Source organism: Lampetra fluviatilis, chromosome 34 (genome assembly GCF_964198595.1).
Source record: "Lampetra fluviatilis chromosome 34, kcLamFluv1.1, whole genome shotgun sequence".
Taxonomy (NCBI): Eukaryota; Metazoa; Chordata; class Hyperoartia; order Petromyzontiformes; family Petromyzontidae; genus Lampetra; species Lampetra fluviatilis.
In genome coordinates this window covers 4,354,047-4,425,399 of record NC_136308.1, presented here as the reverse complement: position 1 = coordinate 4,425,399, position 71,353 = coordinate 4,354,047, and the positions used below count along the sequence as shown (strand labels likewise).

The window sequence follows — 71,353 nt, the reverse complement described above, 5'->3', positions numbered from 1 at the left end:
TCACGTGTTCAGGCATCCCACGTGTTCAGGCTGTCACGTGTTCAGGCTGTCACGTGTTCAGGCTCCCACGTGTTCAGGCTCTCACGTGTTCAGGCTCCCACGTGTTCAGGCTCCCACGTGTTCAGTCTGTCACGTGTTCAGGCTCTCACGTGTTCAGGCTCCCACGTGTTCAGGCTCTCACGTGTTCAGGCTCTCACGTGTTCAGGCTCCCACGTGTTCAGGCTCTGGCACACGTGGGACTTTACGCTCCGACCCCATGCATCTGACTCCTCGATCCAACCATGTGTCCGACTCATGAATTATGCTCGCTATCATCTGTGCTCATTATGTTTGTTATCTTAGTCCATCAACGTTGACACGCAGCAGCTTTTGTTTCAGCAGATAAACATGATCTCATTTTTGAATCTCGTCAGGGTTGGTTGGTTGTCCGTCGTTATAGGGGCAAGAGTCTTCCACCTACGCCAAGGGGCCCATTCGGCGCCATACAGAGAGGACAATAATTTAGCGATGACATCAGTTCGACGAGCATGCGGCGTGAATACAATTTAAGTGCAAACACTGCGCTCAGAGTCATTTTACGCAGCTGTTCAAGATATTTAGACTTTTTGTGTTCAAGACGCCCTTTTCCATATACGAATTGTCAATCACCGACACTATGCCTATTATCATCTGGATGATTATTATCAATGCGCTAGTGTATGGAAGTTAATGGACACAATGCACATGTTGCTACAGGCTACGGGGCTACGTAGTGGGCAGTGCAGCAAAATCTATTGTACTAAAACAATAGCTTTTGTACTCGTCTCTGTGTGTCTATGTTGTGTGTCTCTCTCTATGTGTCTCTGTGTTGTTTCTCTCTCTCTCTCTTTGTGTGTCTGTCTGTGTGTCTCCGTGTCTGTGTTTTGTCTCTCTCTCTCAATTTTAGTTCTACCTGATGACGATTGCTTGTGTTGCAATCGAAACGTCTATTCTATTATTTAATGTATTTTCTTTCTACGTGACTTTACCGAAAGAACCAAATAACTATTGTAGTACTCTCCCGTGCTCCCGCGTCTGCTCTTGCCTACACCAACCCGCACTGACCTGCGTGGTGAAGTATGGTCAAATTGCCCCCATGCCCCACATGGTGTGAGGAGGCCCTCATCCAGCCATGGATTTGTAAAATGGCTCTTGACAGGTACAGTATATGTACATGGGTGTACTACTTTATAAGCGGCAATGTGGTGCTTCATTTAAAACGTATTATTAAGCTCATGACACAATCTTTAAAATTTTACAATTATTTACGATTTTTTTTGTTGCTACTGTTACATTTGGGTTAATAGAGGAATGAGATAGAAAAAAGTGAGAAATAATAAAAAACAAATGGTTGATGAGACCAAAACGAATTCATCTTTGAATAAAGCTATGAACTAGATTTAACTTTTCCTTGAATCTCTGGGAAAGGGATTTTAATAGTTGTGTACCTACTAATACATGTATTTTTTATGTTTGCAGTGTTATGAGCAGTGTGCTGAACAACGTAGGAGTGGGATTAAATATCGCTCTAATTAACGGTAAGTCTTGTATGTATGTATGTTGACAAACTTAGGCATTGACCACAAAATGCTGTTCCATTGCGTCAGAACTTGCATTGGTCAAAGACTGCATTGGTGCCAAGACGTGTGGTTTTCTTGGCACAGGATGTAGCTCGGTTTGCGAACTGCCAGACTGAAAGTTGTGAGAGCGTGAGTTAAAATTTAGTCCAGCGGAGGTGGATGGAGTGACTCAGAGATTGAGCGTTGAGCTGGCGTGAATCTGTTCCCATCCAGGCAGCCGCCTATGAGTAAATTGCTTTTTCGTGTGTGGGTGAGCTAATGTTCTCAGCACAGCCACTAATGACTGCAACGAAAAAATCCATCGCTTCAAATGTAGTTCTGCACTTATATTTTGCCCAATTCCAGCTGAGAAGTGCTGCTCTCTACCGTGTGCACAATAGGTCACTGGAAGGTACCTTAGAAGTAACTCTGTAATATCTGCTTCCGTGGGCCATTCTCTTACCCCCATGGGCTTGCACTTCTCCACAAGAGATGCGACTGGAAATTTTGTCTCATGACATGATGCCGATGGCGCAGTCAGGATAAAATTACGGGAGAAATTATAATATGTACAGATAGTCCCCGAGTTACGATGGTCCGACTTACGATATTTCGATCTTACGATGGCGATAGCGATACGACAAAATTGTTAAATATTTTAAATTTCGCGCGGCAGGCAAACGCAGCAGCGAACGAGGTACGATGCTGTACGTTGGGACGCTGCCGGGATGTACGCATCTCCCGCCTTGTGTGATGCAGATAGGATTGTTTCCTGAAAACACTTTCTATTCAATTGCAGTTCATATAGGTAGGCTAAGAATTTCCCTTGTTTTTTTACTTTACATTTTACTGTGCAATACAGTATTGTAATTAATAAATACATGCAGTATGTAGTTTATACAGTACGGTACTGTAAATTGCTCTGTTTTGCTAAATTATCACCATTCTTTAAGACTCCTGGGTAGGCTAGGCCATCTTTGCCTTACGATATTTTTGACTTGTGATGGGGTCGTCGTAACGCATCTCCATCGTAAGTCGAGGACTACCTTTATTTATTTTAGCTAGTGTTGGGTTCGGCTCCATCATCATCCCCATGGGTTCAGTAGAATTAGAACCACCCAATGAGGTTGCTTTGCTCAGTGGTTTATCAACAGTGATCACCCCATGGAGATACTGGTCCAAACTACAGGTAAGTGGACCGCAGTGTAAAAGAGCTTCATAGCGCATAGGGTTATCCCTGCTTAAATTAAAGATCAATGTCTAATGCTGCTGTTTCCAACACTGATTCAGGACTGCTCGCAAAAAAGCAATACCCAATGCCTGTTTAAGGATGTGGGCACATTTTAATGGCAATTTTGCCGAATTCGATTTGTTCAATATTTATTCCACTTTTCATCCAGGAAAGATTCCCTCTGAGCATCGCTTTATCAGGAGGGTGCCGCTTTGAGTTGTTTGACTTCGTTCTGTGAGTGGCGGCCGGTGGGGGGGGGGTTGCATGTGCGATAGACACCAAAAGCACACACAAGTTCACGATCACGTTCTGCTACACCGCCATCTGCTGGCCACGTTGCAACCCACCGAGTTTGATTGACATCACGAGTTCGTCTTTTCGTGGTCCCACCGGCACACACCGCAACCCTTTCAAACATTCAGGGCTCGCAGCGCACCGGTTGATAAACACTGTGGCGTGATGCCCCTCCCCCCCCATGCTTGGCTTATTAATATTAATCTTCAGACATGCTGTCGAAGTGAAATTCATTGCAGCTGATTAGGGACAAAGGTGCCAATGGAGCCGGCATATAGAAAGGTCTTTAACAATCCACGTAGCATGGGCGGGCGATGGGGACATGCTGATCCATCTTCTACGGTATCCTTTTAATTTGCAAGCGACATTCGATATATAAACCTGTCAATAGCATTGCGGGGGGGGGGGCTGGACACAATGCAAACCACTTACACAATTAAGGCGATGTGTGCCAACGCAGCCTGTTGTTCTGATGTACACACGCGGCGTGGAAACTGGAGCGGAATTCAACGGTTGAAGAAAGCGGATCAAAAAATAATTATCCCGCCGCGTTTCGCGTTACACATTTGCTTGGCATCGCATCCGTGGTCCCCCTCCCCCCATCTCCCGTTCAGCAAAGGTCACTTCTACGGATTTGCCCCGTGAACCACAGAGCCGCTGTACGTCCCTGGTCGTTTCGATTTAAGGCTTTCGTGACTGCAGGGATTCATCTTCTTGGTTCTTTCGGTAAAGTCACGTAGAAGGGAAGTAATACAATAATAAAAATAAAACATAATAAAATAATTCTCACGACGTTTCGGTGAAGACGGCTGCTTGCGTTGTAGCCGAAACGTCGTGAGAATTATTTTATTATTCATAATCAACAATTTTTGGGTTTAGATCGCGTTATTTATAAATGTGTCGTAACCCTCCACCACCCGACACGGCCAATCAGCAGAGGTGGGACAAAGTCATTGTTATGCAAGTCCAAGTCGAGTCGCAAGTCATCAAATTCATGACTCGAGTCTGACTCGAGTCCAAGTCACATGACTCGAGTCCACATCTCATAGGTGGGACAAAGTCATTGTTATGCAAGTCCAAGTCGAGTCGCAAGTCATCAAATTCATGACTCGAGTCTGACTCGAGTCCAAGTCACATGACTCGAGTCCACACCTCTGCCAATCAGTAAAAAAGTGTCACGTTGACAAAAGACAAATAGTTCACTGCTTTAGCCCACCGGTGTGTTGAAGCGTGAAACCACAACATTTACAATTCGCCAGAATTGCCCGATGATGCTGGATGCAATTACCAGCGAAACGTCGTACTCAAATTGTAAATGTTGTGGTTTCACGCTTCAACACACCGGTGGGCTAAATCAGTGAACTATTTGTCTTTTGTCAACGTAACACTTTTTTACTGATTGGCCGTGTCGGGTGGTGGAGGGTTACGACACATTTATAAATAACGCGATCTAAACCCAAAAATCGTTGATTATGAACAATATTGGTCGCGAAAGCCTACGTGTTAAACATTATTTTATTATGTTTTATTTTTATTATTTTATTACTTCCCTTCTACGTGACTTTACCGAAAGAACCAAGAAGATGAGTCCCTGGTCGTGTTGAGTGGCGAGTGTGTGTGTGTGGACATGCGTGCGTGTTGCTCAAGACCGGGGAACGGTGGTGTCGTGAAGGTTAGCGCGCTGCGAACCCGGCGACACGAGTTTGATTCCCCGCTCACGGCCTAACACCGGTGACGAATAATTTAATCGGTCCTGGGCCTCCCCTAGGTCGACTCAGCCTCAAGTGAGTAGCTAGTGCGGTGTGTAAACATCGCTACTAGGGAGACAAAGGCGGCCGGGCGTGGTGCTGGCCACCCACCCCCTCGTGTGCCGTGCCGGCCTTCATAGGTGCTCGCTAACAGCACTTGCCCCAACAGTCTGTTAAAAGCTATACGGGGGATCTTTGTCTTTTGTTTTTGTTGCTCAGGACAAACGGGACAGGTCATCAACACTGGACACTTTGACATGTGGCAAGGAGGTAACCTGTTAATATATTTATTTATATTTTATCACTGGTTCATATTCAGCATAATACAATGGACGTGTTTGTTTCCTGAAGAAAACATTACTTAATGCTGCATTGTATGAATACTTATTTTGTTCCAAATGCGACATTTAAAAGATAAAACTGTGTGCTCGGCAGCAACATTGTTAGTTGTTTTTCATTTATTTATTTTTACCTACGTGACTTTACCGGAAAAAAACAAAGAGTATGAATCCTTGCAGTCACGAAAACTTCAAATATAGAATTGTTACGTTCTTTAAAGCTGTCGGTTTTAAAGTGCCTGTATGTTTGTTTCATATAAAAAAGAAAATTTGAACTAACAATTCAGAATCACAGATGTGTCCAGTAGGGGTGGGTCAATTAGATCCATCAGCCAAAAGGCTTGCCAGGCCATCATTTTTAGAAATACAATACAATTTTGCTTTATATCGCGTGTCGATTGGAACTGTGATAAAAATAAATGTTGTTTGTTTAAGTAAGGTGCTATTGATGTCACTACACACACACATATACTGTTGCATCAATTTACACGGTTTGCAAACTCTCTTGCAGATATAAAAATACTGATTCAGTTCCTGAATGGGATCAAGGAAGGCACGATTGTCTTGCTGGCAAGCTTTGACGATCCCTACACAAAGTGAGTGTGCAATGGTACTGTGAACCCTCGGGAAGGATGTCGCAGCCTTCAACGAGGCCTCGAATTTTAATTCATATGCTCTGTTAATTACACTGGTCAACACACCTTTTCTGGCATAAGGTTATCCAACGGTTTATAATGTAATTTTGGGGTGCTGATTCCAAATCTGGCATCAGTTTTTGTCTATCACATCAGGTTTTGGAGATATAAATATTGCATTTTCAATAAAAATTGCAGAAGAGAAATATTAAATAAATTTGGATATCTACATAAAATGATATTATAAACACACAATCCTAAAAGTACAGCACCATATTTTAACACTAAAGCAGTCACTGACTCGCAACAACTTGCAATCATAAGTGACAGAGTTAATTTCAGGTAAAATCAATGAAAATGGGGTATGCCGATAGCATAAAAATGAGATGTGATAGAGCAAATCTGAGATCAGGTTTGGAATCAGCACCCTGGAATTAGTCTAAAACAGCTGCAAAAGTCCAGGCCAGAAAAAAAAGTTGTTTTTGTTGACCAGTGTTATTCTTCTTCCTTTTGCCCTTCTTCGTCTTTCATATCGCAGGGTGATTAGCAATGGTATACTGGACAGTATATATACAACATAAATTCATAATCAACGTTTTTGGGTTAGATCGCGTTATTTACAAATGTGTCGTAACCCTCCACCACCCGACACGGCCAATCAGCAAAAAAGTGTCACGTTGACAAAAGACAAAACAGTTCACTGCTTTAGCCCACCGGTGTGTTGAAGCGTGAAACCACAACATTTACAATTTTTTGAGTACCTGGACGTTTCACTGGTAATTGCATCCAGCATCATCGGGCAATTCGCCAGACGCACATTTAGAAACGTGCGTCTGGACTATTTAGATGAATTTGCTGCTTTGAATGCCCAAATGATAAGCTGCCACTTCGTTGAGCCGTCATTTGTGGCCAAGTCGCTTCTGAAAAGTGAATGCCTCAGTTGGCGCTTGCCTGGTAGGATGGGGATGGTTTAGTGTTTTATTTCATTGGAACCTCATTTGCCAATAACAAACTATGATGATTGGTTTTTTTACCCTTGTTATCTGGAAACAAAACTGACACCTTTTTTTACAAGGAGTCATGTTTGCATTGACCACAATACCCGCGGTCGGAATGCAAACAAAAAACATAACTGTGATAATGTATGCACTGTCCTTGAAGTTGATTGGTCCACACCCGAGACAGCTTTCCTTAGAGCCTAGTCTCACATGGTGTTGGACCAGATGACGCCAAAAGGCGCACAACTCTAAGACAATGCACCATCAGAGTATGAGAGCTCGGGGTAAGCATTTACACCATTGGAACCCCATTTGCCAGTAACAAAATATGATAATTGTTTTTTTACCCTTTTTTATCTGGCAACAAAACTGACACCTTTTTTTTATTTGTTTGTGTGTTTACCTTCCTTGCACTCTCATCGTGTTTTTGTATTGATTGTTGTTGTAGTGTTCTTACCAGCCCCGACTGGACATCTGTGATAAAAAGCTTCATGGCTCATCGGATTCCCACTGCAGTATAAATGCATATTCTGATAATAATCCTAATTCATAGCGCATATCATTTACGTGCTCGGAAGAAGGGCCACTTGCAAAAGAACGTTATCCCATTCTATATGGTCTCTTTGTAAAAGTCATAATCAATTCTCGCATGCACATTTTTTTGTACACGTATATATCGATCGTAACAGTGTATTTTAATCGACAATTGGATGCGTCATTACATGCCTAGCATATCAAGTAATATTTACAGTTAACTCTTGATCGTCCGTGGGAAGATTATCAGGGTTGCGATGTAACTCTGCCTGAGAAGAAATAAAAGTTTATTTTATGGGTACGCTGGCTTAATTATTAGTTGCTGCTCACCCATCTCGGGTCAGTGACTCAGTACACACGTGACCGAACACATCCACAATTAAACTGATCACTTTAAAAGGCAATAACAACACATGCTCTGTCTTCGTCCCCATTACATGTAGGCAACCATGAAGGACGTTGTTTTACATCTTAATCCGTGTATGCTTTTCATTTTCCATCATCTTTTTCTATTGTCCACGTCTCCACTCCCCTCCTTATATTTACCCCTCATAATTCAGAGTTCACTTTGATTCCTGTGGCTGGGAATCGAACTTGGGTCGGGAAGTTCTTAGCGCGGTGCAGTAAATACTCTATCTCCAGAATCATCACTTTAATTTCAGAATAATACATTTCCCGCACCTCAGATTAGCACGGTTGGTTATGTACGGTGCGAAAGTAGTTCAACATGCATACATAATTTATTTTATATTGAGCGTAGTATTAAATGAGTAATATTTATGAGTGAACTAAAAATGATCCTTCTTCATGTAAATGATTCATACATACTGTCTGTCTAAAGAATACACCCGTATTTACACCATTGGAACCTCCTTTGCTAGTAACAAAATATGATAATTGTTTTTTTACGCTTTTATCTGGCAACAAAACTGACACCAATGATCATATTTTGTGACTGGCATCATACTTTGATGGTGCATTGTCCTTGAGTTGTGCGCCTTTTGGCGTCATTTGCTCCAACACCATGTGAGACTAGGCTCTAAAAAAAGCTGTCTCGGGTGTGGACCAATCAACTTCAAGGACAGTGCAAACATAACTCCTTGTAAAAAGGTGTCAGTTTTGTTGCCAGATAAAAGGGTAAAAAAACAATTATTAATACACCCGTAGTGTACATATTTATTAATGGTGCAATGGCATGCTTCACTGCTGCACCAAAACTGCTGCATTTGTACACTGTCTTCACGCCAACTCTGCTTATCCTCACAGCAGCTTTTGGCTGGCCATTGTTGTTGCGCTTTCAGATGCACATCTGCGGCCGTCTGGAATGCTCTTCCTTCCGATATTAGAATGCCGCTTTAGCGATGCAATTTTAAATCTAGATTTAAAACTAATTTCTTTAGAACTACTTTTTGTGTTTAGTTTGTGTTGTCCTCCCGCCCCCCGCACCTCCGATTAGCACGGTTGGGACTACGTACGGTGCGCAAAAAAGTTAAACATACATGCATTGTAATTCCATTTTGCTCCTCGCCTGTGCTATTAAATGTCTTGTTCCCATCTATTTCCAAACCCACCCACCATCACCGTCATCGCCATACTAATATATGTATCCCCACACAGGCTAAATGATGAGGCCAAGGCACTCTTTGTCAAGCTGGGCAGCTCAATCGTCAACTCGCTGGCCTTTCGAGAGAGCTGGGTCTTTGTTGGCGCCTTGGGCATCGAAGGGAAGAGCCCCTTCGAAGCGGTACCATGAGAAAAAAATCACGCATATGGATTCTGTAACGTTTTTTTACTTGCAACGTGTGTTTGTTCGCGGACGTATGGGGAGGGGAGGTAGGTCTCCACCACGCAAGAACAATCCTTGTAGCGCTATTGTTTTTCATCTCCAAAGTTTAGGGTAACCCTTTGATCAATGTGGCCAGTTTCCATAGGGAAAGCCTCTAATAACAACACAACTTCGTGGTTCTTTCGGTAAAGTCATGTAGAAGGGAAATAATAAAATAATAAAAATAAAACATAATAAAATAAAACATAGTAAAATAAGAAATGTTATTATGTTCTATTTTTTTTATTTTATTATTTCCCTTCTACGTGACTTTACCGAAAGAACCAAGAAGATGAATCCCTGCAGTCACGAAAGCTTTAAATTGAAAAACAACACAACTTTTGAGTATTTGGCTGCTATAAATGTTCACGCGATAAGCCACTTCGTTGAGCTGTCATTTGTGGCCTGGTCGCTTCTGAAAAAGAGCTACATTGCTCAGTGGGCCTTACTTGGAAAACTAAATAAATAGTTTCATTTACTTTTTACTAAACCTCCAATTTTTTCGATTTAGAGCTTTCGTAACTGCAGGAATTCATCTTCTTGGTTCTTTCGGTAAAGTCAAGTAGAAGGAAAATAATAAAATAATAATAAATAATATAAATAAAACATAATAAAATAAAATTCTCACGACGTTTCGGCCACACCACAAGCAGCCGTCCTCAGGTGAAGACAGAGCTATTTAGTTTATAATTTCCCTTCTACGTGACTTTACCGAAAGAACCAAGAAGATAAACCTCCAATGTTAGATATTCTTTACAATTGTATTGTCCCCCTGCATGACGGACAGAGATCGCTCATGAAAACTCTTGGCCTTACTTGTTACGCATTAAAACTCATTGTGATATTTTGGTACCATGAAGTTGCAGTTCTCATCCACACAAAAGTGTGCACTTACTATTGCTGTAGTCCAGTTAAAAATCTCAAACAAATATATTATATTGAAATGAGGTACAAAAGTCATATTTGGATACTTTTTAAACTCAAGCATTCACAGTTGGCAGGAAGGTGAACCAGAGGTCACTTACGGGATTTCATAGGTATCTGTGTGACACCTGCGTCCCCGGGCCGTTCTCTAACACAGCTGGTTCCATTGCATTCTTCTACGAGGGATGTCTTAACGCCCTTAGCACATTTGGGATACATATTATTTGGGTCTTTCGGTAAAGTCACGTAAATAGGTTCAAAGAAAATAATAAAAAAACGACGACGTTTCCATCGCAACACAAGCGGTCGTCATCAGGAAACGTTTTTCCTGATGACGACCTACGTGATTTTACCCAAAGATCAAAATAATATGAATTCCTGCAGTTACGAAAGCTTTAAGTCAAGATTTAATTGGGATACAATTTGGAGAAAGGCAAAGAAATAATATTGAACCCAGGAGTCTGTTGACCACTGCCAGTAAAGGAATGTAATCAGAGTATTGCATCTCAATTGCTTCTCAGCTTCCTCTGAACAGAGCATCCGAGTAATTGATCAGTCTGAAAATAGTAGTAGGCTTTTACCCTTTGAACTGGTACAAAAACTGACACCTTTATACAAGGCATCATGTTTGCAATAACCACAACACAAGCAGTCAAAATGCAAAAAAAAAAACAACTCTGATAATGATAATGATATGCACTGCCCTTGAAGTTGATTGGTCCACACCCGAGACAGCTTTTCTTAGAGCCTAGTCTCCATTGGCGTTGGACCAGATGACGCCAAAAAGTCTGAAAATCTTCTGGCTAACTGCGCCTCCTCCCGCCCCACCTCTCTCACCTGTTCAGCGGCTGGAAAACAAGAAGGAGACCAACAAATACGACGGCTGGCCAGAGATGGTGGAGCTCGTGGGATGCATCCCACGCAAGCTGACATGACGGCACCCGTTCAAGCGACCCGGGGCGATGTCCCGCACGACACCGGCGGAAGTGAAGGCCCGCTCGCACACCCACAATGCCTCGTGTGATACCGTCGCGGTCCGTCTGCGCCCGGGGAGTCGTTGCAGCGATCGTCGGATGGAGAGCGGTGTTTCCCAAACTTTTAAGATACTGTGAGTCTCTGAACGATTCGACTTTGGAGGTTTCACCCTGCTGCTGCTGCCGTTGTGGTTATTGATTGTGGGGGGGCGGTTGGGGGTTTGGGGTGGGAAGAAATGTTCGTGGTTGTTGATAATTATTTTGGGAAGCAGTGTCATAGACAACATTTGACTCGTATTTATTTGCGGGAAATGATACCAACCTTCTCTTTGCCACACAGATTTTTTTTTATGAGTTATTTTCTTTAATTGGTACTGTACTTTACTCTTTTTTTTTATTTCGGCGGTCTTGCAAAGTTGTAAGAAAAGTTTATCATTGCAAATTTACACGCTTCTGGGATGCATCGATGTCACTTTGCACTACCGTGGTACATTTCCCAGTTCGCGACGTGTGCCTTGTGCTGTAAAACTAAACTCTCCGTTCAATGAAACGGTCACTAAATAGATAATTATCAGCATATATGACTTTATAACGTTGGTGTGATGTGTGTGGATTCTGATAATTTCATAAAACATTACTTTAAAGTATAGCTTAAGCGTTTAAATCGATTTTGTACTGGAAGACAGAGCAAATGGTGTACAATATTAAAATGTAGGTAGTTATGGTGTACTGAAATTGCAGTTGTTTTATATGGATGTCATTGTTTTTAAGATAATTGAAGGGTAAATGTGTTTGTCAGAATGTCTGCTTTCTATTTTAATGACGTTATACGTATGAATAAAATCTAGAAAAAGTGGACCTACATTTAATAGATAATTTTTTGGGGAATTTCTTGGTATAGAAATGGGTATTTATTTGCAAAAATTGTGTTGCAAAGTCAAAGGTGAAAATAAAAAATAAATGTTATAACTTTTTTGTCATTCATTTTGCATACATGTTGAATACATAATATGGATTTGTGCACGCATTTAAATACATAATATAAGCAATCAATGTATAACTTGGCAATGTATAACTTGGCAAACCATAATGCTAAATGTCAATTAAAGCCTGCAATGTAGCCCCTTAGTAACAGCAGTTATCACAACCTGTTGTAAGCATTGGTGGTCGCTCATCCAAGCAGTATATAAGCTCATTATAAGCTTTAAAAACAATTACATGTCCTCTCATGCAGTGTATATATACTGGATATTCTGTACACCAGTACATAAAGACATATACTGCAGTTGTACATATGAATTGGACATATTGTCCCAGGACAACTGAAATTATGTGAATTTGCTTTCTTGGTTAAAAGTTAAAATGAACTGGTATTTTCTGTCTTAATCTCTGTAGTTTAGCACACATCGATCAGTTTCACTGTAGAATAGAATAGATAGAAGAAGAATAGATACTTTTAATCTAAGAGTTTGTTTACTCCAATGTCTATGACCAAATATCCATATTTAATGCATCCTATTCTGCCTGCTCTTAGAAGCTAAGCAGGTTGAGCCGGCTTATAAGTGTAGCGCCATCTACCAACAGAGAGGGGGATAGTGGGTATAGTAGCCCTCTCTGCCAGCAGAGTATGTGATGTCATGGAAGATGTCTCTGGGGCTGGCAGAGTAGGGGGCCATTGAGGAAGTCGTAGCCCGATTGGCCGGCAGGGGCACGTGATGCGATGCAGGCCAAAGGTGACAGAAGGGGACACGTGTTGTAGGGCCCAGAACCGACTAGTGAGATCCATAAGGGGGCGTGGCCGAGGGCGGAGCCAGGCAGGGGGCACGTGGAAGGCGAGCCAGAACCTTCTAGTGGGTTCTGGATGGGGGCGTGTCCGAGGGCGGAGCGGGGCCACGCTAAGAAGCATAAAAGGGGGGTCCCGGGGCTGCATCGGGGATGTTTGCTGGAATGGAACCCGCCATGCTGCGTCTTCTCCTCGGTGTTCGTGCTCGGTATCGTGGGTCAGGCAGTGTGGGGCCATCCATAAATGACGTCACGCACCTATGGGGGGGGGGGGGGTCAGACATTTGTGACGAGGGGGGGAGGGTGAGAAATGTGACGTCACATAAAAATGCGCAACTTTAAATAAATACTAGCGGAAGTACCCGGCTTTGCCCGGGTGAAAAATATATTTCTTAAAAACTTTACATATATATACACAGACTAGCATAAGTACCCGGCGTTGCCCGGGTGAAAAATATATGTACGGCCTATAGTGTGGTGGGGTGTCGAGGCCTAGTACCGTGCAGAGCCTCCGGCCTCGCCTAGATTGCCCACCCGGCTGAGGTTGGGTACCGGGGCCGTTACCCCCCCCCCCCCCGCGCTACAATAATACTGTGTAATCGCTATAATTTTATTATCTACCGACCCTATAATAGTAATTGCACACATTGTGGTGGGGGAGGAGTGAAGAGGACGTGAAACTTTGATGAATTTACCTCAGAGTCGCGTGGTGGGTGTCGAGGCCTAGTACCGTGCAGAGCCTCCGGCCTCGCCTAAATTGCCCACCCGGCTGAGGCTGGGTACTGGGTCCGGTACCCCCCCCCCCCCCCCCCCCCCCGCGCTACAATAATACTGTCTAATCGCTATAATTTTATTATCTACCGACCCTATAATAGTAATTGCACACATTGTGGTGGGGGGGGAGTGAAGAGGACGTCAAACTTTGATGAATTTACCTCAGAGTCGCGTGTTAATGCGTGCGCATATTTTAACGGGAATTAAAAATGGCGTCCACCCCGCAGCGAATGCGTCGCTACCCGTTGCCAGGGGCAACCGCCGTCCAATGAAACTGCGTATGGTCCGGTGACACACAGACACACACACAGACAGACAGACAGATTTGCGATTTTATATATATAGATAGACATCACGTTCTACTTAATTAAATAGACTTTTAAATAAATGTTTTCTCCTACAACATCAGAGTGCAGTGGCACATTAAATACGCACTACAATGACAATAGTTTAAAGCGATTTGAAGCATGTTTTATTTGGGGGGGGGGGGGGCAGAGCTTTATGACGTCATATTTGAGGGGGGGTCTGACTTTTTTGTGACGCCGTGACGAGGGGGGGGGGTAAAAAATCGTCCAAAATCGCGTGACGTCATTTATGGACGGCCCCTCTCAAGTGAACCCACTACATAAGTACTGACCTTTGACATAGGGCTGCCTGGAAATAACAGGCGCTATAGGCATTCGATTTCTGTAGGTGGCCAGTCGATGGCAGTGCGGATTGTAAGCCCCTTGTGTGTCTCTGCGTTGTTACTCGCTCATCGATGGGACGACAATAGTTCCAATGCACAACTCTTCAAGAATAACTTGAGAGAATCAGTGAGGATTTCCTGGGGAAACGATTGAACATGATTAGTATCAGATTAGATTGACCTGATGATGGTTGCTTGTGTTGCTATCGAAACGTCGTACTATATTATTTTATTTATTTTATTTCTACGTGACTTATCCAAAGAACCAATGAGTACATGATTAGTACTAGCACGCTGATTTGTTTTGGACGAACAGTGTTCGATACTATCCACGCATGTTTTAAATAAATCAATTTCAATGCAAAAGCCATTTAATGGTAATGAATGCCTCTTATGTAACCACGTGGGAGCCAATCACAGCACAGTGCAGTATTCAGCAAATGCCAGATATTGGTATGCCAGATATTGATTGGTATGCCAGATATTGATTGGTATGCCAGATATTGATTGGTATGCCAGATATTGGTATGAGCCCGTTTATTAGGTACCATTTAATTGCGGCGTTGCACATTTTAAACGGTGCACGGCCACAACGGCGCTTCGCCAACTCGACGATTGAACGAGTTACAAAAAAACAACCCCCCACCCCCCCCGCTACCAACCACTTAAAACATTCCCGATCAAAATAGTCCCTCGATATTCATCGATACCGCTCTCGTTTGCGGTGACGTCAGCCCCCACGCCGAAGTAGTTCCGGTCGGCGAGTTGGTTGGTGGTGGGGTGTGAGGGGGCGTGGCAAGTGGGCGGGGTAAGGGGGCGGGGTGAGTGGGCGGGGCGAGGGGGCGAATGGGCGGGGCGAGTGGACGAATGGGCGGGGCGAGTGGACGAGTGGACGAGTGGGCGGGGCGAGTCCACGTCAATCACCCGGATTATTTTAACGGAGGCGTCTCCGTCCGCGCGGTGCTGCGGCCCCCGAATGCCGCGTGAGGGCGGAGGAACATGGCGGCCGAACCGTGAGTAGCGCGGCCCCGGGGACTCGTCGACCGCGTCTCTCAGCAGCAGCTAGGAGGCTCCAAGCTCGCCGTCTTTGTCTCTCTCTCTCTCTGTGTCCCACCCCCCCCTCGCCTTCGTGTGTAGGGAGAAGAAAAGAAGTAGAGTAGAGGAGCATCCGCACAAGTCAGTGGCCGTACATTTTTTTTTATTGTTTAACAAACAAAAAATTCGTCTTTTTTCACCCGCCGCTTAGCGCAGTTGTGTGGCCGTGTTGACGCGTTGTGGTGGTGGTGTTGTGGGTGTTGGTGTTGGTGGTGTTGTTGGTGGTGTTGGTGGTGGTGTTGGTGGTGTTGTTGTGTTGTTGGTGGTGGTGTAGGTGTTGGTGGTGTTGTTGTGTTGTTGTGGGTGTTGGTGGTGTTGTTGTTGGTGGTGTTGTTGGTGGTGTTGTTGGTGGTGGTGTTGTGGGAGTTGGTGGTGGTGTTGTTGTGTTGGTGGTGGTGGTGGTGTTGTTGGTGGTGTTGTTGTGTTGGTGGTGGTGTTGGTGGTGGTGTATGTGTTGTGCTGTTGGTGGTGGTGGTGTTGTTGGTGGTGTTGTTGTGTTGGTGGTGGTGTTGGTGGTGGTGTATGTGTTGTGCTGTTGGTGGTGGTGGTGTTGTTGGTGGTGGTATTGTTGGTGGTGGTGCTGGTGTTGTTGATCGTCCGGCGGAAGGCGATTGCCTCCAGTCACCCTGTCACAGTCACCCTGTCACAGGTCACGCGCCGTGAGTTGGAGCCTAAGAAACGCCGCGTTTGTCGTGTTTTATAATTTCGAAGTGTTGACGGGCACTCTCTCTCTGCTATTTTAACTTTGATTAAGTTCTACCACCACCACACCCCCGCCGTGTCCCTTTGTAATCCGACATTCACGTTAATCAACACTCACCATCAACATGCACCTCCCCTAAGTTAATAAGAGGGCACATCTGATTTCAAGTTGGCCCCAAAAAAACCCTGTAACAGTTCCCATCAAAAACTCTTTTAGTTCACGCGGTGGCTGCTGGATACAGACTTTTAATATATCATCTTTATCAGGTGGCTAAGGATGTTTAAGACTCTATCAAGGCATTGGGTAATCGTATGCTGTATGATTAAATTACTCTAGGCTAGTTGACAGCCAAATGTCCTCTTGGTTAGATCTTGCCCGTGTGTGTGTGTTGAAGCACTTTCAATGACCTGCTAGGTTCACTGGGAAGACACAGCCATTATTCACTGGGGGAGACACTGCCACTGTGAACCTGGATCTTGCTGTTGCACAAGTCCTCTGTGCTTGCAAATACTTGTTTTTGTATGTACAGTATAGTGTGTCTTTGTGTCTGTATCTAGTGTGTCGGTGATATGTCTGTCGGTTGTATATTTGTGTGTGGCTGTATCTTTGCTGATGTGTGTTTACATTGCCCATATATCTGTATGTGTGATGTCTGATATCTGTGATATCTGAATCAGTCCTGGCCCTTCCTTTGGGGCAATTCAGCCCTTATATTAGTATCTGGTGGTGTGGTGTGTAAACAGCAGCACGTGTGATGTTGCAGACCACACCATATACACTTAGTGCGCAGTTCTGGCCTTCATAGATGCTCGCTAACAGGACTTGCCCCAGTAGTACGTGTAGGATCTTTGTATGTGTGTGTCAGATACTCTATTTCCAATACATTTTTGTTGGAATAATGTTTTTTTTTTATAATTGTTTGTAAAAGTATATGAACGCATACAATGAATGATAACGAAGGATATTTCATCTACTGTGATTTTTCTTTCATTCGGAGACTGGTCTAATAAAAAAAGCATGAAAATGCATGGCTCTAATTGCAAAAATCTGATGGCAGTGGGTCACGAAGGAAAAACATTTAGGTTTTGGCAATGGGAAGTTATTCAACTTGTATGAATAAAAAAAAATATGGTCATTTGGGCTCATAGTTTTTAGTTTACAGCCTTGTTGGATAAAGGCATCTTACCTGCCATGTCAGTCATGGGAGTTGTTTGACCATACTTCAACATGCTGGCCAGTGCAGGCTAGTAAAAGGGGGACCAGGACCTGTTCAGACATCACCACTCGTGCTCACTGTGGCCTGGAATAAAACGCAGGTCACCCGGCTCATATCGCAGTGTGAAAACCACTGCGCCACTCATCCATCCCATTAACTCAAATAAGTTCTGTTATTTTGGAGACGTCTAAATGGAAACCCTGTGAACATTTTATTATCCATCCCAGATTCAATTCCAGGCCACAGTAAACGACATCTGTGAAAATTGGTACCTCGCCACCCCAAGATAGACGCAAATGAGGCCACACACCATCCATTTGTGTGTCATGTTGGTTTTAATAGGTGCCCACTTAGAAACATTTGTCACAACAGTATGTGATGTGAAATAGAGTAATTTTATACTTTCATGCTTTTTACTTGATGCAATTATGTGCTACTGCATGAGTGCATGATTGTTACACCAAAAGTCACCCTTGTTAGTCGGATTTAGCCAGTGGTGAATGGCGCCACAGTTCTGTGTCTGCAGGGAGGGAAGGGATTTTACGAATGGTGACGGATGCTGGCTTTGTGATTATCCTCTAGCATGGCGGCAGAGAGCAGCAGCTGTGTGGAATCGATGGACTGGGATGGCCGCTGGAACCACATCTCTAAGTTCCTGGAGCGACCTGGTCCTTTTACGCACCCAGACTTTGAACCCAGCACAGAGGTGTGCCCAGCTTTGTATTAATTTTGTTCTTTTGTGATTATATATCCTGCTTACAGCTTCCGTTATTGCTTTATGCATTTAATTTGTGAACTTAACAATTGTATTGAGTGGTTAAAGGTGAGGGTTGCTGCTAACAGTTGTGTGAGTGTGGAGGTTGTTGTGCTATGCTTTTGTGTTGCTATCCACAGACTCTCTCCTTTCTCCTGGAGTCATGCAAGATATTAGTTCTTGGAGCTGGTGGCTTGGGCTGCGAGCTGCTGAAGGATCTGGTAAAGTTCTACATTAAGAAATTTCTTCTGAGAAGGCTATTGTCCACATTTTTGACCAGGAGAGGTTAAGCCACTGCAAATTTGTTTTCTGATTTGATTGCCATTGTTCTCATACTTGCACTGTTATCATAGTAGGCGTGAACTTTGGAACAGAGAGACAAGTAAAATGTGTCATTTAACCTTTGAACCCTGCCATTAATGCTGTAGAACTTATATTCTTGGTTCTTTCGGTAAAGTCACGTAGAAGGGAAATAATAAAATAATAGAAATATAAAACAATACAAATTCTCACGACGTTTCGACTGCAACACAAGCAATCATCATCACGTAGAACTTGTGTTATTTCTTGTACGGACATATTTTAAAAAATCACTTTTTCTTTCCAGGCACTGTCAGGATTTCGACAAATTCATGTCATTGACATGGACACAATCGATGTCTCTAACCTCAATCGGCAGTTTCTGTTTCGGTGAGTTGTGAGAGCAGCCGTTGGACAGCTTTACACTTGAACATGTCAGCCTCCTGTATCAGGTTTGCCTATTGGCCTCTGAAATGTCACTACCAGGGAAATCATGGTTGCCATGATGGTGTGAAAAACCATAAATATGACTTAGTAGATGTCTCTTGCTTGCCTATTTGCCAGGCGTGCTGGTGCATGCCTGTAATCCAGCACTTTGGAGGCAAGGTTTGATGTGATCATGTGGATCTGTGAAACTCCCGTACTTGCTAGGCACCAAGGCGGTCAAGATATATCAGTACTGCAAGTGGGTTAATTAATCCGCCTGTGTAGATCTTTTTAAGTGTTATAGACCCAAAAATGAGTTGGTATTCTCCAAGACCTAAAGTTTCTTCACGCGTGAAAAGCATTGAAGGAATTGGTTGATATAATCTCAATGCAGGACTTTCCTGAAAAAGAGTTTGTAAACTCGGTGGGATAAATAAATGACGTTATTATTTGCTGTGCTCGAGAACAGGCCCAAGGACGTCGGCAGGCCGAAAGCCAACGTGGCTGCAGAGTTCATCAACACCAGGGTCCCAGGCTGCAATGTCATGCCGTATCCCTCATTTTCTCACGTGCGGCGTTTTAACCGATGAGAATTTCTCTGTTGCGTGGTTCCTAATGACACTTGCAAAATATAATTGTCCTGTCTGTTATACTGGTAGGAACCTCCTGGTTACACCAGCCCACAGGGGATTATTGTGTCTGTCGTGCAGGGAGGGGCTGGGTGGGGAGGGAGGGGCTGGGTGGGGAGGGAGGGGCTGGGTGGGGAGGGAGGGGCTGGGTGGGGAGGGAGGGGCTGGGTGGGGAGGGAGGGGCTGGGTGGGGAGGGAGGGGCTGGGTGGGGAGGGAGGGGCTGGGTGGGGAGGGAGGGGTTGGGTGGGGAGGGAGGGGCTGGGTGGGGAGGGAGGGGCTGGGAGGGAGGGGAGGGGCTGGGTGGGAGGGGTGGGGCTGGGTGGGAGGGATGGGGCTGGGTGGGGAGGGGCTGGTCACCCCGTGGTGCCCTCATAAAACTCAACGTTTAACCTACTCACGCCGGCTTGTGCCCGCCCTCACAGTCGGGCATATTTGCGGAATACACCACGCCGCCGTTGACCCTGGTCATTGACCGAGCAACCCAACGTTACTACCAGCTCCCTCCGCAGGAATGTGTTGTGGAAACCGTGTATGGGTATTTGAAAAAAGCTCTCAAAGAGTGGAAAGTAGTCAAACAACTCATAACTGTTTTTCCAAAGTCATTTTAAAACTATGGCACCGAAGGTAGAATCTGGTTAATGCCATATCAGAGCACTGAATCGCTACCACTGAGATAGAGCGAGTTTAAGAACTGTCATACTGATGTTTGTTTTACTTGTGAAAGCATTTTTCATGCTTCTTTAATTAGTAACTCAGACATTTCAAAAAGATTCAAGAGTATGACGAATCATTCTACAGACGTACGTATTGAATGTCCACACATGATATAAAATCGTTTCCAATGGTTAAGTTTAACCAAATGCCTACTTATCTATGACTTTCTCTCTTGTAACATTTGTCTTCATATGAATACATTTGTTCTGTTTCTATCTGCAGAGTTTCACATCATTGTGTGTGGACTGGACTCAATTGTTGCAAGAAGGTGGATTAATGGGATGCTGGTAAGTTTTTTTTTACCTTGAAAAAATCGTCCAGGGTCACTTTAGGGCTAAGTAGTCATCATCATCGTCATCATCAACTGTGGTCAATCAACGGTGGGATGAAGGCCTCCAAAATCCCACCACCTCTCAACTCCTGTATTGTAATCCATCTAATACCTGCGCACATGCTAGTTCCATTGATCTCATTGGTGGATATCCTCTTTGTATTCCTTAGCAGCCAAGCCCACATTTTTGTTCGTTTTAGTTATCTTTAATCTGTGTTTTCATTTATACGTTCGTTTGTCTGTCATTTTAAATAAAAGCATGAATCTCCCCATGCTTCATTGTACATTTTTAAAGATTTTATTTCCATTTAGTTTAATTAGTAAACTTCTTCCTGAACCATGTCATAGCAGGTAGTACGCACTGTTTAATTGCTTTTGAGAGAGAGAGAAAGGAACCCATGTATCGGATAAATAATGCAAATCGGAGACATAGTGACTGAAGATAAGTTGACTTGAGGAAGAATACATCACATAAAGTGTGCATGGCTACTGGATGAGAGTGGGGATGGAATGGCATCCAGGGGAGGAATTGCGCCCACCAGGATCTCCATCGTAGGGATGAAGCAATGAGTAAACCATGCGCTGGAGTGAAATGGATTGTCTTTTTTCGATTTAAAGCTTTCGTAACTGCAGGGATTCATCTTCTTGGTTCTTACGGTAAAGTCACGTAGAAATATATTTTATTATGTTTTATTTTTTACTATATTATTTCCCTTCTACGTGACTTTACTGAAAGAACCAAGAAGATGGATTGTCTTTGTGGGATAGTGGAGAGTGATGACAACATTGTAAAAGCTTGCATCCAAGAGTGTATATCATATGGCTGATGATGAATATTCCTTGTACAGTAGCATTGATCTGATGCAAACATGAGCTCACCATGTCTTACATATATATGATATGTTGTGTGGACAGCTGCAAATTGCCGACTCTGCTGGTTTTGCCACGCCTTGCAGATGTCCATGCTGAACTTTGAGGACGGAGTACTGGACCCCAGCACCATCATCCCCATGATTGACGGGGGCACCGAAGGCTTCAAGGGCAATGCCAGAGTGGTGCTGCCTGGCATGACGGCCTGTATAGAATGCACCCTGGACCTGTACCCCCCACAGGTAGAGAGAGAGTGGCCATTCTACTGGTAGGGGCAATAGATAATATTGGTCTTAACAATAGTGACAGTGTAGGGTAAGGGATAAGATTGGTGGTAATATAGCAATAAAGTCAAAGATGTGGTTTTAGGTAGAGATTAGAATATTGATAGCATTGTGGCTATTAGTAGCATCACAGATTTAGCTTGAGAGAGGGTAGACGTTTTATATGTAAAGTGATAGTTGTAAACAGGCATATAGTTATAGTTGATGGAGAATAGAGTAAGCACATTGTAATTAAGGCACACTGTCAACGAGAGAGAAGGTTTTTTTATCTCAAGCAGGAACTCGGTGTATCACCGTCCCTTTGTGGCACAGCGGTAATGATTCACTAAACCAGGTTCATAGTACGGACATTCTTAGCGATGCACCGACATTTGAGTATCTTAAGAAGTTCAGATTTCGGCCTTCACCCTATTTCAATTTATTTACGATAGATTAATTATTTACACATTCCTGCGGAGGGAGCTGGTAGGAACTGGTAGGAACGTTGGGTTGCTCGGTCAATGGCCAGGGTCAACGGCGGCGTGGTCTATTCCGCAAATATGCCCGACTGTGAGGGCAGGCACAAGCCGGTGTGAGTAGGTTAAACGTTGAGTTTTATAAGGGCACCACGGGGTGACCAGCCCCTCCCCACCCAGCCCCTCCCCACCCTCTCCTCCCCACCCAGCCCCTCCCTCCCCACCCAGCCCCTCCCTGCACGACGGACACAATAATCCCCTGTGGGCCGGTGTAACCAGGAGGTTCCTACCAGTAAAAACCCATTTACACTATCCCATCACTCGTGTAGACATTGCCAGTTCCATAAATTCGTTTGTATTGACATCTCTCTCTCTCAGTGGCACTAAAATAGTGAAGAAAAAGAATGCTTGAGAGGAATTGTAATGATGGCTGCTTGCACTATGCTCATTGCACGTGTGTATTGTACTCCACAGATCAACTTCCCCATCTGCACTTTAGCTTCTATGCCTCGGCTGCCAGAGCATTGCATTGAGTATGTCCGCCTTCTGCAGTGGCCCAAGGAGCAGCCCTTCGGAGGTACGAATGTCGTAGCAAACCCTCGTTTCAGTCCCTCGCAGGTGACAGTCTTTCAAGAGTTAGTTGGTACTAATCCCAAATGCATGTCATGCAATGAACGAGCGTGGAGTGGTGACGCATGTGTAATGTAGCACTCGGAGACACTGTCTTGTTTATGTATATTTATTTATATCACGGTCTGCCTGACTCGATGGCATGTTACTATGTACAGTGGCTGACTTTATGTAGCTGCGACACGACGTTCACCTATACAGCTGGCTGACTATATAGGAGCCGATGGAGTAGCAGCTCCGGCGAAGATAGATAATCTCCCCCTGGTCTTCCAAGACGATAAGGCGACCCGCTCCCAGACGGTGAAGACGATCCTCTTCAAGATGACGCCAGCGACGACGGTCCAACTTCAAATCCCCACGGCAGCCCTGAGCCCCACTCCGCATTGTCTTTTATCTCCCCCTCCGGCTCAGCCACACCCCTTTTCCCCAAACTCTCATTATTATTTAGGACCACTAGACCCCGTAGTGTCCTTACACATGTATGAGACTCAAGGCTGCTGCACTGCAGGGTGGCCAAGACGCAGTTGTGTTTAGCAAACGGGTTTGTAACTCAATCTGTGTGAACCTTTGTCTCCCCTTCATATGCATATTTTTTCTCCAACATGCATAACATTCCCTAATTGATCATTTGCCCAACTTCCTCATGCAAAAGCCTATGGAATGAGGGTCTTTAGACTCAATGAGGTTTTCCTGGCTCTATAATAACAGGACGGATGCACCTGTGAAGAATTTAAATAATTTACGAATTTCAACACTTTACAGCCATGCGGTGCAGTGTGGACGCATGCTCCTCTCTCCTCAGCTCATGATCATTTTGTGTTCCAATATAGATGCTGTGGCCTTGGACGGAGATGACCCAGAGCACATCCAGTGGGTTTACCAGAACTCGCTGGCGAGAGCAGCACAGTTCCACATCACCGGGGTGACGTACAGACTCACACAGGGTACGCCAGCCTTGCTCTCTCACTTGCGGGTATCGACTAGTATGTGTAGATATAAAGGGATTGTCTATGTTGTTGTCCTTATACTGGTAGGAACCACCTGGTTCCACCAGCTCACAGGGGATTATTGTATCCGTCCGTCCGTCGTGCATCCAAAAATGGGAGGGGTCGGGCTGGGTGGAGAGGGGAGGGTGGGGAGGGGCTGGGTGGGGGGTGGGAGGGGTGGAGCTGGGTGGGGAGGGGCTGGTCACCCAGTCGTGCCCTTATAAAACTCAACATTTAACCTACTCACGCCGGCTTGTGCCCGCCCTCACAGTCGGCCATATTTCCGGAATACACCACGCCGCCGTTGACCCTGGCCATTGACCGAGCAGCCCAACGTTCCTACCAGCTCCCTCCGCAGGAATGTGTTTTTGCATCGCACGTAGCCATCCGTGCTCATCAGAGGTGCGCGGAAGGACAGCATCTGACTTGCCGTGTGAATCTAAAGATCGGACTTCAATTAATAATGCTGAAATGTGATGCTATGGAATGATCTTTCAAGTAAGGCTCTTCTTAGGTTTTTAATTTTAAAAGATCGCAATTGTTATACTGCATAATTTTACCTCTATTTGTGTTGTTTTCTGAATATAGCTGATGAAGTGTATTATTGGCGTTTTGACTCCTAGGGGTTGTGAAGAGAATTATCCCAGCTGTTGCTTCCACAAATGCAGTTATTGCTGGTGAGTTGCTGCTGTATACTTCCTTAATTTCTATAATCATTCGTACAGCTTAAATGGTTTTAGTGATTCATTCTAGGGATGCAGTTATTACTGTGCAACATTGGTACTCATGCATCCAAACCACATCTTGGTCTTTTAGCCATTTGCATCAGATTGTTATTGGAGCAAGGAATTACTTCAGGGCACGCATCAGTTTTTGTTACATGGATGTAGTTTGTGCACTTAACGTGCACATCGATAAATGTAAAAGCAATGAATAATGTATCGTCTTGTGTTTGGCTAGCGTGTAATCTGCATTGCATTCTTAACATAAAATGTTTAAAATCTCTGCTCACAAACACAGTATGCTTAGGTCAATTTTTACTGATAAAAAAATTTACATTTCAATTTTTTGTAGCTGCCTGTGCAACGGAGGTGTTCAAGATTGCAACCAGGTAACCAAATCGTTTTCGTTCTTCTTTTACGGACATTTGAATTGTGGTACTGATGGTCTGATGGATAAACGTGCATTTCTAACAGTACGCTTTCCTGCAGCTCCTATGTACCGCTGAGCAACTACATGGTGTTCAATGACGTGGACGGGCTGTACACCTACACATTTGAAGCTGAAAGAAAGGTGTGTTGGAACAAAAGCACCCTTTGTTGAAACAAGAGGGGGGTGGGACTTCGCATTCTCCCATCTCCGGTGTACATCGGAGAGGCCTCATCGGAGTTGGCGGGTCACTGCTGAAGAAGGCTCCCCTGTTATTTGTGTCAATTATTAATTCATAGTCCTCTGTGTTAATTGAGAATAAGGGGGTTATGTTGGCTTCAATGAAGAACACGAGTATGAACAATAGTCACCTGCATGTGACAGCATCCTTGTCTGATTACGTATTCGTACAATAGTCGGCATGCTTAATATTTCTGTAACTTACTTTGTCATTGCACTATGATCAGTCTAAGAATAATCTGCCCAAGCCAGTTTACACGACCGGGAATGTATTACATTACGTTAATTTACGTTTATACAATATTTTCATTTGAAATAAACAAACAAAATAGTTTTCTGATCTCAATTAGCTTAATTTCTATACATATTTAGTTTAGCTTTTGTCATTCTTCAAAATGTGTCTTGAGTTCTCAGCTGGTTAAACAAAATCAGCTTGTCTAAATCCCATTGCAGATCTGTACTGTCATTACTCTTAAGCCAAGTTCTCACTCATGGTGTGAAAAAATGGCGTTCTGTTATACTGTAAAAAGGGTCATTATATTTGTCATGAGACATACGCCTCAATTGATTATTTCAGCCTGAACATTTGTGATGCTAAGATAAAATGATCAAACACATTCCTGCGGAGGGAGCTGGTAGGAACGTTGGGTTGCTCGGTCAATGGCCAGGGTCAATGGCGGCGTGGTGTATTCTGCAAATATGGCCGACTGCGAGGTCGGGCACAAGCCGGCGCGAGTAGGTTAAACGTTGAGTTTTATAAGGGCACCACTGGGTGACCAGCCCCTCCCCACCCAGCCCCCCACCCCTGCCATTTTTGGATGCACGACGGACGGACACAATAATCCCCTGTGGGCTGGTGGAACCAGGTGGTTCCTACCAGCAAAATTACCGACAGTGTTTGGAGTAACCGGTTAACCTTCCCCAACAGGACAACTGCCCAGCGTGTAGCCAGGTGCCACAGAACTTGGAGTTCTCCTCCTCTGCTCGCCTCCAGGAGGTCCTGACCCATCTCACTGAGAGCACGTCTTTGTGAGTTCCTGCATTGCTGTACACAGACGCCAGACCAATTTCCTGAGCTACCCATTCTTTCGCCCGTTTTGAATATAAGAATGATGAAGGCATCTCGTTTAACACACAGTCGGCCTTTGCGACCAATATCATCCATAAGAAAGTTTTTTGGGTTAGATGGCGTAAATATATAAATGTGTCATTAAAACCCGCCACCACCCGACACAGCCAACTAGTGAGGGTTGTCACTTCAACAGAACGTGGCCAATTCGTCACTAGTACAGCACACCGGTGTGTTGGAGAGCCAAGCCACAACATTTAGATTGTACTCAGATTGTAAATGGAGGAACCATGTACCTTTCTCCCCACAGTCAGATGAAATCACCAGCGATAACCGCAACAGTAGACGGGAAAAACAAGACTCTGTACATGCAGGTGAGTGTTGAATTATTTATTCAACTTGTTATTTGTATACTTTTCTTGCTGTTTGGAGAGATTTTCTTATGCAATCATTTGCTTCGTTTATGGATGACATGTTGATGTGTGTAAAAAAAAAAAGTAGTCTTTAAATAACCATTATCCATGAGTAACCTTAGAATATATTTAATCTGCCATTGATCAGAACTCTGCCATAACTTTTGGCAACCAAATGACTGAATTGTATTAATATATTTTTGTTCTAGACGATAGCATCTATTGAGGAAAGGACACGACCAAATCTGTCAAAAACCCTCCAAGGTGAGCCAGCGTTATTATTCTCTGAGAGATAATTTAACAGTGTATTTTTACATAATTTGATGGTTTAAAGAGCCATAGGTGTGACATGTAATTTTATGCAAATGATTGTTGACACTGCCCCCTCCTAGCATCAGAACTAATTATGTTGACAAGCTCGTAAACAAGCAAACCATCAAAAGTAGTTTGTTTAACACGTCGGCTTTCGCGACCAATATCCATAAGAGGTTTTTTTTGGGTTAGAAAAGTTGTTTATCTGAACCTCTGAGAACCCTTAGCAAAGGATGCTATCCTAGATTTTTCCATGCCACATTTTCACCAATTTACGCTTTTGCAGAGTTGAGTGAAGAGAGAGGGAATAGAAGAAACAGTGTATCGCTTTAGAAATTAAACTACCTATTTAGACTAAAGTTGTAAGAGAGATCTGGCCAGTGGTGCTGTGGTTTGTGGACATGACTTTCAAATCTAAAGGTTGCCGTTTCAAATTCTACCTGGGGGTCAACTCTGCCTATCATCTCTCGAGGGTTAATAAAGAGTACTACTTTGCGAGAAGTCACTGTTGCGCATCCTATGGATTGTCCCCACACCATGTGAATGTGGAATTACCATCACCAGCTTATACCTGTAAATGGACATAAGTGCTGATCCAATCCTCATTTGAGCATGAAGACAACTTTTGAAGAACATTTTGCCCCTTGTTGAGGAGTGAAAGAAAAATGTTAACCAAGTGTGGCTTTGTTTCCTGCAGAGCTGGGTCTTACAGATGGGCAGGAGTTGGCAGTGGCTGACATCACCACACCTCAGACTGTCCTTTTCAAGCTTCACTTCAGCAGTTGATGGCCTCTCACCCAATTCACCAACACCCACAAGTCCCTATCATCAGTGCTCTTCCCCGTCGGCTGAGCGCGCGTACAATTGTGACAGCCCCTTCGCATCTGAGAGTTGTTTCAATGTAATCCAAAAGTATTTATCTGTTTTTTTATTCCTACCTCAATTTCCCAAATTTATGATCTGTTTTTGTGATTTAAAGTGAAATGTCTACAAATAATATTAATCGGGTTAAATTTTGTTCCTAAGTCATGGCTGTCAAATTGCTGAAACCTTGTGGTGTGGGGAAACACTTATCACTAGGCTTCCTGTTGGGCACCAGATAAGACCTAAGCAACAGCTTCCCATTATTAGAACATGCTATTTTTTCCATATACAGCATCACTTGCAGGTATTTATATCTCGTGTTACCCTCAGCTGAAGCTTAATGCCCATGCCAGATGCTTTCCACCTTTTACAAGCTACAGCATTTGTCATGGAGAGTTCCACCAACTGCTCACATTGTCCCACTTCCATTTCCTTCATCTGCCCCCACTTTCCATTCTTCCTTGCAGAATCATATTTGTCCTATCTTCAGCTGACTTAGGATATCCCACACATGCCATCTCGTCAAACTTCTCAGTAGTTATTGCTTGTGTACCCATTCTTTGTTACGTCTCCATTCTCGTCACAATCGCCTAAACTTTCCATTATTTTGTAAGACTTGACCACATGCAGTTATTTTCTTCATGTTTTAGTCCGTCTTATTGACAGCGAAAAACCAACAATCACCATTTAAGTTCATTGCTGTATGATATGATGTATGCTTATTGGGTGTATATTTATCTTTGCCTATCGCCTAATAATACATTCTGTAAGAAATAGGTATTAGTAAATATTTGGTTAGATAGCAATTTGAGCAACATAAATACTACTGTCGTTACATTCATTGTTGTTGGCTGTTGGGAACATTTTTTCAGGGCTGTACACATTGAATTTGCAGGGTTGTTGAAACGACAACAGCCAAACCCTGCACTCTGAAGAGAGAGAGCACTTATGACTTTCAAATGTGATGTATGTGTTCTCACAAGAAAGTTGCCCTTGTATGCAATTCTCAAATATGAACGTATTGTATCATGAAACCAATATGATGGAAAATATTTAATTTTGTGTTGGTTGCATGACCCTGACTCATGTCATTAAGCTAAAGGAATTCAATGCTATCAGCTCGTGCCAAACTTATTAATACATACTTCTGGATGTAAGGTATGAACATCGTATGTCAGAGGAAAACTTGCCATTAGCCCCTTTTGCCACTACCCTCAAACCCACCATTTAATTGTTACACTGATCCAAATTAAAACCCAGGTATGTTCAGCTTCCGTTTCTGATCTGAACCTGAAAAAATTAACCCGTAAAAACAAAGTTTTTCACTATAAATCATTTATATGCGTGGCATCGGGGCGGCGAGAGTCCTCTCGTCCTCTGGCTTGAGATGGCTGCCACCTATGGGTCAGATGATTGTCTGGCAGCATTAAACAATTGGTAATTAAATATTTTTTTTAAATTCCCTAAACAGTGTAAAATTTTGGAATTTTTTTTTCACGAAAATGCATTGTCATGCACAACGAGTCTGTGTGCAAAATGTCAGCTCGATTGGATCACGGGAAGTGGGTTAAAAAACGCCCGAAAGATTTGCACGGTCCTAAGCAAGCAAGCGAACTTAATATAAAGGATTTAAAAATAACCCTCACTTTTGAAGATGACGATTCTCTTCCCCCCTCAGCATTTGTCATGTTCAGGAGAGTAGCGCTGCTGCTAGTTTCACATTTTCTTCACAGATAATATTTGCTCCAACATAAAAAACATGGTCTGCCTGGTAACGATTGTACAGGCAGGTGCAATGTGCATTCCTGAGGAGCTGGCATGAGAGCTTTTTGTAGAGAAACACAAGCACACTTAATTTGCTCTATTTGATCATTTCTTATTCTGCACTCCCATTCATGAGTTGTTTTTCTCAGTATGAAAAGTGCTGTGGGGCTTCCAAAATGCAGTATAGTACCTGCAGAATAGACTTGCAGGAGGGAGGGTATGCCTTGCAAAGGTGACATTTCGTAATGTCGCAACCCTTTGTGGTTGCGAACGCGCAAGGTTTACAGGTGAAGGGGGACTGAACAGTGGGTAACTTTTGTTTTGCCCATGGGCTGAGTAGGTGTATGCAGTGTTCACATTTCTTCGTGCATTGCAGTGTGTGCGGTGATGTTACTTGAAGATGAGTTGTCTAGCACAGCATTTTTTTATGCTGTTACATGCGGATTATTCAAAAATAGTGTGAAATATTACAAAATGCATTTTAATGAGTGTGTCATGTCTGCCGTTTAATAAATGTGTACTAATATGCTTTGTTTTGTTGGTGCCACTTAGTAACATGACAGCACTAAAATAAAAACCTGTAATAATTGCAGCCTATATAACACCTTTCATAAAAACACAAGGCGTTTTACACCAATGGCAATGGGGTTGTTTAGGTAAGAAGTGAGCCAGTTAAAATATGAAATGCCTTCTGAAATAAATATTTTTAGGCAGGCCTTGAAGATCATTTAAAAGGTGTTCAAATTCTGTAGACCGGTACTGTGTTTAGTTAAGAAGGTGAAGCTTGAAATTATTTCACGATCATTTATCATTCATTATCCACGAGGTCAATATTGTTGCAATGTATTGTTTGCGTTGACTAGTATAATAATTTCTTGCCTTTGGCAAACCGCTTGTGAAGCGCTCTACATTAATATTTAACCACGCGTGTCTGCGCATTGAAGGGGAGGTGGGGGTGTGCCTCTTCGGATTTCAAATATCACTCGCCACAGATTTTATCAGTGGTCGGAAATCAAACTTCAGTCACTGGGTTTATCGTCCGTGCTGACAGCATATTACTAAAGTATAAAGGGGTTCAGCACCAAAGGTTAATGTAATCTCTTGCGTGAGGATTCCTCAGGCAGTGACTTTGGTGTAAGCTCTGCTTTTTAAGGCTATGAATGAGCTATGCTTTAAACAATTCAATCACGAGGGGCACATTGAATTGGTGAAAAAAAGTAAAACCCTAACTGCTAGTCATCAACCAATAGAAATTACCTCCAGGGTAAATTATTGAATAACCTGGTAAATATGCCACGAGAAATGAGCAAAACACGTGTTTTACAAGTCAAATTAAGAAAAAGAACCTGGATATTTATACCCATTTAAGTTTCACTAGGATTAAAATACAATAAAGGAGGAAGAAAGAAAATTGGAGTGCTTTTGAAAAAACCGACTGACCATGAAGTAACGTACCAATGTGTCCAACCTCATCCTAAAGCAAACATAGAGCACGTTCATCAACAAAACCAACGCAGCATAACTGGTTCTTTCTGGCCTCGTGTGCAGCATTTGAAATGCAACCAGATTGCCGCTGGGACGTCTTGGCTTTTGACAAGCCAATGACTAAGAATTTAATCTAGATGTGAGGTTTCACCCTTTGGCAATAAAACAGGTATTAAGATGTTAAACCACCAAACAGAAATCTTTTACCAGCAATCATGTCTGCATTAACCGGAAAGGTCGCATGATGAAGCCAATGACTGCTCAAGGCTCTTAGGCCAACTTCGCGTGTTCAGGCATTTTCGCGTCGTGCATAGATGGCAGCCCTCCTGACGACACCATTGTGCTCGTGATGACAGTTTTGACCGACCTGTTTGAATCCGGTGAAACACCTGATTGATTACTCGAGGAACCTATCTGAATTGTTGGAGGATTTCGATTTAAAGCTTTCGTGACTGCAGGGATTCATCTTCTTGGTTCTTTCGGTAAAGTCACGTAGAAGGGAAGTAATAAAATAATAAAAATAAAACAAAATAATTCTCACGACGTTTCGGCCACAACACAAGCAGCCGTCCTCAGGTGAAGACCAGGTCTGTCGAGGCGACAGCGTCTAAATGAAACACCACCACGCTTGGAGCGTCTATTTAAGCTGATGCTGCTAATCCTGCATAATGCATAGGCATAATGACTTTGAAAAACCCCCGCCCACCTCCCACGCATTTCACAAATTAGCACTAGTCGCATTCCTGCATTTCCCATAAATATTATAAATTCCTCTTGATATGCAGATTCTTTTGTCAAGGCGCATTTTCCCCCCTTCCAACCCAGCTTAAATAGACGCTCCAAGCGTGGTGGTGTTTCATTTAGACGCTGTCGCCTCGACAGACCTGGTCTTGACCTGAGGACGGCTGCTTGTGTTGTGGCCGAAACGTCGTGAGAATTATTTTATTATGTTTTATTTTTATTATTTTATTACTTCCCTTCTACGTGACTTTACCGAAAGAACCAAGAAGATGTTGGAGGATTGCTTGGTGGCGAGATTATCTATAGGACCCTAGCGAAGCATTGATGTTTGCTTGTATTGTGACAGACGAGTGGCCGTGAATTCCCTGGAGTACTGCAAGGCGTTTGTTGAAAGCAGCCATGGGCAGCTCACTACACAGTGCAGCCAAAAGCTGTCTGTGAGTTGCATTGCGGTATTTGCTAACCTGAGATATTGGGATTGCAACGACTTCAGCATCAGCTGCTGTTGGGACAACGGTAACAAAGGCGCATGTGCTGCTTGCTTCAAGTTTGCCCTGTTGTCGCATGTGATTAAGCAGTTCCTCAGATTTGAAGCTTTCGTGACTGCAAGGATTCATACTCTTAGTTTTTTCGGTAAAGTCACGTAGGTAAAAAATGAAATAAAAATGAATTATTTTATTTTTCATTAATTTTAATTTCATTTTTTACCTACGTGACTTTACCGAAAAAACTAAGAGTATACAGTTCTTCATACCCACGCAGCACACAGAACATGATAAGGCAAGGTATATATAAAACAAAATGCATGTTAAATGTTTATTTCAAGAAATAATGAATGCCACACTCTTTTATCGTTTACTTCAGGCAGGTGATGCACATTCGATGGTTGCTACAACCGTTTTGTCAAGCAGGACTCTGGTTAACCATGGTTGAATTCCATGCGATTTCCAGGTAATCTGCACCTCAAACGACAGCGTCTGCTCACCTCGTAATGTAGGGACAAGGGATTAAGCAGCTGGTGGGACAATTTGCGACTCCATTGGCAACTCCGTGATTTTCATGCTGAAGCTGGCTATTGGAAACTTGTCGACAATGTCAGCTGTATACACATTCCGCAGTCCTCTTTGCGAGTCCTGTAAGGACACAAGGAGGAGTGACAATTTCACAATGTGGCCAGAGCCTCACGCTGGATCCCTTGTTGTTGAATTGCTGTCCATTTCACATTTTAGCAGTGTCAAGCCGGTATGCGGTTAATGGTCAGCAGAGAGTGAATAATCCTCTTTTTTTCTTCTTGGTTCTTTCGGTAAAGTCACGTAGAAGGGAAATAATACAAATTAAACATAATAAAATAATTATCTCGACGTTTCGGCCACAACGCAAGCAGCAAATATGGCCGACTGTGAGGGCGGGCACAAGCCGGCGTGAGTAGGTTAAACGTTGAGTTTTATAAGGGCACCACGGGGTGACCAGCCCCTCCCCACCCAGCCCCACCCCACCCAGCCCCTCCCCACCCAGCCCCTCCCCACCCTCCTCACCCAGCCCCTCCCCACCCTCCCCACCCCTCCCACCCAGCCCCTCCCTCCCCACCCAGCCCCTCCCCACCCTCCTCACCCAGCCCCTCCCCACCCTTCCCTCCACCCAGCCCCACCCCTCCCATTTTTGGATGCACGACGGACGGACGGACACAATAATCCCCTGTGGGCTAGTGTAACCAGGAGGTTCCTACCAATATCATGTACAACAACAGCCGTCATTTGCCATAAGTTGCAGTGACGTCCCCACGGCGCCTGTACCAGGCTAGGTGCACTTTGAGGTCTCCACGTGAAGTGTTGAAGGCTGCTGGCAGGTCACGGGACAGACCCAGGTGGTGCAATGGGTTGACCGACTGAGATGATTGGGCAGATGCACCAGCTGTGCCAGGCTAGGTGCAGGAGGTCACGGGACAGACCCAGGTGGTACCATGGGTTGACAGACTGAGATGATTGGGCAGATGCATCAGCTGTGCCCCCAACTGTGCCAGGCTAGGTGCAGGAGGTCACGGGACAGACCCAGGTGGTGCCATGGGTTGACCGACTGAGATGACTGGGCTGATGCACCACCTGTGCCCCCCACTCTGCCTTAGAACTGCTTTTTTCCTTAATTTGTTGTTCTTCCCCTGCACCTACGATTGGCACGCTTGGCTACGTGCGGTGTGAAAGAAGTTCTACATACAATCATGTGCAGTACACATACATGTAAAGTAGTGTCAACCCACACGGTTTACCCTGCATTCTGTTACTGGCAAATTGAGTTTTCAGGTCCATACGGCGTACGGTCGTTTCAATGCGAGAAAATAAATAAATCGATATTTCTCTATTTGTTTGTTTCTCCCTTGTGATGAGACTTTGTAGGATGCACGTTGAGGTTTATAAGGTGGTGGTTGTGGTTGGTGGTAGTTGTGGTTTGTGGTGGTTGTGGTTGGTGGTGGTTGTGGTGCTGTGGTTGGTGGTGGTAGTTGTGGTGGTGGTTGTGTAGGAGCGGTGGTTGTGGTTGGTGGTGGTTGGTGGTGGGTGGCGGTGGTTGTGGTGGTGGTTGTGGTGGTTGTGGTTGTTGGCGGTGGTTGTGGTTAATGGTGGTTGTGGTGGTTGTTGGTGGTGGCGGTGGTTGTGGTGGTTGTGGTGGTTGTGGTTGGTGGCCCGTGGTGACCAATAATGTCTAAATTGGTCTCTAACAAGGTGGGGCACTGATAAGGGGTTGACAGGTTCGAGTACAGTACCGCATTTTCTACATCGTCCCGTCTTCTCCACGTAATGACGTCACGCAACTATCGCCATCGCCTTAACTAACAAATGACGTCACGGAGTGTCAGGTGGTGGTGGCGGCGGCTTCGGCGGTGGTGGGTGGGGTAAACAGTCGAAGCGCACGTGACGTCATTCACCATCAACAAATGACGTCACGGCGTGTCAGGTGGTGGTGTTGGGGGGGTAAACAGTCGAAGTGCACGTGACGTCATTCACCATCAACAAATGACGTCACGGCGTGTCAGGTGGTGGTGGTGTGGTGGGTAAACAGTCGAAGTGTGCGTGACGTCAATCATCATGAACAAATGACGTCATCGCCCAAGCAGCGCGAGGCTACGTGGACACGCTGCCTTGGTAGGAGGGTGGTGAGGGTGGAAGGAGTCTTTCGCGGAGCCACGGGGCGTCCACCACTACTCCACCCATTCGAACTCGCCCCCAAGGGTCGATCGTTGCCGATTGCTTTTTGAACGGAGGCCGCCGCCGCCGTCGTCCCAGCGACTCTTCGCGGCCTTCGCTGATCCACTCGCAAAACATGGACGCCTCGGGTCGCCACCACGGCAGCGGCGGTCGTGGAAGGAGCTCGCGGTGAGCGGGGATGGTGGTGGTTGTTGTGGTGGTGGTTTTGGTGGTGGTGGTTCGTGGTAGTTGTGGTGGTTGTGGTTGTTGTGGTGGTGGTTGTGGTGGTGGTGATTGGTGGTGGTTGTGGTTGGTTGTGGTGGTGGTGGTTGTGGTTGGTGGTGGTGTTGGTGGTGGATGTGGGTGGTTGTGGTGGTGGTTGTGGTGGTGGTTGTGGGTGGTGGTGGTGATGGTTGTGGTTGGTTGTGGTAGTGGTAGTTGTGGTGGTTGTGGTGGTGCTGGTGGTTGTGGGTGGTGGTGGTGGATGTGGTTGGTGGTGGTGGTGGATGTGGTTGGTGGTGGTGGTTGTGGTGGTGGTTGGTGGTGGTTGTGGTGGTGGTTGTGGGTGGCGGTAGCGCGCTGCGCTACGAACCCGGAGACCCCAAGTTCGATTCGTGCTCACGGCCACCGACACCAATGATTAGCGATTACCAGAACCGGTCCGTGGGCCCTTCTCCTAGGTTGACTCGGCCTCGAATGAGTACCTTGGTGCGATGTGGAGTAAAACATCGCCACTAGGGAGACAAAGGCGGTCGGGTGTGGTGCTGGTCACCCACCCCCTCGTGTACCTTGCTGGCCTTCATAGGTGCTCGCTAACAGCACTTGCCCCTACTGTCTGTTAAGGTTGTACGGGGGATCTTTGGTGGTGGTTGTTGTGGCTTATTGGTGGATCAGCCGTGTTGGTGCGATTCGTAACTTATCGATTTAACTTTTTTTTATAATCTTACCAGGTTAAGACCTTACTGCGCGATATAGCTATTTTCTTCAGAAGCGACATCACAAATGGTAGCTCAACGAAGTGGCTTATTATGCGGAAATTTACAGCAGCAGCTAAATACTTTGTAAAACGCGTGATGTTGATTCTAAATGTGGATGGAAATACCGGAGGACCCGGACACAAATCCACGCGACCACGGGGAGAGAGAGAGAGACACGCAAACTCCAAATATACAGCAGCAGGCGTCAGGATCAGGATCGAAGCCACGACCTCCTGTGTACCAGGCGAGGTAGTTAACATCTCCTAGCCACCGTGATGATGAGAGAGACACGCAAACTCCAAATATACAGCAGCAGGCGTCAGTATCAGGATCGAAGCCACGACCTCCTGTGTACCAGGCGAGGTAGTTAACATCTCATAGCCACCGTGATGATGATGAGAGAGAGACACGCACACTCCAAATATACAGCAGGCATCAGGCTCGAACCCACGACCTCCTGTATACCAGGCGAGGGGGTTAACATCTCCTAGCCACCGCAGCGCCCCACCAACGCATGGTGCATGCAATGAAACAGCGTTGATGCAATTAACACGGTACGGTCCTGATCACCCCCCCCCCTCCTGTTGATGTAATTCACACCGCTGATGCATCTAGCGCAGTTATTGTTCGCCCGTGTCGATGTAATCGATACTGTGTTGATCCACTCTTGTTGATACGCCCAGTGCCGTCAGACCTCGAAACCTACGCATGGTCTGAGCCTGAACAGTTCCTGGATCGGCAACCACCAAATACCAACGTTGACCCAACGTTTGTATATTTACTGGACCGTAACAGCTTGTGTGGAGGGTCGTACCTCGGTGTTTGTGTGTGCGTGGCAGATGCGAATTGCAGGGCAAGTCTACGGAATAAAGAACAACTCGTTCTCTGCCTTGCATCGTGGGTGCTCCCCTTGATTCTGTGTTATTGGGCTACACGCTGCGAGTTGGAGGCCTTGGTTAATGGGGAAAAAGGACTCAAAAGTCACGGTCCCACGCGCAACATGTCAATTACTTAATTGGAGCGAGGCATTCGGATTATCCCATTAGAGTACCAACACTAACGACTACGACAGCCTTAACTGTATGTGCTTATAATAGATACCGTACAGCTTAACTGTAGCTAATGCAGATGACATGCAACAACTCTGGCTTAACTGTGCAAGTCCAGTGCAGGTAAAAAACGCAGCTTGTGCAGCACGGCAACTGCTGGCTACATGCACCGGCACCCTCGGGGTTAGTTTTAGCAGCAACTACACCTTTACGGCAACTACAGGTTAAGCATGTGCGGCCCCTGAATCATCGTGACCCTGCTGGATGAGGATCTCCCAAAGATGTGGGGGTTAAATTTTGATTTTAAGGTTTCGTGACTGCAGGGATTCATATTCTTGGTTCTTTCGGTAAAGTCACGTAGAAGGGAAATAATAAAATAATAAAAATATAAAACAACTAAAATTCTCACGACGTTTCGACTGCAACACAAGCAATCATCATCAGGTGTAAAATCACACCTGATGAAATCACACCTGATGATGATTGCTTGTGTTGCAGTCGAAACGTCGTGATGATTTTTATTGTTTTATATTTATGTTATTTGATTATTTCCCTTCTACGTGACTTTACCGAAAGAACCAAGAATATGTGGGGGTTAATTGCCCATACTTGGTCACACCGGTCAGTGTTGGTTGGTGAGGACCGGATTATAAACGTGGGAGTTATGGCGTACAGGACAGCATTTTTCTTCTGCCCACTACTTAGCGCCGAAGCATAACATTTGTTATACACATTGGCCGTCTATCCAAACACCATTTCAGGCTCAGGCCTGCTTAACATTCTAGAACAGGACGCAGGGTTCAGGGGCATTCCGGATCAATTGGGCATAGGCTGAAATAAAGCAACACAGTTACTGGCTTCTGGGCTACGTGGTGGGGAACGAGTGAATAATGAGAGTATTTTGGTGCGATCACTAATATCACTCCCAGAAATCCTAGTGTCAATCAAATGACTCGCCTAGATTCTTCTATTTTCACAGGATTGTCAGTAGTTTTTAAGTGCATATATATTTTTCTGATTAATAGCGCTAAGCAATTTTGGTGGCAAGCCAGTGACACAAAGTGTAGGCACGTGCAGTTTCTGTGGAAGAAGCATCTTTGTTGTTTGGGTTGCATGTTCCTTTTATAACACCTTCATCAGCGATATTAAGATATCTCGAATAACACCTACAATATATGCAAATTGCATCACTGTACCATATTAACCTCCGCCATTTACACTTCCTGCACTCAACATAATCTACAGCGCCATTCTAAACCCTGGAATTTAGCCTGGATGTCCTCTACACTATTTCAATTGCCAGGTATGGAAGACCCGTACAAGCAGTAAAATATATTTACTCCCAAAACCTGACTTATTAATCCCTTTATGTATTTAAGATGTTTAATGCCACGTGTAAGGTTATGCAAGAGCAAGTAGCATGTGTAGCAAATACACTGTCATGCCAGGTCTCTTAGAGCCAGGGCCACATTCTGCTGTTAACACCACCACCTTACAACTATGACGTATCTTGTGCCTTCCGTGGGGAAGGAGTCGCTTAGCTTCAGCCACTCTCACCCCGAACGAGCGAGAGCAGTGTTAGGCAGCATTCATCACCTTGCCAACTGGAACTCGCGCAGGCGTGGACTTATTTGCTGTCCAAGCCCTTGAGAAGTTGACTTCATCTGACCCTAATCAATTTCTCTCTTTCTCCCACTCTTCCCTCCCATCAGTGAGCACCTGTAGGCACGATCTGACTGACGCAGCATGCAGGGGCTGACCTTGCAGCAATAAAAAGGTAGGAACTACTTCCTCCTTACAGGAAGATGCAGCTTGAAAAAAAATAGCTCTTATCTTTTAGCACACACTGTGGCTGTGTGTCCTGGGTTATCTATCATGAGTTTATTAAAATTAATGACTGAAATTATGGCCAGTGATGTCACTGACATCACTTCTACACATTTTAATACTTAAATGCAAATTCGTATCGTATTGATGAACACATTTAAAGCTTTTTTTCCAATACACTTCTAACAAGGGTCTCTCCTTTTGCCGAGGGGGTTATTGGACGATACTTAAGCATGCTGGTCAGTGCAGATTGGTAAAATCAAGGAGCCTAGACATTAAAGCATAGTACAGTGCGATAATATATTTTGCCGTACTACACTATGTTGACAATGCAGCTCCACATAATTGATGTGCTTGGCCATAATTTTACATTCCTTTTCTCATGAACTAAGCATGAAACTGACTTCATATAGACAGGGACACACAGCCCTATATACGGTATTTGTCTGAAAGTTAAGAGCTGTTTGTTTTTTGGATTTTGTCTTTTAAATTCCAACCTCTGCTTCACCAACTCTATTTACACAGCATGCCATGAACACTATCGTGTACAGCACTGTTTGTGAACCATGTCAATTTGATATTTACTTGTCTCTACTCCATTTCATGCGCGTTCCTGAAAGGCAGCCCCTGTGGTTCTGGGTCTCGTCAGAGCACCTCAACCCGGAATCTAGACAAGACCTCCTCCTCCTTGCAGCCAACCATGAGCTGGTTCAACACGTCACACCTGTCCAGCTTTGCCAAGCAGGCGCTGTCCACGGCCCAGAAATCCATCGACCGCGTGCTCGACATCAAGGAGGACGGACTCTCGTGGGACGGCGGCAACGCTCCCAACCTCCTGCTGGACGGTGAGCACAAGGGGGCACACGCACATGTGTTGTGGTCGGGTCTAATGACACAGTGGCAGCCAAGGATTAGAACGTGCTCGCTAGATGGGTGATGTTGGACACATCTGCAAGTTGCAGGGTGGGTCCTGTTCACCGCGGAATCTCGGAATGCGCAAGCGGTTCGGCGTTTAATTTATTTAGAGAGGCGTAGCGCCGTTGTTTTTAAAGACATTGGACTCACCGCAGAGAACCGTAGCGATACGACCACACTCTATGATAGCTGACGCCAAACTGTGCCACACGCCCCCCTCCCGCATGACCTTGTGGGAGCCTCGGTATGTCTTCTGACTTGAAGATTCGCCGATAAAATTACGTTATTTTAGTACATGTACGTCATCGGAATGATTTAAGTTGCCATCACTGGTCATCCTAAATGTGTTGCCGTTGGCAAATGCCTGCAACTATTGCCCTAAACATGACCCGTTACGTCATGCTCTCTCGTGTAGAGATCCTGAGCCAGTCACCTACATTTAATATATTTGATAAGGAGCAGTGTTTCCCCACGTCACTTCCTAACTGCATTACAATCAAGCGATTGGCATTTTCTCATGAGATGCGTACATTTCCATTAGGAGCTGCTGTAGAAAGTGGACTGCCATTGCATGTTGGAGAACAGCCACTGAAAGGTCCCTTCTGTTACCTCTTACCCCACTAGATGTTACACCGTCTCACTTGCCCCACTACAGAGGTGCTTGTCCCACTGTATTGAGACGAGAAATATCTATTCCTCAGAACTGAAATGATTCCTAATTGTAGGAAAAAAGCAAGGATAGATAATACGTTTTTGTACAGTCATGCTTACGCCATCTGAGACGTTTAACTAGAACCGTATCATCATGGGTCGGAGTCCTGACTCGAACCCATTTTCTCGGTGGTGCTGATGCAGTGTTAGCCCTCGGGGCACCCACTCGGCTGTAAAGACAACCTCTGTTAACCTCCCATTAAGTGGTACTCTCTATATTAATCCCAGAGAGATAATTGAAGTTGAGCTCTGACCTGGATGTGAAATATGTTTCCTAATGCGAGACAGGTGTTACGTCACAATGTCACCAAGCCAGCTGGCATGAACATAATATTCAATAAATATGTTGAAAAAATGTGGATGTGTGTATAATTGGCACGCGTGGAGCACTTACGATTCTGTGATGATGCAAGACGTTGCCTATTGCTCAGCTGAACTTACAGACTGGGTCGCAGACTTGTAGTGTGATGTTTTTGGCATAGTTTATTGGTCAGTCGAGTGCATTTAGTTAAGGGTTTGGTTCAATAAGTGGGTCAGGTAATAGGCTCAGACCAATCAGGTTTAACCTAGACGTAACACTTTTTTATTTTCTTGATGTAATGTAATTTCCTGATTCTCCAGATTTTAAGATGAATTTCCCCCCCATGTATTTTAAAGCAGGAGTTTCATCTTATAATCTGGTTCGTGTATATATGTGGGTCCAGATTTGAATAACTTCATTAACACCAGGCCTCAAGTTTGAGATACATCTTACTCTCTGGAGAGTTGTATAATCTGGAGAATATCATAAATGTGATCCGAGTATTGCCATGTCCATGCATCTGTTCCCTTTAAGCTAGCAGTGAGAGAGGGGAGAGGGTGGATATAATTTTAAGGGAGGTATTTGTCACCTCAGCTTAACTTTCACCCTTTATTATTTAACCACAACCTGGATCCTTAATAAGTGGAGAAAAACATAATGTTAAAATTGTAAATTGTAACAAAGTAAACTCTGGTGTGGCTTAAATCCTGGAAAGTATGCACTCCACCCATAGCATAACTAAGATGAGCATGTGCAGTTTAAAGCCTGAGAAGCCTTGAATCATTTTATTTTCTTCTCTACATGCCTGAACATTTAATAGCAAAACAAACTCATCAGATTTCTCATGAACACTGCCTTACAACAGAAAAATAGAGTGCTGTCAATTTTTGTTGATAACATTATTTGCAGTTAATATTGTTCAAGTGCAAAGGTACACTGACTATTGCTGGCAACGTGATGCAATGGCTCTTATGGCGAAAATGTGAATAATAGTGATCGCAAAGAAATATCGAGCATCGTTTCCAATCTCATGGTGTCAGGATGAACATCTATTAACTCCATATGCTTTCTATGGATTAAATGTACTGATTTATATTGTCATCATGCTTTGTAGAGGCAAATGTATAAATGATTAATCATCTTATGCACCATTGACATGCATTTAAAGATAGACAGTTTATCTAATATGAAAACACCAAAGTATTTACAAACATGATAATTCCCATTCTGTATCGAGTGGCACAAAAGCCGATAGAACATGGTTAAGTATAAAAGCATGGGCTGTTTTGTATGTATGTTTGTCTGTGAGTGGGCATGAATCCTAAACCTTCGACCACATTGTCAACACCCTGTCTTCACTCCTTTAAAGGAGATCCACTCTATTTCTGAACAAAAAATTTAGTAGATAACAAATATAAAATTAAATTTTTAATCTGCTGTTATTAATCCATACAAAATAATAAGTATGTATGTTTGTTGAACTTCTTTCGCACCGTACGTAGCTACCCGTACTATAATCGGAGGTACAGGGGGAGAACAACAAACTAAACACAAAAACAGTTCTAAAGAAATTAGTTTTCAATCTAGATTCATGATGATTGATTTTTTTTCCGTCACTTTTCTGGACAGGTCCAGGGAGCGTGATTGGGTCCGGGGGCGAGGCATGGGGCAGCTCCTCCGAGTGGGGCACGGCACCGCACTCGGAGGAAGCCGACGACCTCTCCCCCGCCATCACCACGCCCGTGTCGCGCACCCTGAACGAAGACACGGACAGCTTCTTCAGCGCATTTCTCACGGGAGAGCAGGACACGTCCTCGCCCAGGCCTGGCGGCAACAGAGTGAAGGAGAATGACGGGATGCCCAGGGCTGATGAGAAAAAGTCGGAAGAGCCGAAAGCGGCGCAGAGAGGGATGCAGCTCGGGAGGAAACTTGACAGCAAGGTGCACAAGTCTGCAGCCAGCGAGCCAAGCCTGCAGCCAATGTCAGGACCGGACACTGCATCCCAAGCGAGTTCCTTGGAACGGAAGCCATCCACAGAATCGCCCTGCGAGGCAGACAGCGGCCTGCCGAGTGATGAACGCACGGATGGCTCGGAGAGCAAGAACTTTGGAGATTTACAGAGCTCGTGGCAGATGCCCGACACGGACATGAGCGTCGGTGAGCAAGGAGAAGAAGAAGACGAGGATGATACACAGCAGCAAAGTGACGAGTTGGATGGTAAAGTAGAAGACACGGACAGCTCGTCGATAAGCATGGTTCTAGCAGCTGCAGCGGAAGAATCAACGGAGATTGTAGACGAGTGCTCCTACAATACTGATGCCACGGCAGAGGAGACATCGGACGTGAAGGCACCGCTGATGGATGGTGGCAGCGAGGACCGGCAGAGCAAGACTCCGTCTCCTCCGGCAGGGCCGCTTTCTTCCGGAACGTCGAGCACGAGCGACATCGAGGTGCTGGACCATGAGAGCGTGAAGAGCGAAAACTCGGCGAGCTCACGTGCTGACCACAAGGCCGCGCTCTCCCCGCTCGTTCAGGTGCAGTCCTTCCTGCCGGCACCTGGTGACGATGACCAGCGCTTGTACGAGAGTGGCAGCTCCTCCACCGACGGCTTCGAGAGGATCGACTCGGTGAGCGTGCGCTCGCTGGACAGCCGCAGCATCAGCGAGGTCAACTCGGACGACGAGGTCGGAGGCTCGCGCTTCGCACAGACCCAACCAGCTTCTTACGACCATCAGCAGCAGGAGCGGCCGCAGCACGAGGAGCAGCAATCCGCCGTGGCAGATTGCGACCGTGGGCCATTTGAAGGCTGCGTGCCTGCTGACGAGGATGTTGTGCCGGCTGAAGGCAAGTCCAGTGAGGACGCCTTGGAAGTGTCTGGCTTCAGCCAGCACGACGTGGACAGTGTGGAGGAGATGGAGCGGAGTACCACGCCGGTGTATGAGGAACAGGCGGTCGCTTCAGACACGCAGGCCCTTGGCGAAACTCTGGACCCCACCGAACCAAAACTAGAGGGCGAGGAGGCCGCCTTGGTGATGTCCGACATACGGTTGGATTGCGACGTGGCTGGTGCTGCCCACGATGCCGCTGCAGCTGCCCTGGCGGAGGAGGCGGCGGCGGCGCCTCAGGAGCAGGCGCAGGTTGTCACGCAGAACAAGCGGACGCCCAGAGGGCTGGAACACCTCTCCCTCGGATATGAAAAAATGGAACTTCAAAAGGTTGGACAGTCACCTTTCAGTTTGGCCGTGTGTTTACCTGTGCTCAATTCACGCGGAATGTGCCCCATCTCGTCCATTTGGATAATACTTTTCGCATAGGTGACCACGCACTAAAAGGTCATCAGAAGGTCAGTGGGCCTATGCAGTGGGCAGTAGATGGCAGCGTAGCAAAATCTGTAGTTGTGTTATAATCTTCCACATCTACGCATTCCACCTTCGCCAATCGACACTGACTAGCGTGGTTTAGTGCGGTCAAATACCTTTTATGACCAGCATGGTGTGGGGGGAGGCTCTCATCTAGCAGTGGATTGACAAATGGATGTACACGAATGTGGTGTTTGGCTATGGCGAGGCAGCACAAACCCAAAACAAAACCCAAGTTGATCTTAACTGGCTTGGGTTTTTGCGGTACTAGAATAAAATCTTAATGGCAACACTTATTGAGATGTCTAAAAATACACTGCACGAGTAGTTACTCGATTTCCTCTTCAATTGCTGCAATTACCCGTGTTGTGTCTCTGGCTGACGAGTGTCATTTCTAGACATAAATTATTTTATGTAAATACACTTGGCTTACTTTTAAGTGGCAAAAAACTGGTTCAGCTTGTTTTGGAATTACAGGTCACAGAAACCCTGTTTGCGTAATGCAGAGGGTTCTTGAAATAATGAGGGTGCATATAATGAGATTTTTTTCTGGGAAGGACCCCTGGAAATTATAAAATATTGGGATGAAGTGAAAATCGCGATCCCAAAGGTCAGATTAGGTCAACATGGGTCCCACAGACTTTAGTCACACAGACACAGAGAGTTACGAACAACCAATAGGCTTCCACAGCTTCCAAAAGCGAACATAGCACCATCAGCTTTGAGGGAATCTGTCGACCTAACAGGAGTAGTGGACTTAGATGGGTGCAATAGACTTGCATAGAATACATAGGTTAACATTGAATCCATCAACTGACAAAGGACCCAAACGCTCAATATTACCATCAGGTTGTACTTGACCAATTGGCTAACTTTGGGGGACCCATGAACATTATTCGACGAATAGACTTAGATCTTACATCTACAATACAATTTGAATATTTACCATTGACGGCATAAGGCACATATGCTTATGTCAGTCACATAAACCCCCAAGATCCTTTGTGCACGTACAGTTATTTGTCATTTCACTGCTCAATGCAGATCATGACGGGTATTTTTTAACACCATGCTTTACCACACCGGTCGGTGGTGAAGGCAGGAGGTATTGATGCTTGGAGCATCAACGTACAATATAACGACATTGTCTGCACTGCCCTCTGCTGCTCATCATGTACACCTGTAGCAGGCTATAGCAACGCATTTGTGCTATCTATGCTTAGCTACTCAGATGAATGATGAGATTGGGCCTATTTCCGTTTATGAATGCAGGTTGAGCATCGTTCGCACCTTACGTAGCCAACCGTGCTAAGCTAATCAGAGGTGCAGATGTGGTCATATGTTGTCCATAGGCTTCAGCACCATATGCTTGGGTTAAATATATTGAGCTGGTTTAACTCTATTTATCGTGTCACTGACAGTGACATGTTACAGGAGTGGTCATCAGCACAAGGCGGCGATTAAATCTTTACCAGCAAGAGCCGTTCTTCCTTTTCGTTTGCAGATCATCGACGAGTTGACGCAGAAGCTGGAGCAGCGGGAGGGTCAACTGCTTACCGTTAGCAAAGAGAGGGCTGTGCTGGAAGAGGCGCAGGATAACCTCCAGGAGTGAGTACAGGGTCACAGAACTCCTTCGCATAATACAGAGAGTCCTTCAAATAAGGATGGTGGATATGATGAGAAAAAAATAATTTGGGACGGACCTCTGAAAACCAAAAAAAAGATTGGGAAGAAATGAAACTTGCAATCCCGAAGGTCAAATTGAAAGTCGTGCGAAACGATGCTGACTTCTTGTTATTACCCGCATCTCCACGCTCCACGTGCGTGGCGCACTCAGTTTACGACTGTGTTGCAACTGCTTTATCAGTTACTTATTTATCGAGCAGTTACTGTACAGGTGTGCGTTACACAACTGGCTTGTGGGATTTTCAATTGTTTTGGTATTTATTTACTTCCAATGAATAGATTTTTTTATATGTTTAGACTATAAAAAAATGATATAATTGAAGTAAATTGGGTAAAGTGAAGATAATGGATGAACTTGTATATTCAGGACACTATTAAGCTGAAAGCCATCCTATGAAGGCATTAAAATAGAATGTGAAAAAAACCAAATTTTTCATTTATGTTTCTGTGACGTTTGCATCAAGTCCTAAATGACTCAAGCATGTGTAGATATATTTTTTTGTTTCATCTAGTTCCCTAACCACAGCTGATTTAATTTCATTGGTTGTTGTATATCTCAGCCTCGGTGCATCAGTGCTCTTGGTCATGCCAGTTGCTGTCACGCTGTGAATTCCATCGTTGATGACTCCCCAACGCAGTTCACGTGAAACCCTCTCGGCACGAAGAACGTCGTCGAAGCCGCTGCTGGTTTAATTGCACTGATTTCTGGACCACAGCCCTGGCCATGTCAGTCACTCTCAACGACTTTGCCCGATGCGTCTCCTCTGCGTTGCCCAGCGAGCTGACCCGGCTGCGGGACGAGAGCAGCACAGTGGTGTCGCTGCGCGAGGAGTTCACGCAGCGGATCGCCGACGCCGAGAGGAAGGCTCAGGCGGCCTGCAAGGAGAGGGACGCCACCAAGAAGGTGTGGCTTCCGTAACCATAACGAACGCACGCACGCTCGCTCGCTCGCTCGTTCGCACCACTATCCTGCAGTTCACGTATTCACAGCAGCGAGTAATCTGCGCCCTGGGCACTTTGCACATTAATAACTGACTTTTGCGTCATATATGAATTTTATGTATACCATTTTTCACGGAGATCTTGCCGCGCAGCTTTAATTCTAGATTTGAAGCTTTCGTGACTGCAAGGATTCATACTCTTAGGTTTTTTCGGTAAAGTCACGTAGGTAAAAAATAAACTTGATACAGTAAATTTAGCTGTGACGGTCCCACCTGATGACGGAGACTTGTGTTGCGTCCGAAACGTCGTGATTTATAATTTTATTTCTATTATTATTTCTATAATTTGTATTATTTATTTTTACCTACGTGACTTTACCGAAAAAACATAAGAATATTAAATGTAGGCGATTGGCTCAGGATCTCTACACGAGAGAGCATGACGTAACGGGTCATGTTTAGGGCAATAGTTGCAGGCATTTGCCAACGGCAACACATTTAGGATGACCAGTGATGGCGACTTAAACCTTTCCCATTCCGATGACGTACATGTACTAAAATAACATAATTTTATCGGTAAGTCTTCAGGTCGGAAGACGTATTATTGTTTCTATTTTTTTTATTTTTTACCTACGTGACTTTACCGAAAAAACCTAAGAGTACGCTCAGCTTTAGGTTACGTAGTCCAAAGTAACAGTTTGTTATGCATACCCCATAAGTTAGTATTCACACAATTGATTTAAATTACTTATCAGTTGAAGGTAATATTTACAGCCTGAAAATTCATTTTACTCAATGTACTATAAATTTGGAGACTTTATTACGCAGACTAAAAACTGAATATGGAGAACTGCCCTCTCTCTACCTTAGCTTTGCTCTTCAACTATAGAAGAGGTGCAGTAATTTTGCCATCATGTAACAATTTCTCAATTATAAATCATCAATAAGAAAAATATATTATTTTTCTCACCATACATGCATAAAATCACGTATTATGTTCACATTGGTATGCAATGGGTTAACCCACTGTAGCCACTAGAGGACCTACATTCACCAAATAGTTTGAAGAAATATTGAATCAAATTGTGATTTCCAATAACACACGTTCCCCGTTGTGTTGTTGTGCGCGGTAGGAACTGAAGCTGGTCAAGCAGGATCTGGCCACGCGCTTGAACTCCAACGAGACGGCAGAGCTACTGAGACAGAAGGACGAGCAGGTTAAGGGCCTTCTGGATGAAGGTGAGCAGTAGGTAAAACTATATGGGAAACATAACCGTTGAAAAAATGTCACTCCATATTGTCCTCTTAATTATCTACGTAAAGATGTACTTGTCATGTAAATACAACATATATTAATTCTGTGCGGCTAAGTTGTCAGCAGAGGGCAGTGCAGAAAATGCATTGTTGTACTGTACTATGCCCCGACATCTATGCTCTCTGCCTTTACTAACCCACACTAACTGGTGTGGTGAAGTATGGTCAAATAACGCCCACGACCCGCACAGTGTGGGGAGGCTCTAATGCAGCAGTGGGTTGACGAACGGTCTGCCCTTACACACGCATACAAACAATTCCAGTGCGAGCATACCACCGGTAACTGCATCGAGAGTCGCAAAACCCACGGGTGTCTCCGGGCTTGATTCCTCGCAGGCGAGAAGCTTTCCAAGCAGCAGCTGCAGACCTCCACCATCATCAAGAAGCTGCGCGCCAAGGAGAAGGAGAACGAGGGGCTGCTGTCCAAGCACAGCCGACGCACCCGCGAGCTGGAGGGGGAGCTGCAGCAACTACAGCAGGCAAGCTGCCGCCACGCACGCGTGCCCTGTAGTGGTAGCGGTAAAGGCAGACGCAGCTCGTAACGCACACGGAGGTGGCCGAGTGGCTCAGATCAGGAGCGAGCGGCTCACGGACAGAAGTTGGCGAGTTAAAATCCTGATGGGGGGGGGGGGGGGTTGAACTCAGCCCATCGTCCCTACGGGGTCGACAATATGAATACTCACCTTGTGGGGAAGTCTATTGTGGTTGTCCTATGGGAAGACTGGCCCCCCACCATAGGAAAGTGGAATTTGCACAACTGGTTCAGGGCTGTAAACAGGAGATGAGCACCACCTCTGCTCACTTGAGCAGGAAATCGTTGACTTTTTAAACTTAATTTGGCTTGTCATGTGATAGGTGGGAAAGTGATGTCCCCCTAGTGTGTGTACTTAGAGGTCTTGAAGGGATGTTGAAGATGAGCGCCGTTTGTTTTTTTGGGTTGTACCTTGAAGCTGTCCTGTGGCCTAAGCTGTGGTTGAAGATGATGCCAAGTGGCTACTGCTGTGGTTGACCTGCAGCTTGCGATGTAGATGTCAAAATTACCTTCCATTATTCAGTTAGGATCCTAACCACATTCATTACCTCTTTAGCATGGAAAACTTCAGATTATATTGGAACAGTGTTTTATATAGACATATCATTGGGTTGAAATTCAAAAACCTCAGATTTTGGAAATGGCACTGGCCAATCCTTTAAATATCCAATTCTTTAACACCCACTTTGCAATTATGAAACGGTGGTAAATCGACAGAGAAATTTTCTTAAAAAATGTAACCGGCGATTATACAAATGAACCAATGAACACTCCTATTCATCTGCCTGATATTGCTGAAAATGAAACTTTGCGTGGTTCTGGCCGATGTTTTCGACGGCTCAATGGATCGCCGTCGTGCCGCCACCCAACGTTTGCGTTGAGCGCCGCGTTGCCATTGTCCCCACGCGTGGGGGGGGCCCGCAGGTGCTGGACGGCAAGGAGGAGGTTGAGAAGCAGCACAGGGACAACATCAGGAAGCTGAACGCGGTGGTGGAGCGGCAGGAAAAGGAGACGGCGCGCCTGCAGGCCGAGCTGCTTGTGCTGCAGGAGAACAACCGCACGCTCCAGGCTGCTTACGACAACGCCTACAAGTGGGGGACACGCGGCCTGCGGCACTAACATGGCTCGCTCACGGCCCTAACGTGACTCACTCGCCCCTCGAAATGGGTTCACTCGCTCCGCTAAATTGTTTTTACGCTCGGCTCCGTGTCTTGAGAATGAGCACGCGTTCACAAATTGGCGAAAAGCATTCCTCGCGAATGGAGTATGGTATCGCTTTCGGAGGTGCGTTTGTCTTGGGAATTATTTGATCAGCGGTGTGTAGAAGCCGCGTCCAGCAGTGCGTTGACCATTGTTGATGAGATGACCATTGTCTTTTTGGATCTGGTTTGTGTAATAAATTTGACCGGTTTTCAATAGGAAAACTCCCCAACACCAACACAACTTGAGCCTACAAGGTTTGATTCAAATTGGGGTTTTATCTTCTGAATGAATAATGTGGGACGTATTTTTGATATGCATTTGTATATCAATATCAACATGAGAACAGGGCTATGTCAGCAGACGAGAGTGCAGAAAAATGGACTTGTGCTGTATTATTGTCCACCACGCTGGTCACCGTGGGGACATTAGGTCAAATAACCTCCAATGACCCACACGACATGGAGAGGTCCTTCGCAAGTGGTGTTTTGTCACAAAGGCTGTGAACGTACACGTGCGTGAGTACGTTGTGCAGAGTCGCCATGCGTTGGCACTAAGCGTGCACGGAGCACAATACGATTCGACGATCCTTCACGAAAATCGATGCTGCCCCGTTATCTTTCGTCGCGTCGGCAAAGTCCGCGTCTTTATTTTTTGTATCCGCGCCGTAGGGAGCTGACAGAGCTGCACCGCGCCAATGCGTCGCGCGAAAGCGAAGCCCAGGAGGCCGTGCTGAGCCGCGAGGTGCAGGCGCACGAGCAGATGCGCCTCGCCCTCGAGCAGCAGCAGGAGGAGGCCATCCAGCAACACGAGGCGCTGTCCATGCAGGCAAGGGCGCCAATCAGAGCACCGTGGCGGTGATCGTGGCTGTGGTTATTATGAACCTGGTGGATGTAGCATAAAGGGGGCTTGTAGTACGAGATCTTTTTTTATTTAGACGGCACTAAGCCAGACATGCAAGTTCATTTGAAACTTGAACTGCTTTTTGTGTTTAGTTTGTTGTCCTTCCCCATGGTCGGCTACGTAGGGTGCGAAAGAAGTTCAACATACACGCATGTGATGTCATAGCCACTTTGTAATTGCTACAGATAATTAATGCATTAAATAATAACATGCATTGTGGAGATAAGCGCACCCCGGAGCTTAAATTAGTTGGTGAAGACTGATTCGCAGTCACTGCATGCTGAGAATAGAATTAATGTTTAATACTGAGAACATTTAGCTCAGAGGAAGATTGCACCCAAAACACTAAGTAGCTCTTGTATATACAAACCTAAGGCATATGCTGCCCAGCAAATGTTTGAAGCTTACTTAATAAGATGTCAAAATACAACCATTATAGCTCTCTAGTGATGTCACTAACATCACTCACCATCTATGAAATCACATCATTAGAGTACATTATCGCAACACAGTTAACTGATTTCTCTATTTACATTCAAATTTATGTCAGACAACCCGGGGCACACAGGCTAGGTATTAGATGCGTAACGGTTAATACGTTCCTTATTTAATATCGATCTTTAAGCTCATGATGCATGGATAGAATTGCATTTCTACGAATCGTGTTTCCCCGAGTGATCCTTTAATATGCAATGTAAGTAAAGGGTTCACAAGCGGCCACTAGTGACTGCTACATTCACCGCAGTAGTATAAAAGAATCGGATCTTGAATCTAATTGGACCCTGAATCACTGAATCACGACATATCATCAATTGGTTTGCCGTGGGTGGGGCATAGTTACATGACAAGACATGCCCTTTGTCCTTTAACAAAGTAGTCTTGACCAGCATATCTTGATCAGCATAGGTGTGTCGCAATCGTAATCCTCGGTGCACTTTCACTTAACTCCACTGGTTATCGGTTTTAATGCAACGCCTGTGGCTCCCGTGTCATGTGCAGGTGACGGACTTGAGACTGGCCCTGCAGAGAGCAGAACAACAGCAGGCGAGAAAAGAAGACTACTTCAGACAGGAGCTCAGCGAGATGCAACAGGTGAGCACTAACCTGAGGAAGGGGAAGAAAACCGGTCGGGAAGAACTTGGAAAGCAGCTGGCAGCAAAAGGCACTTCCTGCTCGTTAAATTAAGTGACGAATAAATGTGCAAAGCCGAATGCGAAATGGATCTGCGCAAGTGTTGATATGGCTTTTTTTCCCAAAGCCGAGGCTTCTGCACAAAGGGCCGTGTTGTTCGAGCGAGACCGTGGGGAGTTGCAAGGGAATGATCCACGCTTGCCGCAGGATCACTTGGGTATCAATGTTTGCCTCGGCTTTCTCATTGCTGGACACTAGCTGTGTACTCTTCATTGTTCATATGAGTGGGTCAGCTGCTCGTGTGCGATTTGTTAAGGCCACCAAAGGTCAAGTTTCATGCTTGGGTTTGTATAAATGGCCATAAGCCATTAATGCAGCATGAGTTCTATACAAACGTAAGCAAAGTTACGTAATTAAAAGTCATGGGTATTTTTTACGAATATTCTGAATAATAATTCATTTATCTGATGAGCCTCACTGAGTCTCTTTTGGAATGTTTGTTCAACTCCCATTGATTTTCTCAAGGCACTCTATAAAGTTCTGCATAAATACGTCATTGACGCACTGTTGTTGCCCTGTTGACATATCCTGGCCATGTCACAGCCTCGTGCTTTTAGAAGTTTGATAAATCTATGTACACCACCAACCCTAGCCTCCAAAGTGGTGGATAATTATAGGCCTTAACCACCACATCTGGCGGTTTGTTTAAACAATTGGGGCTTTTTTGCAAATCAAAGCCTTGAAGGCTTTTCTATGTGAAGGCCTGTCCACGCCATGCAGGTTATTGGGATAATTTGAACATTCTTCACCATAGTGGCCAGTGGAGGTTCTGAAGGCAGAGAGCATATACATGGGGTTGTAGAAGTATAGTCCAACAATAGAATATTCTGGTTGTGTATGGTGGTCACCAATCCAAGCACCATTATCTCACTTCTGCTTAGCTTCTGAGATTTGATGATATCAGGCTCATTCCGGACCGTGATTGGATCATAGGTAGTTCTACACTTCGGTGAATAATTTAAATGCTCACTTTCATTAACTCGTTTTCACCATTCCAGCCATCACGTGTGCAATGAGTTGAACGTGAACAATCAACCTTGCATCGAAGGCTTTGCTTTGCCGCATGATTTGAAAACCCAGGCACGATTTATAAACCCTTGTTGTTTTGTAAAAAAAACCCATGTGTTATTGTCAACCTGCTTGTGCGAACAGAGGCTGCAGGAGGCGGAGGGCCGCAACCAGGAGCTGAGCCACGGCGTCTCGACCGCCACGCGCCCGCTTCTGCGGCAGATCGAGAATCTGCAGGGCACGCTGAGCGCGCAGTCGGCCTCCTGGGAGAAGCTCGAGAGGAGCTTGTCTGACCGATTGGGTGAGCTTCTTGCCAAGGCACCACGCCACACGTCGGTTTTGTCAGTGCTGGTGCATTACTCCATGTCGCCCCTGTGCCTTGTGTCTTCCACCCGTGCTGGCGTTATTGTTTAGCTTAAATGTTAAGTCTTCTTTCACACTGATTTCAAATGCTTATCACACAGTCTGTAATGCACAGCTGGAGTTGTTCGTTTTTTATTGGATTGCTTTTTTATAGGTAACAGATTTAATTTTAGTTTGGATATACCTGGCTGGAAAGGTAGTGGTGGAGCACCTGATTTGGCTTAATATGCAGAGAATTATGAAAAATATAATAAGCAATGTATTAGTTCTTCAGCCTGTTAGCTTGCCAGACTTGTTTAATATCCTCAGATCAGGATAGACATCCTTCGCTCACCTCAAGGTTACTCTCACATATCCTGGATCTATAAATTCACCAATGACTCTCCTGCTCCTGTCAGTGAGACTTGAGATGAGGCCAGACGCATAGCACATTGTTGATTCACTCAACTGACCCCAGCTGTTCAAGCAAATTGACTCAATTGATTTAATGAAACCAACTCTGGGTTGGTCTTGACATTCTGGGACAGATTAACAGAAGTTTGTTTAACACTGCATTGGTTGATTGTGCTGTGTAGCTCTGCAATGTGTTTTCTGTGTTGTACTGTGCATTGGCATGCTGTCCAGCGTTTTACTCTACGTGCTGGAAGTTTCAGTTCTTTGGGAGCTTCTCCCAGCACGTGGGGCGAAACATTGGAATTACAGAACAACGTGCGGCACTTCCTGAAATCACATTTGAGATGAGGTCATACACGCCGCGCGATCTATGCTCACCTCCACCCTCATCGCGGGGTGCCGCCTATTAGGGAGTCACATGGTGTGGGGGATTGCGTCATTGCGTTGTAGCACGATGTCATGGCATAGCATGACGTCATTTCTCTTTGGGCAAGACTTTTGAACTTGGCTTTTGAACATGTCTGCTGATCTCAGCCACGAGTCTGCTGTCATTATTCATTGACTCTAGAACACCACCTTCTCCTGCGCATGCGCTGTGTGTGTGTCTGCGTGCAGCCGAGTCTCAGATGCAGCAGGCGACGGCCGTGCAGCGCGAGCGCGCCGCCCAGGAGTCGCTCATGCAGCAGAGCGCGCAGCTGTCGGCGCTGGAGTCGCAGAGCGCCATCCTCCGGCAGGAGCGCGGCCGCCTGCACGGGCAGCTGGACATGGAGAAGCAGCGGCAACATGAGTTGCAGGAGCAGCAGTCGAGGTGCAGCCGGAGCTCCGTAGCCCCCCCCACACACTGCCCATGCTTGCATCCATGCAAGTCAAATATATTTGTGTCCCAAGAGGTGGCCCGGCTGGCTCGGAGGTCAAAGCTTAGCTGTTGGCTCTGCTGAAATCCTGGGTTTTAAATCAAAGCAAGCCAGCTGTGAGTAAACTGGGTTTGAAAGTGAAACGTTCAAGATATCTGAATGGACACTTCATATCGTGAAATAATGCACAGTTGGCATAAAATAGTGGAAAAATAAAAACATGTTAAATAGTAAAACTTGTTAAAAGATATTTGTCACAAGTCACAGACAAGTAAGCGGAATTCACAAGTGAGCTGTCCCTAGGCACATTGTTTGCAGCAAGGTAATGTGTGGGTGATTATCTACTTACTCATCTGCTGCCCACCGTAGAAGACAACACCGAATGAGAGAAGCTCTACTCCGGCAGTGGCATGAGCACCGTGTATGGCTAAGTACCTTTGTATAAAGTGAAACGTGAAGTGGCAAGAAATGCTGGTCTCTTCTGTATTGCTATTGCAGAAGCTTGGTGGAACTGGAGACGCTGCGGGAAGAGCACCTGAAGACCTTGGAGGAAGCCAGAAAAGACAAGGTACAACACGTGTGTGCATCACATACAATGCCAAAATTGCTGATGGCTCCATAATCTTTTTCTCTGTTACGAATTGGGCTCCATTGTCATGCTAAAATGAACAGGGATCCTGCACATTTACGCACGTGTTCACGGCAGGCGTTTTTTAATACCGTGCAGTGCTGTGAGTAGTCTGTGGGTCTCTACTGTGTGAGTAGTCTGTGGGTCTCTACTGTGTGAGTAGTCTGTGGGTTTCTACTGTGTGAGTAGTCTGTGGGTCTCTGTGTGTGAGTAGTCTGTGGGTCTCTACTGTGTGAGTAGTCTACGGGTCTCTACTGTGTGAGTAGTCTGTGGGTCTCTACTGTGTGAGTAGTCTGTGGGTCTCTACTGTGTGAGTAGTCTGTGGGTCTCTACTGTGTGAGTAGTCTGTGGGTCTCTGTGAGTATATAGTAGTGTAGTGTATAGTAGTGTAGTGTATAGTAGTGTAGTGTATAGTCTAGTGTATAGTGTAGTGTATAGTCTAGTGTATAGTGAAGTGTACTGTTATTAAACAGAGGGCCTTGAATGCTCAATCGCTGAACCCACAGACGCTGTTGCTGAGCCAGCTGGAGGTAGAGCGAGCGAAGGTGGACGCGGAAAAGAAGAGGGCGCTGATCGCTCAGGAAGCCCTCAAGGAGAAGGTGCGTCTCAAACCACCATGCTGCCTGGCAATATGAAAGGAAGGCACAAGGGAGAAAACAAATGTCTTGTATGTGTGTATGTTGAACCTCTTTCACACCGTACGTAGCCAACCATGCTAATCAGAGATGCGATTGTAGAATTGTACCTAGGCTGTGTTCCAGGCTGTTTGAAAGAAGTTACTTTCATGATTGATAATAATACAGACTCTCTAATAATGGTCAGATGTGCTACCATAGTGTGCACTCTAGTGATGTCATGCCGATGAACAAATGACAGTGACTTAGCAGTGCGGTAACTATTATCCTTCATGGAAACCCAGTGGCTGTGACCACTAGTCAAAGCATTATCCTCCTGTGTGCAGATATGGCTTAGCAGAAGACGCAACCTTAAGCACAGCGAGCTGTTCTATTTTTTGTTGCCAAATCATCATCGATCCAGGTTTTTAAATGTGCTCTTAGAAATAAAGCAATAACAAGTGTGATGTCACCTCTGCCATTGTACCTGACTGAGCCAAGCAATGAGCACAGCGAGCATGATTCTGAAGTCTGCCACCAGAAACTAACTTCTATTGATCGTGTTTCTCGCCATGATCGATGCATGTAATTGTCGACGGCATGCCGCCTATTAAATGAAGTCCTCTATGTTGTCATGCCCTTGGGACATCACACTAGAGGGTGCCATGGAAGTGCTCCTAAAAGTCAACGTGACCTTGAATAATTTTTTCTTCATTCACGGATGCTTCAAATTCACGGTCGGCATTCCAGGACACACGCAGTTTTGGTACATGTCTACAAAATAGCAACTTGTGTTTTAGCTTGCATTTTTTTTTTCAACGTTTGCAATCACTGTTATGAGTCTGATTTGACCCACGTGTCTGCTATTGTGTGTCATGAGTGCAGGAACGAAAAGGGTCACGGGCACAGTCTCTGGAAGGGATTTCAGTTGTGTTAAGTCACTCAAGCTCCAGCTCAGTCGGCCTCAACGAGAGTGTCAGTGGAACGTCGGCCAGTGCTGTAACGCAGGTTCGTTTGGCACTTGCCAAAGACCACACGAGTGTGTTTGTGAATTAAAATATTTCAATTTAAAATCGTGGGGAGCGGTAGTGTAGTGGTTAGCGCCACTGCGCTACGAACATGGCGTCCCGAGTTTGATTCCCGCTCGCAGCCAACACCGGTGACAATCTGAATCGTTCCTGGGCTTCCCCTAGGTCGACTCGGCCTCAAAAGAGTACCTGGTGCGGTGTGTAAAATCATTGCCACTGGGGAGACAACGGCAGTCAGGTGTGGTGCTGGCTACCCACTCCCTTGTGTATCGTGCCGACCTCCATAGATGGAGGAGGAAAGTAATCTTGAAGAGTGGAAGACATTGTAAGGAGGCCTTGAACCAGCAGTGGGATTGTTAAAAACTAACAGATAGAAATATAATTACTCTGGTGTCTATGTGCAAACATTGAATAAGTAGTTTAACACTGTAGGCTTTCGCGACCAATATCCATAATAAAGGTTTTTTTGGGTTAGATCGCGTAAATTTCACCTGCCACCACCCAACATGATTGTAATGATTGTAAATGTTGTGGATTTGATCTCCAACACACCGGTGTGCTGTACTAGTAACGAATTGGCACGTTCTGTTTACGTGACAAACCTTACTAATTGGCTGTGTCGGGTGGTGGCGGGTTTAACGACACATTTATATGGACGTGCTTTAACCCAAAAAACCTTTATTATGGATTAAATAAGTACATTGCCAGGCACCACGGCATATATCTGTATACATCTGACTAATTCAAATCATTGGTCCCACTGTATTCACACGTAACTATGCGTACATGCGGACCTGCCTCTGTCAACGCAGGAGGAATCGATCGAGCAGGCGCTGATGGGTCCTGGAAACGTGTACGAAGCGCTGCGACTGAACGCTGGCTCCAGCGTCATCGAGAGCCTGCAGTCGCAACTCAAGCAGCGCGAAGGGGAGATCGCACAGCTCCAGGTAAAGGCTTGTGCCCTGGCCAGACCATCGGCTGGGAAACAACCCAATCAGTTGCACGTTGGCCAAGATACACGCACAGATTGCATGCTGATATCATGACCATCGACGAACGTACTTTGTAAGAGCGCCCGCCGCACTGCATTATATATATCTACGTTGAACATTTTGATTTAAAGCTTTCGTGACTGCAGGGATTCATATTCTTGGTTCTTTCGGTAAAGTCACGTAGAAGGGAAATAATAAAATAATAAAAATATAAAACAATCAAAATTCTCACGACGTTTCGACTTTAACGAAAGAACCAAGAATATGTTGAACATCTTTCACACTGTACGTAGCCAACCATGATAATTGGAGGTGCGTGGTTGGACACCAAACTTAAACACAAAAAGCAGTTCTAAAGAAGTGAGTTTTCAATCTATATTTGAAAGTGCATAGCCTCTAGTGGCTTCCTAATGACGGAAGGAAGAGCTTTTGAGATGGCCGGATTTCGCGTGATGGTTTATGCTACTTGCGCAAGATCAGCCAGGTATTGTGGCTGCCGCAGCACTACCCCCTCCTCCCCACCCCGTTGAGAGACGAAGTGTGCGTGTCGTGCTGCCAGACGGAGATCGGCAAGCTGGAGCGCACGCGCATGCTAATGACGGAGGAGCTCGTGAAGCTGAGCACGCAGAATGAGGAGCTGCAGGAGAGCACGGAAGAGGTGCCCAAGTTGAAGGGTCAGCTGAAGGTGAGCGTCGGTCAGCATCGTCGTCGCCACCCCCGGTTGTCTCCCTGCAGTGCGCACACGCGTACGCGCAACCGCGTGTCCTGCAGCTGAAGGAGCCGCTCGTGTAAGGCAGGAGAGAGCGGAAACCCTTTCTTTACTTAGGGCCAACCAGGATTTTTAAATACATTTGATGGGCCACATTAACAACACACCTGATGGGCCACGTTAAGAACAACGCAAGTGACTGAGCGCTTGAAAATTTGAAGAAATGTTTTTTTCCAGGTCAAAAATATTCCGCCCTTTATCTCGCAGCATATCTTGCACGATGAAAAAGGGCGATTGCCCGAAACGTCACTTATTCTTTATTTTTCGTTTTAAGGCAGTGACATTTACAAAGTGATGCTCATTTTTAGTTTTTTTACTTCTGGGATGACACGCCGAGTCGAAGATTACAAGCGGCTTCAAAACCAATGTGCCGTTAATTTGGCTTTCTACTTGCAATGTAATGATTGACCCCTGCCCTCGCCTCTACACTAGAGTCGTAATTTAATTGAGGAATCAATTTTACTGGTCACGTTTGTGCACTTTTGTTCTCGACATTGGATGAAACGTATCGGTAAGCATACCCTCCGCATACAATTTCCATAATAAAAAAATCTTATATGCATGATTTATTGCATGTGTCATGAGCGCAAGAGTCGATTTTACCATCGTGAAAAACCGAGTTTCACCTGGATATTTTTTTCATATAATTTTATTGGCTGACCTAATGTCCATCATTAGAGTGCTACATGTGACCACGTGGTCACACTCGGTTATTTTGGGTCCATCTAGATCGATCGTACATGCCTACTCCATACATTTCACTATTAATCGGTATCACTTCTGTGAGTGAGTGAGTGAGCGAGCAGATAGAAAAATTGTCTGGTGGCTTGTTTTGTCGCTCGTGCGCATGCTCAGGACCTGGAGCAGCGGTACAACACGATGCTGCAGATGTATGGCGAGAAGGCGGAGGAGGCCGAAGAGCTTCGTCTGGACCTGCAGGACATCAAGAACATGTACAAGGCTCAGATTGAGGAGCTGCTGCGACAGAGACCCACATAGTGCAGGACAAATCTTGCTGCCGCACACTGGGACATGTCAGCCTCCTCAACTCCGCCTGCCCTTACTCCCCATCCCATGATGCCTCTTTCTTGGGTGGCTGTGGGATGAAGATGTCCAAAAATACATTTTTGGAACTTCACCCAAGAGTGACGCGAAACTATACTAATTATTTGTTGCGGTCATCAAAGTGACCGCTAACCAGTTATGGATCGTACCATGTTGAGTTTGCCATTTTAAGTCCAGCCTTCCTCGACAACCCAGATAATTTTGTTGTCAAATTCCTTCCCAATGAATGTTTTGTTGTTGTTAATACTGTAGGATGGTATCAATCTGTTGTCAGTACATCACCACCAGCCCTACTATTTGCGCATCTCCTAGTCACAGCTGAATGTATCATCTCAATACGAAACTGTGGCTCAAGATCCCCATCTGGAGGTTCTTTGCTGGGAGTTCACTCCTGGCATGCAGTGTGATGTCTGCTTTCTCATCGCCGCCATTCATGCCAGATGCCTCTACAAACAGCACGAGTGAAAATTTGCTCTACGGCGCGGTAATGCTCGTAGATCCATTGAAATTTAAGATCACAGCATTTCTGCAAAACTCTGAGGCACCCCCAGGGGCATCTGTTGTATTGTTTTGTCATTAACCCATCATGCAGGCCTGGATTAAGAACTGTATATTCCATTCTCTTTGGTTCTTTCGGTAAAGTCACGCAGGTATCAAATAAATAAATAAATAGAGAAACATTGCCTAATCAAAAAATGTATTAAATCACGACGTTTTGGAAGCAACACAAGCTTCCGTCATCAGGTGAGAAAACCACAGCAAGAAATACATTACTGTAGTGGATAATAAGCTTGTGTTACTTCCGAAACGTCGTGATTTAATTACTTTTGTTTATTATTTAGAATTAAAAACATTTTTATTTTATTTTATACCTGCGTGACTTTACCGAAAGAACCAAAGCGTATGGAACATTGCAGTCACGAAAACTTAAGATCTAACCTGTATATTCCATTGTTTGAACACAAGTACAAGAAGGCGGTGTGTGAGAAACGCTTATCCCACAATAACATTCCGTTTGCAACAGGGTGCAGGGCACAGTATTTTTTCCCACCAGCGTTCACGGTTAAAGGAAGCTTATGCCAAGAGTCTCTCCCATGGTGTGAAATCTGTGGTGTCACTCATGTCATCGCAAGAAGCCGCAGACCTATTTGCATCCGATCGCTGTGGTACAGTCATTCAGTGCTCCAGCAGACATCATCTTAAGCTGTGACTGAAGCCCGATTTTTGGAAGCCTTTTCACTCTTTTACATCCTTTTCACAAAGCGGTCGGTGATGTGCTCCATTATCACGTCTGCACAGACACTTTTGTTTTATGTTCTGCTGGCACGTCCATCGTTTGTATGTGACCAGATAATTTTTGTTGCTGTCATGGTGATGTAGATTTATTATTGATGCATTAAAGCGTTAGGTATTTTTTATTAGCCCCCCCCCCCCTCGTAAATGCTAAGCTGGTGAATGGGTTATGTTTTTAACTGTCATTGCACTTTTACGGAGAAGTTGATCTTTTCAAAAGAGATCATGATGGCGCGATTAATTCTATAGCAAGGTTTCGCCGAGTGTTTCGCACGTTGTGTGTGGAACCCAAGCATATACAAGCGTCTGCTATGTATTAGGGTGTTTGGCCATGGCTGTAATATTCTAGACGATTCTGCGGTGCATCCAGTCCAAGTGGAATTTTTGGAGTGCCAAGGTCTTGTGTGGTCGTTTGGCATTAAAATGCATTTCTCGATCCACGATTTTACGTTTGACTTCAGAAGTGACTGTGTACGGTACTGTACATAAGAGTGTGTGTATGTATGTGTATATATAAAATTTTGTTAACATTTACAGTTGCATGTCGTGGTTAATTTGCCATTAATAAACAAGGTCTCCTGTCCAATCCTGACAATATACAGTATCTAAACAAGTTATTTTGTGGACAATGTTCTTAAATGAGCATTGTCTATAGCTAAATACACGTGCACACACACTTGTGAATTACGTGAGCTACATCTGACCTTAGCACTCCACAAATCCCATTTAAGATGGAGGGTCCTGGGGTAGACTTTGTTGATTCAAACTTAACATAGCCTTGATTTATCACGATATACACGCAATATTAACCATGTATGCAATTAGTTGAAGGATACGGTATATGAAAGGAAACTCACGAATGAACAACGTTGGTTATTTATGGGGATAAGCAGTTGAATAAAATTCTTCAACTTGTACTCGGCTCATTGAACCTTGTATGAAAGCTGTGTATTGTAAGCACTTGTATCGTACTTGCAGCACTGGTGTGCGTGTGGCTAAATGGTTTGGACTTGTGAGCAAGTGAACTTTCTTAACTTGACGCAGTGATCGATCGTTAATGTCGTGGGGAATGTAACATAGCTAAGCAGACAATATTACTCTTTACCTCCCCGTAATGTTTTTTTTACACATCTCAATCTCAGCCACATGGCCTTCTCGGAGTGGCTAATTTTCAAAAGCATTGGTTGAATACAAGCAAACTCTTGACTGGTTTCGAAAGACATCGTCTCAACAGCAGCGTCAAGCTTGATTAAACCAATGCTGATGAACTGGCAGATGTGTATGTTCAAGGTCCATTGGAGTTATAGCAATGACCCAGAATGAATTTCGGGGTGATGCGGTGGCCGGAGTTGAGTTTCTCCAGCCACGGCTGATTTGCTGTCTAACATCAATGGTAAGTGATATCTACATGCGATTTGATGCATGTATTTACACAATTCTACACCAATCGATGCATTTGTGCATTATACGAACTTTTATACAGAGACCACTACGTCACCAACAGTTAGCCAGAGAGCTGAACATTTCGGGCCTAAAACTTTCTGACCTTGGACCAAATCACTCGGACTACGATTGATCTCGTCGGGGTGTCAAACTGAACGAGGTGGGGGCCTGGATAAATAATGATTGGATGAGCAACCACCATGCGTAAAAATTATTAGTTTTTGTGGAACATTATAGATGTAAGTCGAAGTTCTATATAAGTGTAATAAACGACTGGACCACGATGTCTGGCTCAGTGTCCTTTATTATTCGGTTCGTGCTGTACACCCACACGGCTGTCTTTACTCTGTAGCTTCTCCACGGTGCTGACTCCAATGTCGGCCCGATCCACAACAGCAGCTCCGCTGCTGTTTCTCTCACACAGCCCCCCTTGGCTGTACTCTCTGCTGCTCTTCTCCCTCCGCAGCTCTCACAGCTTCTTGCTCTCTCTCTCTCTCTCCGCAGCTCCTCCTGGCAGCCACACCGCTGCCTCTAACAAGCAGCCCCCCCTCTCTCTCTCTCCGCAGCTCCTCCTGGCAGCCACACCGCTGCCTCTAACACGCAGCCCTCCTGGCTGTCTCCTCCCCAGCTGCACACCACTCCGCAGCTTCCTCTTATCTTCGGGGTTGGCTCCCGATCGCCGTCGGCGCCCCCCCTCTCCACACTTGCCCGCGTGGCCTCACTCTTTTCCGCTCACACCCCGACTACCTTCCCCTTCCGGTTTACCCGCTTAAAGCCCCGAACCTTACCCCCACGTCACATGACTCCACCCCCCGTGACGTCACCTCCGGAAGGTCGCTTACGCCCGCATTACACCACCCTCCCCCGTAGAAAAATCCCAGCCGACCTCGGCTGACCAATAGCAAATCGTAATGCGGCGAACCGAGCTTCCCCCCCTAAAGGACACTAAGCATATAATGTAACAGCAAGAACAACAACAACGCAATCAACATCAACGATCGTACAAAAGCATGCAATAAATACAACTGTAAGAAAAAAATAACAAGACAGCAACAATCAACGAAACGTAAGCGATTTGGAACGTGTGCGGGTCGCCGGCCCGTCCCGGACGGTCGGCGGCCCACTCGCAGAACGGGAACGCGATGAAAGTCGAGGAACGACAGGGGGTAATCCCCCTGTCGCAGCTGGAAGTCCACCGCCGTCCCGTGTCTCTAAAGAGTTAGTCTTGGGCTTGTCCTGTGACCGTGCCCGCAGCTGGGTCGGAAGGGCTGCAGGGCTCGAAGGTCCCGCAGACCTGGCAGGCGTCCTCCGAGCAGGGCCCCTCGTCCCCCGCAATGTCACGGCCGGCCTGTCTGGAACAGGTACGACAGGCGCTCTAGCGAGATCAATGGACGCAGGCAGGGGAGAGTCAGCAGCAACAGACCCCGGCAAGGCAATATTGGGGGATGACGCATCATGTAAGGGAGCAACATATGGTTTCAAGCGCGACGTATGCACAACCCAGCGACGAGACCCAATCTGGACGCGTGCTGTCTGTGGGTTGGGAACCGCAATGAGGCGTACGGGACCATGCCAGGGTTTGTGCAATTTCGGCGAGGTCCCCGGACGTACCTGTGGACAATGAAGCCAGGCTAGGTCCCCAACCTTCCAAGGGCACTCCCCCTCAGACCGTCGCGCATATCGCTCGTTCCGGGCCTGGGCTTTGGCCGTAGCCACGCGGGCATTCTCCCGCGCCTCCGTGACTCGGCGAACCGTGTCCTGGATGTATTCAGGAAGTGGTTTCCGAGGTCCCTTCACCCCAGTTCCCAATTGCACATCCACCGGCGGCACGTTTTCCCGACCATACATAAGGTAAAACGGCGAATATCCTGTAGCCGCATGAGGCGTCATCCTGTACGCCGAAAGCACCCCGGGGATGTGCAGATCCCAATCTGATTGTTGTTCACTCACGGTATGGCAAAGCATGGCAGACAATGTCCTGTTCAGCCGTTCAACCATACCATCCGTCTGCGGATGGTATGGGGATGTCCGTACTTTCTTAGTCCCAAGGCCCGCGCACACTTCCGCCAATAATTTAGAAGAGAAATTCCTGCCCTGGTCCGTGAGGAGTCTCTCAGGCGCCCCCTTATCCATAATATACCCAAACAAAAAGGCGTCGGTAATGGCCGCGGCCGACTGATCGGGCAACGGCCAGGCCATCGGCCAACGGGAGAGGTACTCAACCCCTACCAGCAAATATTTATTACCCCTCGCCGATGGTGGAAAAGGTCCCAATATGTCCAGTGCCACCAATTCATTGACTCGAGACACCTGAATCGACTGGAGAGGCGGCACGTAAGGATGTTTCGGCGGCTTACGTTGTGCACACGCAGGGCACGCGCGCACGTGCCCTACGACATCTGTCGCCATGCCGTGCCAAAAATAATGACGTTGCAACGTCAACAAGGTCTTCTGCACCCCTAAATGTAAGAGAGTGTCACAATGGAGAGTTCTAATCAACTCGAACCGCAAGGACGTTGGTACCACCAGGCGCCAACGTTCCTGGAACCCCTCCCGCCACATAAGCAGACCATCTCGGAGAGCGGTTTGCGGCCCCACAGCCGTACTCGGACTCCCATTGTCCTTAGCAGACCGCTTCCGCAAGGACACCAATGACTCATCCATCATCTGTTCCCGGATCCAGACAGACCGCGGCAGATTCAAAACCCCGTCAGCCGGTCCCGGTTCCATCGGAGTGTCCGACTTCTCGACGGCCAGCGTGAGCGGCTGAGGGGGGTTTGGAATCGGCGAACACCTATGCGTCCCCGACTCACATTTACAAGGGCCGCGCCGCGGTAATCTGGAAAGTGCGTCAGCGTTCGCATGGCGCACACCCTTCCGATGTTGAATTTGGAAGGAAAATTCCTGTAGCGTGTCCAACCAACGTGCCAACTGTCCGGATGGCTGGTCAATTTTAAGGGCATATTGCAAGGCCGCATGATCCGTACGCACAATAAAAGAACGACCGTAGAGGTATGGTCGAAATTGCCGTAGGAAAAAAACAACCGCCAATAGTTCTCTGCGAGTGACACAGTAGCGGGTTTCCGCAGGAGACAAGACTCGGCTACCATACGCCACGACACGCTCTACACCCCCTTTAGACTGTGATAACACCGCCCCAATACCTGTGTCACTCGCGTCCGTATCAAGAATGAATGGGTGATCGAAATCGGGATAATCCAATGTTGGGGCCGTGGCCAATAGATCACGCAGACTCCGAAAGGCCGCCTCCTCCGGCTGTCCCCAAACAAACTTCCGTCCTTTACCCGTAAGGAGATGCAAAGGCCTCGCAATCGTCGCAAAACCCGGCACGAATCTTCGGTAATACGAGGCAAATCCCAAAAACCGCCGAACATCCCCCACGGTGGCCGGAGTCGGCCAATCCCGGACGCACGCCGTCTTTTCCGGATCCGTGGACACTCCCTCAGCGCTCACAATGTGCCCCAAATAGCGGACGGACCGTTGCAGTAGGTGACATTTCTTTGGTTTGAATTTCAATTTGGCAGAACGCATCCTCGTAAACACTGTCTCCAGCCGCGTCAAATGTTCATCGAATGTGCGGCTGAAGACAATGATATCGTCCAAATATATAAGACATGTCTCCCACTGCAACCCCGTCAAAACGAGCTCCATCAATCTTTGAAATGTAGCAGGGGCCGCATTCAATCCCATCGGGAGACAGTTGAATTGAAATAACCCCTGAGGCGTACGGAATGCGGTTTTCTCCCGTGAGGACTCGTCAAGGGGAAGCTGCCAAAATCCCGAAGAGAGGTCCAGTGTGGAAAAGAACTTAGCCCCCGACAATGCGTCGAGGGAGTCATCCATACGCGGCAGAGGGTACGCATCTGCCACCGATATCTTATTCAATTTGCGGAAATCAACACAAAATCGCAATTTGCCATCCTTCTTCTTAACCAAGACGACTGGAGCGCCCCATGGGCTGTTAGATGGCGATATAATGTCCGCAGCCAACATGTCTTCCACTGCCCCCCGTACGTGTTCTCGCTCCGCAGGACTCATCCGATGCGAATTTAATCGAATAGGGGCAGCATCGCCCGTCTCAATGTGATGGTAAAGCAAGGAAGTGCGGCCCAAATCCAAATCATCGGAGCTGAACACATCGGAATATGTCAACAACAATTTACGCAGCGCACCACGTTGCTCCATGGACAGGGAAGAATTTTCGTCACATAATTGAGCAACCCAACGATCATCCGAACTCCTTGGCTCGGAAACCCCAGCAACAACTCCCCGGCTATGTGGACAATCATGGGTCGCAAACGCCGTAGTGGCATGTGCCACAACCGTACCGGCCGGGACACGGACGTTTTCTCCCCCCGCATTAAGCACCTGTAAAAACGGTAATTGATCCGGCCGGACGATGGTCTGTGCCCCCACTAACGCCAACCCGGTTGTTATCGTGGCGGACGGTGACAACAAGACCCCTACTGCTCCTAGCCGATCAGGCAGGGGCTTCCGATACCGCAAGGGTATAAGCATCTGTGTACCAGGTGGGATGTCCACAGATGCGACGGACAGCGCCTGCACTTGTACGGCCGAAGCAGGTCGCCCCCAGGGCGACGGCAGAAACGAGATTTGACGGCCCCCCGGCAGTTCAATACAATTCTCATTGATTTTGATCAAAATGGGCATCTTAGCCAAAAAATCGGTGCCTAACAAACAAGGAACCGCCAAAGATCTCGATATCAACACAACACCCGAGGCCGACACATCCCCAATAGATATCTTAGCATCCACCTGACCCACGATGCCCATGCTACCCCCGTTCGCAGCGACGCACGACCCATAAACCGGACGCACAGCCCCCGACGGAATGCCCAACAGATGGAAAATGACATCCGATATAATAGTCGCAGACGCCCCCGAGTCGACCAAAATGCGCACGTCCACACCTTGTATGGACCCCGGTACAGTGGACGAACCCGTAGCGGCCGCGACAACTCTCCGTGCCAATTTGCGCCACTGCGTAACTGAATGACAAGGCCCCGTCGATGGCCTTTCTTTAACAACAACAATAGGATCGCGCAACACAGGTGGTGGGTGAGGTGGAAAGCCTTGCCGAGTGTCTGGTGCGTGCCGACATGCCTGTTTCGGAGGATCTTTAGCCGACTTGACCGGTGCCGAGGCCTCCTGCTGCGGCGGAGCCGGGAAGCGGGCCCAGCAGTCTCTGGCGTAGTGGCCCCTACGCCCGCAGCGGAAACATTCGGCCTCGTTGCGCCGAAGCGCAGGCCTCGCCTCCTGACGGCCCCATTCTGGTAGCACCGCGCGCGGTCTCGGCCCGCCGCGTCCCGTCCATGGAGCGGAGGCGGCCGTCAGTTGTTGAGGGCCCCGGTCATCCGGAACATAGACGGCCTGCGCAGGGTTCCATCCCAGCGCATCCCCATCTTTGACGGGCCCCCCCGTCCACGCCGTCACTTGTTTCCAGCGACGGAGGTTGAATTGCGCATCGAGACACTTAGCAGCCATCCGGGAAGTTAGCTTCTCATGCCCACACACAGGCATGGGGATCCCTAGATCCCGAGACAGCTCCAACATTTTCCCTAATATGAGAGGCTCAAGCAGGTCCTGTGGCGTCTCAGGATAAGCTGCCATGGCCAGCTCCAGCACCGCACCCCTGAACGCCACGGGCGACTCCTCTGGTGCTCGTTGTCGTTGAGCGAATCGCCGATGCGCATCATCTGGTGGCTCATAAGCATCGGCCATTTCTTGAAAAACACCACATAAAGTTGCCTTCTTATCGGTCGCTATGGAACGGAAGAATCGGACAGATTCGTCGTCCAGGAGAGTCGGCAACACCTCCAAAGCCTCCGCATCGGTCCATCTTGCTGTGCGTACCGCCGCCAAGAAGCGGCAGGCGAACGCGCTCCAGTCCCCACCGACGGAAAATTCTTTAACCGTTGTAAGGTGGCGACTCCGACTCCTCTTCCCGCCGTCTTCCAATGGTGGTGGTTGTGATGGCAAATTCAAAATGGCGTCGGCCCGCGGCGTGGCCAAGATGGCGGTTTGGCGCCACGGAGCGCGCAAAATGGCGGCCTCTTGCCGCGTGGGCAATGGCGGCGGCAGGACAGGCAACGTGGCGGCCCGCGGAGCACCACTTGCATCATCCATCGTCCCTGGCGCGACGAGATGGCATAGATGCGCCAGGACGTCCTTAAGTGCCTCCAGTTGTACCGCCATCGCTTGCCATCGTTGATCCGCGTCTGATGATGTCGACGGACCCGCCACCGCGCCAACATCCTCCACTCCCGTTCCCGTGGTCGCCTCAGCCTGGCTCTCCTCCACCACCCCAACAGGATCCGTGGTTGGAGGGAGTTCGTCGTCGTCGGACGAAGAAGCCGATGCAGGCGCCGGATTAACTTTCTTCCTCACTTGTTTCGACATGCCGTTGCACTTCCGACACCAGTGTAATAAACGACTGGACCACGATGTCTGGCTCAGTGTCCTTTATTATTCGGTTCGTGCTGTACACCCACACGGCTGTCTTTACTCTGTAGCTTCTCCACGGTGCTGACTCCAATGTCGGCCCGATCCACAACAGCAGCTCCGCTGCTGTTTCTCTCACACAGCCCCCCTTGGCTGTACTCTCTGCTGCTCTTCTCCCTCCGCAGCTCTCACAGCTTCTTGCTCTCTCTCTCTCTCTCCGCAGCTCCTCCTGGCAGCCACACCGCTGCCTCTAACAAGCAGCCCCCTCTCTCTCTCTCTCCGCAGCTCCTCCTGGCAGCCACACCGCTGCCTCTAACACGCAGCCCTCCTGGCTGTCTCCTCCCCAGCTGCACACCACTCCGCAGCTTCCTCTTATCTTCGGGGTTGGCTCCCGATCGCCGTCGGCGCCCCCCCTCTCCACACTTGCCCGCGTGGCCTCACTCTTTTCCGCTCACACCCCGACTACCTTCCCCTTCCGGTTTACCCGCTTAAAGCCCCGAACCTTACCCCCACGTCACATGACTCCACCCCCCGTGACGTCACCTCCGGAAGGTCGCTTACGCCCGCATTACATAAGGATAGGGTTTACCCTTTGGCAATAAAACAGGTGTTAAGATGTTAAAACCCCAAACTGAAACCTTTTGCAAGGAATCATGTCTGCATTAACCACAAAGCATCCTCTGATAATATATGCATTGTCTTTGCAACTGATTGGTCCACACCAGAGACAGCTTTCTTTAGAGCCTCGTCTCAAACAGTGTTAGACCAGAGGACGCCAAAATGCGAACAGCACAAAGACATGTTCACCACAAGTATGCGTGTTTAATGCAGACATGATTCCTTGCAAAAGGTTTCAGTTTGGTGTTTTAACATCTTAACACCTGTTTTATTGCTAGAAAGAGTAAACCTATTCTTATATTTTGATATTGGCAAAGGAGGTCCCATGAAGTAGAAGTTCGTTGTGTGTTTTTAGTCACATCAAGCACGTTGGTTTGCCAGGTCAACATTGGCCAACAGCCTTTTGTTGAAGCAAACTCGAGCTTCGACTTTCTGAAGAAAAATAAAATTATGCTGCGGAGTGGACAGCAGAGTGCAGTGCAGAAAGATGCAGTATTATACTGGTAGGAACCCACTGGTTCCACTAGCCCACAGGGGATTATTGTGTCCGTCCGTCGTGCAGGGAGGGTTGGGTGGGGAGGGTGGGGCTGGGTGGGGAGGGGCTGGGTGGGGAGGGTGGAGAGGGGGTGGGAGGGGTGGGGCTGGGAGGGGAGGGGCTGGCTAAAGTAGTGAACTATTTGTCTTTTGTCAACGTGACACTTTTTTGCTGATTGGCCGTGTCGGGTGGTGGAGGGTTACGACACATTTGTAGTGACATAGAACGGTCACTACTGTGTCGGCCCGTACGAGGGCTGGGGGCCCCAAGGGGGTGCCTGGGGGGTCACGTGGTGGAGGGATCCGGACCTTCCCAGAGGTGGGGGGGAAGGGAGGCGTGGCCTGGGAAGGGAGGCGTGGCCTGGGCGGAGCCCGCCACGCCGGGGCGGAGCCGGCCACGCCAGAGGAGATATAAGCGTGGTGCGAACGCAGAGCGGGGCTGTTGTACTGTACTCCAAAGTGAAGACACCATCGGTCGTCGAGTCCCGAGTCGTCGTCCTGGGCCAGGCAGGCCGTTGCCTGCCTGGTCCAGTCTGTGTCGCGTTCCAGAGTGTTAGTGAGTTGAGGAAGGTGGTCACCACCTCATGTACAGTGTTATATTACTTACCGTTTAATAAATAGTGTTGCCTCCAAGCTGCGTGTGTGTGCACCTAATTCGAACCCACTACACATTTATAAATAAAGCGATCTAACCCAAAACGTTTATTATGAAAGATGGCTTTCTGTCCCATCGTCGGTGACAACGCCGCACACGCAAAAATCGATTTCTGAAGTTGGAGATTGCCCCGGGTGGCGGGGGGGGGGTCCTCGCAGATCTAAATAAATTAGTTCCAATAGATCTATTCACGTGCAAGTGTTGGATGCACTGTTGGATGGGCAGCTTGGGGAGGCTTTCATCCAGCAGTCATCGCTGACAACCCCTTATCAATGTCCTACCTTATTACAGACCAATTTAAAACCTTATTGGTCACCCGGTGCCCTTAAAAACAAATAGACAAACATCTTTTTTTGTCCGTATGGACCTGAAAACTCAATTTCCCTGTACAATAATTCGGACTGAACCATATTTCATTCAGACGCTGTCTTTCCGACAGCCCTGTTCTTCACCTGAGGACGGCTGCTTGCGTTGTGGCTGAAACGTCGTGAGAATTGTATTTCATTGTTTTATTTTTATTATTTTATTATTTCCCTTCTACGTGACTTTACCGAAAGAACCAAGAAGATGAACCGTATGGCTTGACACGGTATGAGCCGTGGATTCAGCCCATACATTCTCCACGGTCACCACATTGTTGCATCACAGCCTTGACCACAGTTCTCGACGCGCAAACCTCTCGGCGGCTCCGATGTTCCTCTTGAGCCGGGACCGCCGTTACACCACCAGGGGGCGCAAGCGAATCGTGGTGGGTGGTGGGGGGTGGTGGGCGTGGTGT

The 71,353-nt window shown here is 46.3% G+C and overlaps 3 protein-coding genes across 9 annotated transcripts in view; all 3 read left to right on the top strand.

The window, feature by feature from the left end:
• Window positions 1-11,274, top strand: part of LOC144944307 (protein FAM3A-like) — a 36,031-nt gene extending 24,757 nt beyond the window's left edge. For all 5 annotated transcript variants that reach the window (XM_078872364.1, XM_078872363.1, XM_078872361.1 and 2 more), the window contains 5 exons: window positions 1,498-1,556; window positions 5,070-5,120; window positions 5,700-5,784; window positions 8,973-9,099; window positions 10,950-11,274. In XM_078872364.1, coding sequence (XP_078728490.1) covers window positions 1,498-1,556; window positions 5,070-5,120; window positions 5,700-5,784; window positions 8,973-9,099; window positions 10,950-11,039 — 412 coding nt within the window. In that variant the 3' untranslated portion in view covers window positions 11,040-11,274. The remainder of the gene's footprint in view (window positions 1-1,497; window positions 1,557-5,069; window positions 5,121-5,699; window positions 5,785-8,972; window positions 9,100-10,949) is intronic.
• Window positions 11,275-15,249: 3,975 nt separating this feature from the next.
• Window positions 15,250-30,055, top strand: UBA3 (ubiquitin like modifier activating enzyme 3). 2 transcript variants are annotated; one of them, XM_078872331.1, is made up of 18 exons: window positions 15,260-15,335; window positions 15,460-15,498; window positions 17,919-18,042; window positions 18,231-18,311; window positions 18,698-18,780; window positions 19,286-19,366; window positions 20,203-20,246; window positions 20,383-20,447; window positions 21,448-21,603; window positions 22,575-22,677; window positions 23,561-23,674; window positions 24,340-24,393; window positions 24,791-24,827; window positions 24,928-25,009; window positions 26,034-26,134; window positions 26,485-26,548; window positions 26,797-26,851; window positions 27,597-30,055. In XM_078872331.1, the coding sequence occupies exons 1-18, from the start codon at window positions 15,322-15,324 to the stop codon at window positions 27,683-27,685; spliced, it is 1,386 nt and encodes a 461-aa protein (XP_078728457.1). In that variant the 5' UTR covers window positions 15,260-15,321; the 3' UTR covers window positions 27,686-30,055. The 2 variants fall into 2 exon arrangements, with proteins under 2 accessions (XP_078728458.1, XP_078728457.1); XM_078872332.1 differs by lacking the exon at window positions 15,460-15,498 and having other exon boundaries at window positions 15,250-15,335.
• A 4,787-nt stretch (window positions 30,056-34,842) lies between these two features.
• On the top strand, window positions 34,843-61,374 carry TMF1 (TATA element modulatory factor 1). 2 transcript variants are annotated; one of them, XM_078872330.1, is made up of 19 exons: window positions 34,843-35,118; window positions 38,668-38,732; window positions 39,407-39,627; window positions 42,339-43,924; window positions 45,573-45,676; window positions 46,532-46,658; window positions 47,829-47,934; window positions 48,346-48,488; window positions 49,466-49,632; window positions 50,413-50,569; window positions 51,644-51,736; window positions 52,988-53,144; window positions 54,215-54,407; window positions 54,952-55,021; window positions 55,588-55,680; window positions 56,581-56,703; window positions 57,536-57,670; window positions 58,275-58,400; window positions 59,340-61,374. In XM_078872330.1, the coding sequence occupies exons 3-19, from the start codon at window positions 39,483-39,485 to the stop codon at window positions 59,481-59,483; spliced, it is 3,669 nt and encodes a 1,222-aa protein (XP_078728456.1). In that variant the 5' UTR covers window positions 34,843-35,118; window positions 38,668-38,732; window positions 39,407-39,482; the 3' UTR covers window positions 59,484-61,374. The 2 variants fall into 2 exon arrangements, with proteins under 2 accessions (XP_078728456.1, XP_078728455.1); XM_078872329.1 differs by having other exon boundaries at window positions 39,403-39,627.
• Window positions 61,375-71,353: the final 9,979 nt, after the last annotated feature.

What these genes read in the sequence shown, in the direction of transcription:
- UBA3 (XM_078872331.1), top strand. An exon ending in TGGACCTGTACCCCCCACAG is followed by an intron (nt 21,604 to 22,574) that starts GTAGAGAGAGAG and finishes TGTACTCCACAG; the next exon opens with ATCAACTTCCCCATCTGCAC. An exon ending in ACAAGACTCTGTACATGCAG is followed by an intron (nt 26,549 to 26,796) that starts GTGAGTGTTGAA and finishes TTTTTGTTCTAG; the next exon opens with ACGATAGCATCTATTGAGGA.
- TMF1 (XM_078872330.1), top strand. Translation starts at nt 39,483, where the DNA reads ATGAGCTGGTTCAACACGTCACACCTGTCCAGCTTTGCCAAGCAGGCG. An exon ending in TCCCAACCTCCTGCTGGACG is followed by an intron (nt 39,628 to 42,338) that starts GTGAGCACAAGG and finishes TTTTCTGGACAG; the next exon opens with GTCCAGGGAGCGTGATTGGG. An exon ending in GGGAGATCGCACAGCTCCAG is followed by an intron (nt 57,671 to 58,274) that starts GTAAAGGCTTGT and finishes TCGTGCTGCCAG; the next exon opens with ACGGAGATCGGCAAGCTGGA.